Raw genomic sequence first — 72,089 nt, 5'->3', positions numbered from 1 at the left:
CGCTTAACTCGTTGTCTTATTTGCTCCTTCAGCACCATATAACGTTGCTTCTCTTGCATAATTATTCTGAATTCATAATCGCTGATAACCCCATCTTCAATTGCCTTGGATATAAAATCAACGAACGAATTCAATTTTGATTCAGCAAGCAGTCTAATACTTTCATGCTTCTGAGCCTTTGCGCTTAACCTTTTTGAAGCATTTTTCAGGCCAGCTTGCCCGATTCCCATAGTTAATGCGATTCCCCCCATAGCAATGCATAGAGGAGCCCCAAGACCTGTTGCTAATGCACCAATTCCGCATCCTGTAGTGATAACGCTCACGCCTAGTAGGCCATGATCACAATAGCGAACCCAGGTGCCATGCATCTTGAATTTTTTTGCTTGCTAGATTATCCCGCTCTTGAATCTCCTTGCGTAAATATTGTTCAATTTATTCAATTTTTATTAATCGGCAGACCTGAATTTTGTACATAGTGTCGTCCTTGGGCGCACTTGACGGTAAGGTTGGGTATAATTTCATACCATCAGTCATTCTTTATTCTATGAGCAAATGCATCGTAATGCATGATATTCGTCACTCAGCCTGAACTCGAGTCGATCCGCCGACCCTTTTAAGGGCAGGTAGATCGGAGTCTCGAAATTCTATGTAAGCATATCTCCCCAATTATTCAATTCTTTAGTGGGGAGCAAAGAAAGAATTTTTGATTTCTTGCACTCAAGTAGGCAATCATCCTCATCTAACTGAGGGCAAACAAGTCGTAATCTTTGATAAACGTCAGTCTTGTACCATGAATCATAGTCGCCCTTCGTATAGTACTTTTTACTAGGGTCGTAGGGTAAGCCCATGAGCTCTTGCAGTGCTCTGTGAATCACAACTGTATATCCATTATTTACACGGAGCCTGCAGAGTCCATTTATAAGCACAAACAATTTGATCTTTTTCTGTGCTTGATTGTTAACAATAGTCGGTAAATCGTCAAATCTGTACAAGCCGTTCCTAATTTCGATTCGGATGGCTTTCTTGTCGTTGGGGTCTGTACTAGCAACCTCCCTGATGACAAAGTGATTATTACTAAAAATATTCAATCAGGTAGCACGAATACTGATCGATTTTAGAGCGATCCTCGTATCCTGGCCAAGATAATCATCAAAAATCGTAGGTTTCTCGATATAAGTGATATATAATTGTTTCATATTTATTCATAGAAGAAACGATGAATATTTACTCGTACAACCCGAACGCCAAGTATGCACCAAACCATGGGAGATATCTGGAACGTCTTAAGGGGGATGACCTTACGATGCAGAACAATGTAATCGATAATAGCAGCGCGGAACATGGTTCCAAAGGGTCCTGCTTCACTGTAAAATTTCCAGACATTTTTGGTGATTATGAATTTCATTCCGGCACAAGCTTACTAGTAAAGGAATGGAACAGCCACTTTGACCTATGGTCAACTCAACTTAATTTTGCTGCGCACTGTGCCACATCTGCCAGCGATATTTCCATGCAACATCTAAACGCTGAATTGCCCATGGTACGTGCCGTATATCGATTTCATACTTATTTTCAAATCCGTAAAATTTTATGGGAGCTTGACATTTCACTGCCTGGTTCGGCTAGATTTCGACGTTTAAACAACCCTTTCAATCAACAAAACCTACAGCAACTAGCGAATGAATTTGGAGTGTCTAAAAATGAAAGCAATTTTAGTAGTTGGCAACTTCATCGCAAAGATTATGCCGGTTCAGGACCAAGTTACTTCGATGAAGATTCTTGGAGTCGCTGGATCATTGAAAAAACTCAAGGTCTTACTCGTATTGGTATTGAGCGGTTATCCCAAAGCGTGAGATTTTACGCTTATTTAATTCTGGAGAGTCAGGCGAATGCAAGATCTGGGATCATTAGGAACAAAAGCAGTGCGATTGATGCCCAGAGGTTGTACCTGACAACATTTGCGGATCTAGTAACCAAGGATAGCGAGGTAACGGGTAAGGAAATTGGTCTATTCCAAAATGTGTTGAAATACGCGCGGCCCAAGGTGAATTTTAGTGTTGCTCATGGCGTCTATGATTTGAACCTTCACATTGGAAATATGAATTTTGATTAGCAAGGATTATTTTTCAATCGGTATAAATCCGAATATTAACGCAAAGCAGGTTGATAGGACACCAAAGCTGCCAAAGCCAAAACTACAACACATGTGGCTAACCATACGCCAGAGAGAATGAGAGCAACACCTAAACATGATAAGCACAGAGAGGCAGAACAACACGCTGACACCAAGGCTACGTTGATTACAACGGGTTTAGGAGTTTTTACTGTACATTTGGTTGAAGAAATAAAAAAAGTCTGGTTTGTTTTGATCAACACACTGGACTAATATTTACAATATTTTGCCTCTCTTCCCAACATATGCCACAACAAGAGCAACAGCAGCAGCGATCGCCATGTATAGGTGCTTCGCTACATATTCGACAACTTTTGCCGCCACTCTGAAAAAGTGCTTGCTTTTTTATCCTGCAGGTTTTCAATCTCTTTCTTGGCCTCCACAATATCCTTGTCCCAAATTTTTTGTTTTTCCTCAGACATCCCAGCCAGTGCTTTCTTAGATTCAATACTCTCAACATTGGCCTCTAGTCTCTCTATTTCATTATCATAGAAGATCATCTTATTTTTTAATGATTTCAAATTCCCCTTTATAGTTCGAAGATCACGATCGAGCCCTCTTCTCTCGCGTTCGGTAAAAACTTCTTCTTCACCGCCAAAGGAAGTTTCCAGAAGACTTGTCGTTTCATCAACAATATTCAAAATGGCAGCATTTCTATATCATCCGCGTTATCGGCAAGATTCAAACCAGAATTTATATCATTCAGGAGTCTCTGGGCCCTTGTCTTGCTGCCTTTGTCGGGTGTAGTATAGTCAGTAAACCCCATGGGTCGCAAGGGATTTGTGCCCAACTTACTTATTATCACTTCAGAAGATTGCAACTCGCCGTTCTGCTTCGTGATATCTATACCATCATAAAGAAGTTGATTCCCTTCTAACTCAAAATCATCGTAATGGTTCGCATCTGACGTCCCTAGTGTCTCCCTAAGACGAATATATAGACTATCGACCTTTGATTTTTTGATCTCTTCTCTCTGACCTAGTATGCTTCTCCCTGTCGTTCTTCAGATATTGAACTGGTGGTAGGCTGGGCAAGGTCCCCAGGCCTACTAAATCTACCATCAGTATCATCAGCATTATCGCCTTCCTCTGTAAACTCATCGTCTGGTTCATATGGATTTATTGGCATTTATTTCAGTAGCTATTTCAGCAATAATTCGACCACATTCATCGAATAATAAACTAGCTATGAGTAACATAATGGAAAAACACTAGATCCATACGCTGAAACCAAAACAATGATTGCCATAAAAGGCAAACGACAAACTGTGAGGGTGAGTCACATTCCATCGACAAACAATCAAAACGAGGATCTCAATGTGGATATTCCCAATATGTGACAGAATGATGTGATATTCCCCGAAAGTCTTCGACTATTATTTGATCTGGAACTAACTGGCAGCAATACAAAACGTACTATCGTAAACAATATTGGCAAAAGTCTGGTACAGAACCTGAAAATTGTACTCAATGGTCATGAAATTCAAAGCATTAACGACTATAGAGAGTTTGCCGTCTATCGCGATCTCTGGCTATCGAAATTTGAACGTGAAAACACCCTGATCCAGGAAGGGATCAATCCAAATGATGGTACGATCCGCGCCCTACAGGTAAAAGCTACTGATCATGCTGGTGATATTGAAGAAAAAGCGATCGCCGCAGCTTATGGTAATACCTTTTGTATTCCCCTCGGAAAAATGTTTGAACTAATAAGAGACTTACCCTTCTATTAGCCTGGCCTACACGACAGATTGTAATTCGTTCTCCATTTTGCACCGTATGGGAATGTTATTAAAGATGTGGGTACAGCAGCTTCAGGGCTACTGCAGCCAAAGCTGCAGATGCTACCTACAAAATCATTAATATTGCACTGGAATATGATAAAGTAAATCACGAGGGCCTTTCAGGTGCTATGACATCACGGTATAGTCAATTCGTTCTTCCTTTCGAAAGAGAAATGCGCAGCAACTCAAGTCATTTAAGGCCGGGCAAAAAATATTGTTATTTTTTTACCGAACATTTTTTCCGAAAAAATTATCGGCAAATAATTAATCATCGCGCATGCGTATAAAAAGGTAATTTATGTTTTCGTTGAACCTGACGAGAAAGAAGACACGTAAACAAAAATGGTGGATTGTAGGCAGTGGCACTATGTTTGTGGCTGGTAGCTTTTCGCTGTTCATTTATTATTTCTTTATTACATCATCTCCCTCCTCCAAACAATTTAACAACAGTTAAAATACTCTTTCCAACTTGGAATATAGTTATATAAAATACAGATAAAAGCTAATTATATAATCAGGCGCGGATCCAGGGTTTGTCAGATAAGTCGCGTGACTAAGTATAAATTTGACGAAAAATGTTAGCCAAGCGAATAATGTCGACAATCCAGGTGTTACAGACGGAGCGCGTTAAAAAATCACATGTAATTTATTTACGGCGCAAAGCCATGGTTCACAGCCCTCTTCATTTCGCCTATGGCGATGTTGACGTCAAAGTTGTGACGTCGCTACCATATAGACTGAGAGGGTTGCAAATTATAGCTTACAGATTTTGACTGATTCATTTTGACTAATCAGTCACTCAGTTAGTCAAAAATCAAATAGCTATAGCCCGCAACCCTCCCCATCTCACCTAAGGGGCATGTGACGTCAAAATCATGACGTAATTTTCACACTCTATGCGTAGTCCAACAATATGTGGCCCGCAGCCGGCGTAGGAAATTTAGGTTCCGTACTGCGTGGTTACTTATAACCTGTTAGGCTATAGTTTTAACTCCCATCCGTCAGGATTAGTCAAAGACTCACGCCTTTTGGCTTGGATTCTTTCCGTACTATCATAGCTACTGCGGAAATTTTGGCGCGGGTGCTTACTGATTTAAAGTGTGATAATGTTGAATCTGTTCGTAAAATCCAAAAAGAACTTTTTGAAAGTGTTTATTCTCGGACATTTTTGTTGTCTGGTGATATTTATCCCTTGGTTGGTAAAAGTCTTCATCGGAATTCAGGTATATATACATTCCATCTGAGGCGAGGTGTGAAGATAAAGGAATTATTGCTTTAAGGTGAGAAGTATGTTTTTTACTCTCCAACACACCTTGCATGTATTTAAGGGTTTTCAGTATATTCGCTACGAAAAGCTAGTTGTGGGAGAGCTTTTTACAACAGACTATCAAGAACAAATACAAAAAGATTTAGCTAATTAGCTATAGCTAGCCAGCTGGCTAATTGTTTTTGTAATAAGAGCTTTGAACAGAATTTTCAGAATTGTGGAGGAGTTCTTTCTCAATTAATATTTGTGTTGGTATTAGAAGCAAGAACTTGACATCTGGATAAGTAAGGTTGGTGAAGAAAATAAACAACTCTTCGAATGGCTATTAGGAAACAAAGTTTGTTGAGTGAAAGGTCATGGTAAAATGTATTATACAGCTCAGCATCGTTAGTATTGGTAGGTGATAATTCTCTTGTTGATATTTTGAGAACCTTGACATCCATAGAACTTTTCTTGCATCCTTCTTTTTATTCCAAGCATCCTTGTTTTCAATTACTTTTAAAAACCAAAAGGCAAATATTTTTATATCTGAAAAAAGTTTATTCAGATTTTCCCTTTCCCATATTTTTTGTGATATGACTTTTCTCCTGAGGAGGCAGTTAAAGCCGAAGCAATCAACATCTGTACCCCCAGACGTGGTCTCCTTTTCTATCAATACTTGCCTTGTCAACAGTAATAAAGAGAAAAATTAATACGTTTTACCCACAGTTCGGCTTTTTACGGATTCGAACTCTCTTTACACAGTGTATATTTCCATGCCCATCTATTTTACCTGATGGAGATCAGTTAAAAAATTTATTTTGTTATGAAGGTATTGGTGTAGACTTCAAGCCTTGTTGCAGGTTGCAACCTTCTTAAGCGAAAGTCGCATTTTCCTATTTCAGCATGCAAAAAAGCAGAAAATTGCCCTTCTTAATTCTTCTTAAAGTTCAAACGAAACTTGAGTTTAGCCCTATGAATAAACAAATATATCTAAATAAATACATGGGTTGAGGTGTATGTATCATATCATGTGTATGTACATTTCATCTTCATTATCCTGATCTTTCCATATTCTTATTGTTTTTGTTATGATTGTGTTATATTTTGCTGTCCATGGCTGGTGTGATCACCTAGTCATGCTGATGAAGCCTGATATTGGCAGAAACAGCAAGAGTTTATAAATATTGAAATATATTCACAATTGTCTCACTTTATTGTAGTTAATCCCTGTTAATTTTAGTGCTTTTATCTATCTTAAATAAGACGTGTAGGACGGAGAGTTGATTCTTATAAAAAATGTTCTTGGAGATTTTCTTATAGCTTACCGCTTCTTTTCGTCAATTTTATTAATAACTAGATAAATCGGTAGACAATTTTCGGCGATTTTTGTACCCGCAAAGCTTAAATTAGTGAAAGATTCTGACCCCACCTGGGAGGGGGGGCTTACAGCGTCCCCAGGAACCCCAGCTGCTAAATTCAAGACTTTGTCCAAATATTGCTGCGAAGCAGCAATATTTTGACTAAGTCTAAAAAAAGTCTGGATCCGCCCCTGAATGTAATAATATAAGTTCTCAACCACACTCCTCTATAAATTGAAACACCTAAAAATTTGGTTACTTTGATATTCAGCTACAGTTAAAAACATATATATGTCTAATATAAAAAAGAAAAATATACTCTTTTCTAACCTAGCTAAAAAGAAACGAAAAAAACAACACTTATACACCTCTCATACAATATCAACATTTTGTTCCATAAAACGACTTTTTTTCTGAAGTTTTCATGAGGCAAGCAGGGCAGAAATAAGCATAACTTTTGGATAAAACAAGATTGTTGATAAGCCACAAAACTTTGTGTATCGGTAAAACCAATGAACTAGGGGACAGCCTTTACAATTTTCCGATGTGTGTTTTGATCTGTCATTGTCTGACATGTTCATAAAGACAGTGGGTGAAAATGTTTTGAAGAAAAATTGCTTTTCCTTGTTTTTGTATTTCGCTAGTTTCAATAAACTAGCCTTGAGCTTTCCCATTTCATTGTTAAATGTTCGATAATCAACTGTATATTCTGCTTTTCTCTCTAGGAAAAATGCTATGAAGCGATCAAGTTTTTGTTGAACTGATGGCCCCTGGATAAGATCTTCATCGTTGGTTAAATATGGCATATTCAATCGTGTCAGATGTAATATGACTTTGGCGAATCCACAAGAAGTATGATTTGTAAATACGGCCATGCTCGAATGAAAAATATTTACTTAACTTACTATATATAAAGAAATCATGCACACACCGATAACATATTCAACGCGGGAAACTTTTATAGTTGTTTACAATTTTTTTCTACCATTTTCCTAATATATTTAATTCTAAATTATTTGCTATTGTTTTGTCTGCGTTTTTTATTAGTTAATGCTAAATTAATTATTTTCATATGTAATGTTAATGTATAATTTATGCAGAAATATATTATTAATATTAAACCGATTTATTGTTTATATTGGTTGTCGTTCTGCATAATTAACGATTATTGCGCTCGTTCCCGAATTTGTGCAAAATGTTCCGATTTTGTGTTAAAATTACCGAGAATCATTAAAAATAGTTTAGGAATGACTTATTCAAAGCTAATTTTACCGAAACCTAATAAATTATATCAACGACAACTTCTGAAAAACACATGTAATCGATCAAGCGTGATTTCGTAAGGAAACGTATGTTTTTTTAACTTTTTTGGTGCGTCTGATTATGCAAATACATATATAAACTGAAATTTAGTGACTTTGTAAGTGTGAAGTGCTGACGATCGACTAATCATAGATGCTCTAGAATGGTACGGTTTGTTTGAAATCAATTTCACGTGTTTATACCGAGTGGAAAGTGTGCCTAAATCCATTACATGGCACTGTACATGCCTTGGTAAATCATTCCAACAGACAGATATAAGAGAAGATATTTGATAATACTCCACATTAAACCATAGCTGAAAGAAGCATCTTTTCAGCAAAAAAAACCGCAAGTGAATAGCGTCAATACAAGCCGAGATATAAGAAAATGAAAAACACCAATTTTCTGATCAAAATTGAGAAAGCCCGGCCTTAAACGACTTGAGAAGGTCATCACCATGAAAAAAGAGGATACCTATTATAATTTACAAATCGACAGCCCAGATAAAAGTCTGAAGGGTGTTTTACTGCTCTTTGTAGATCCAGCGAAAGTGAAGCCCTATACCGCCGCTAACGAAATATTTTACAACCCCAATATTGAAAAAATATCAATCACTGTCGAGGGTGAACCCAATGAGTTGTATTCACACGCGATGCTTCCAAAAGATCATTTTAAGCAAATTGTGAACCTTTTCGGTAGTCATGACTCTGATATTACCATAGGTCAGTTCATGACTGAGAGATATGCACTGTTCGTTGATTTTCGATCATCTCCTGATCATAGTCTACATGGTTCCGGGAGACCTCTTCAACGCTTGAGTGATGGTATTACTCTGCATATGACTAAGAAAGCGGATGGAACCGGAAATATTAAATGCTATATCTATTTACTAAGTGATGCCCAGTTGAATATCTTAGATGGGCATTTCCACAGCGTGGAATATTGAAATAAATGAACTTAAACGGTGTATATAAACCGAACACATCAATCTTTACGGGTCCAACGAGTTGAGGAAAAACACAGAGCGTTCTGGACCTTCTCGAAAATGAATATAAGAAGCATTTTCACTACATTATTATCCTGTGCCCAACTATACAATGGAACAGCACTTACCTCGAGAGATCCTCGCTTTGGAAAGATGATTACATTTTTCTGAGTAATCCCAAGGATCCACTTTTTGAATGGGTTGAAAAACTATCGTCGCTGCTGGCCGGTGATGATAGTTTGTTCATTATCGATGATATGATAGCTGATGAAAATCTCGATAAGGAACGACAATCTTTGCTTGAATTAGCGATATCAGGTAGGCACAGGAAGCATAGTCTCTGGCTATTAACCCAATCTTATACGAAGGCAAAAAAAACAGCTTTTCCTCTGGCACCCCCATGAACGGTCAGATATGAAATTGATCAACGAAGAAACAAATATGATCAGTAATTGGGAGGAGATCAAAGATCAACTGAAAAAATCAAAACATGCATGCTTATATGTGAGGTTGGAACATCCTAGAAGCTATAAAATTCTCGAGTAACAAGAAATCTCAGGGTACCATCCTACCCCGGTCTGGTATGGTTTTATGGATCGATGTGGTCTACAAAACTACACTCATAGGTATCAATTGACCAAAGTGGTTGCAGTTAGGCGACGCTTTCGCTGATCTCCAAGGGTGGACAGAGCCGAGTTCACTGAAACCTAATATAGTTAAAAAACTGCTGCGACTGTATGAGTAAACTGGAAGCAACAATTCCATAAAGTCCGCCATGGTAGAGATGGACGTCCTTTTTTCTCAGGGCTTTGATGATGTGGAATTTTGACTTAGAGTTACCCGTCGACAAGGTAACCGGAATTGGTGTACCCATGCATTCTAAGCTATAAGATAGCAGTATTTTCGCGACTCTTCCATTTCCGTCTTGAAACGGGTAAATCGAGACAAAATCATAAAATAGCTTTGTCGCTGCGTCTATCTTAGATCTGGTAGAGCATGTCGAGACTTAAGTGTTAAATTCGTTTAAAGTCGCCTCCAAGCCTTGCTTTATGCACTGAGGTGGAGGATAAGCTAGCCAAGTACCTGCAGAATAGCAAGCAGTCGTTCTAAATCCACCATTAGCAATGGGTTTGTTATTAGCGTCAACAGAGTTCTCTATTAATATCGAATGAACGCGCTTTACATTATCCAGTGTCAAAACGGGTTACCCCATTAAACTTTATTTCGCGTTAAAGTGGCGAAAAATTTGATTTCTCTTCTGATTGCTAAATCTACCACCAGCGTCCCACTTTTCGTCCGCAGTAATGAATGTGTCACATTTTTTAAAGTAGTCTGACATGTAGAAAAAAATCCATGCCTTCGCTGAAGGGCTCTGTGCCGCTTCTATACCTTGCATCCTTATGATTATTTACGAGATCCGGCTGAAGATGGTCTAGATGACGAGAATTGGGATGAAGATGATTAATGAGAACTTAAAATTTTTTTATGGCTTATCAAAGCCCACCGATCTACCACTTCATCACATGCTCTGGAGGTACTTCGACATCCTCTGGGATTTGCATCAATTCCTCCGCAACGAAACTTCGATCAGGCCCTTCTTTCAAATAATACAGCACGCGACTATTTGGTTGTGCTACAATGCGATCAAGTCTATATGTTTTCTTACTCCAAAAAGCATTAGTTGCGCGTCTTTTTGCATCACCATGTTCTTCTCCAGGCTGAAGAAGATAGAGGTACAACCCATCCTCAGGGAAAGGGACTTCATCGGGATATCCTTCGCTTTTCACAAGTGGTACATCATCCAACTTCATAGCCTTATACCGATCGTGGCAGTCTTGGTGTAATTTAAATTCTTCACTATGGAGTACAAGTGTTTAACTCATGTACTACTAGTCTCCTCAGTGATTAACTCTTATGCATCCTGGGGCTTGAATAATCTCTCCGCAAGTACTTTGTTGTAAGACTCAAAGAACGCTGTGAATGTATGATGATACTTGGTTGTTGCACTTTCAATCTCCACCCCTTCGCCTTCTAACAGCTCTGCTACATCTGTTTTAAATTCCGACCCGTTATCACATTGAAAAATCGTAGGATACCGTAAAGGTCCTGCTTTATAAATATCCTTAATCATGTCTGCGACCTCGCTGGCCTTTTTCGTATGCAATGGTCTCGCCACTTTTATCTCGAGGCTACATCGATCCCTGCTAGAGCATACTTGTACGTTTTACCATACAGCTTGTCATGAGGCATATAAAGTAGATCAAACTGGTGCATTTCGTTCGGTTTTGTAATGGTGAAATGGAGGTAATCAATCTTTCTTGGACCCCGTTCATGTCTAAGCCATAATAGTTGCCGAGACAGCCAGTGTACGACTTTCTTTTTGGATAGTCCACTCTCTGAGGAGAGTAATTTGATAGCTTTTCATCCAACCCAAAGATGTTCTGGGTTGTAGTAAATACTGCTTAATATTTCTGCTTCCTTCTCTTTAGGGATATGTTTTTTTGACATGTTTATTACATATCAAAATGTGTTTTGTTGTTGTTTGGAAGGTGTGTAAAAATCAGACAATTTTGGAGCTTTATCGATATCCTCCCCTGCTTGTCTTTTCAATTCTTGTTGTCTATTATACCAGTCGATCTTTGCCTGCCGATCCCTTCCCACTGGGCCTGAGCAGCTTGCAGTTGTTCGATTGCTTTATCATGCCTTTTTCTCTCTTCTTCGCCATGGTCTGACAGCTTGCTGAATAAAATGTTAGAGCTGGAAAAGGCTAATGCATTAATTGCGGCACCTGCTATAAGACAACCGATAGTTGCCGTTTATTTTTTTGGGACGATCGATGCTGGGATCCAGCCTTTTTTGACTGCCATCTTACGACTTGCCCTACCCGCAGCAAAGTATGCTGTCATTTTCATCACATCGTAAGTATCCATCTTGGCAGAGGGTCAGTCGATCTTTGCCCGCCGATCCCTTCCCACTGGGCCTGAGTAGCTTGCAGTTGTTCGATTGCTTTATCATGCCTTTTTCTCTCTTCTTCGCCATGGTCTGACAGCTTGCTGAATAAAATGTTAGAGCTGGAAAAGGCTAATGCATTAATTGCGGCACCTGCTATAAGACAACCGATAGTTGCCGTTTATTTTTTTGGGACGATCGATGCTGGGATCCAGCCTTTTTTGACTGCCATCTTACGACTTGCCCTACCCGCAGCAAAGTATGCTGTCATTTTCATCACATCGTAAGTATCCATCTTGGCAGAGGGTCGTGTAATTCCTAAATACTTCTTACCTGCAAGGGCATATCCAAAGGTAAAACCGAGGTCGACTACAGTTTCATAGAGCATGTCGATTATCTCTTTTTCCTTTGGCGTAATGTTTGTCATTTTATTATATAGGGTTTAATGCATTTTAAAAATATCTAATTTTTGTTGAACTTTTTTGCTAGCGTGATGCTCATGTTGAGCCGCAAGGCGATCTGCGATTTCAGCAGGCTGCTCTGATTCATCAGGCTGCTGTATTCCGTGTTGTTTAAAATAATTGACGGCAAACCCTCCCATTATCACAAAAATAACCGCTGCTGTGCCCCCTAAAAATGCGGTAGTACTGGATCCAGTACTTGCCACTGTACTTGGCACTGTACTTGATATTGAACTGTCACCAGAACTGTTGCTCAGTTCTTCTTTTTTCCTTTTCTTCATTAACGCGGCTAGTTTGTGACTAGTTTGTGCGCTACTCTCCCTGGATTCTTTATTGGTTTTGCAATTATATGCTGTTCTTTAACCTGTTATGTACTGTCACTCTTTATTATTAGCATTATTTTATAGGAGGTTGACTCCTACAAAATTGAAATTTGAAATATTTTTCCCCGGTGTCTTCTTGATTTTGTTCATTTTTGTTTTGTTTTGACAAAACTTCAACATGATTAAATGTGTGCGCAACAACAAGAGGAGGCGTTAGGAATTTTCCAAAGGCAGAGTAGACGAGGATTCCTAAATCGGCCATACTATCCTTATAATTGGATCTTCCTCAATATCTTGCTTTAACTTTTCAGCACTATCGAGTTGAACAACGTTCCCTACAACATTGTCGTACATGCTAATTGCATGAGACGATAGTACCTTGGCTGTCTTTTCTCCTTTCTCATGAATTTCACACATACATACCATATACCTTTTCAATCGCATCGTTTGGCGCCTTGTCCACGAAGCCTTCCGTACATTTTTTTGGTAATAGAGGCTCTTTGCCTTTACGTATAGCATCTTTCAAAACTTGGCGTTTGTCGATAGGTTTTTCCTTATTTGTCGTCGCTTCTGGGGGAGTATCTACTTCATCAAATATGTTTGCAAGCTCGGTCATTCTGGTTATTAAACGTTGAAGTTTTAGAAAAAATAGTAGTACTATTATATATGGTAGAATTATCGCAATACATAAACAAACTTTCATTTATTGGAAGTTTGTTTGATCAAACGCCCTAGAAAGCTAAAGGCACTGTGTGTATGCAGTTATCTAGGACGCGACGTTTGTCGTAGAACGCTGAGAGCCCTAGCTTACTTTGCTCATAGGTGATCATCCCCTGGTTGTGAACCCGGAAACCTATGTTTTTCGCAGTGTCTAGGCTTCCGTTTAACGTGCTCATGTACCTAGACCAAGTCATGGCATTCTGCTTCTTTGACATCCCTTTGCACGAAAACTTGGTGCCCTCTTTCCCTTCGACGAAATAGCACTTGGCTGTCAATGCGATCATTCTAAAACCTATAAACTCAGGCTTAAACAGACTTCCTGTCCTATTAGAGTAATCGTCCGTCACCGACCAGTTTTCCACATCTTTGTCGTACTCCTCGAGCAGCTCACGACGTACAACATCACGAAGAGTTTCACCAGAGATAGCAAAATAGGCACTGTCCGTATCGATGTAAATATATTCAAAATTTTGATGATCCACGTACTTATCCAAAAAATCGTAGTAAAATTCAAGCAGACGAAGTTTGGCTAGTTGGTACACCGCGATACCACATTGGTAGGCTCTATCAATGCTACACTTGTGTTTGCCTTCTCTGATCTCGTACACATCACCTATCGGCTCCAAGTCTTCGAAATAGGGACAACTCATCGACCTTCCTTTCGTCTCTGGTAAACGTTGTATTCTCATGCCTTGCTACATCCTTAATCATCTTTCCATAGAATTAATCCCCCTTCAACTTCGCCGTATCTTCAGTACTACGCTTGTCTGGATTTTTATCAGCTTCCCTACGAGCAGCCGCAATTTCTTCGGGGAAATATGCAAAAGGTTTACCGCGCTTATATTCTAAAAATTGGTAGATCGTTGTCACTTGTAAACCATGATCCAGGTACCATTTTAACAGAGATGTATAGAGCAGGATCTTTTCAGCTTTCATCACACCCAACAACTTATGTGTGCTAGGAATACGTTTACGGCCCGTAGATTTTAAATAATCGTGCATGTGCTCCGGAATGGCTTCATTGGGTGTTTCTTTCACCACAAACAGTGGAGACATTTCACTAAATTTTTCACGCATATTTTCAGGCACCTCAATATCAACTTGGACAAACCCAAACAAGGAGCCTGTTTGCACATCTCGTGTTAGTTTTTTAACGTTATCCGGTGATCTAGGTTCACCAATCGTGAGCAATTTTTCCTTACCGCAGGGGAAGTCATATATCAGTGTGCTAGGATACAACATGTTCGTGTCTAGCCCTAGGATTGTTTGGCACTGTTTGGTGTCCTTGGATACATGTAATCTAATACCTTTAATACCACGCTCGTGGTAACTACAAAATACGATCGCTGGGCCTCCTGCCATACCCGTTTGTAACAGCTCGTAGGCGTCAATCTTTGTACATTTTTTACATGTTTTCTGCACCTCTTTACAATTCTTACAAGTCTTGCTGTAGTCTTTACATTTGTGCTTGCATGGTTGGCCTGGTGCATAGAGCTCAATCTTTGGGTTTAATTTTAGGGTCTTATTCAACACATATCTCATCGATACACCAGGAATACTCACTGCATCTTTCAAATTATCGATATCATCTCCGTAATATTGACGTCTTGTCTTCTCCACGGTTTCGATGAACGGTTCCACGTCGGCTAGATTGTACTCGCGCAACCAATCCATTATGGTCATACAGCCCCGATTATAAAATTAGGCGTAGAAGGCTTCATATTCTTCAACAGATAGTTTGTTTTTACCGCTTAATCGGCTAGAAAATTCCTCGTGCGCGACAGGCCAGACATGGCTCAACTTATCATAACTCGTTAACCATTCATACGGGAACACGAGCTTCTCTAGCTTGCATTTGAGGGATTTGCACCATCGGTCGTAGCTCATACCAGGAGCAAGGAAATTCTTGATGTCAAAAAATTTAAACTTGGATGTTGTCACGAACATATAATTGTTGTCCTTCTTTGCGACCTTGATTTTTTCACTTTCATCTTGCGCAATTTCCTCAACAAAATACCGCTTGATCATATTTAAATCATACTTACCACTGTTGAAACCAATCACAGCCACCTTGTTTACCCATTCGGTCCACGCATCCTGCCTCTTTTTGGAAAGCATGTCGAAATCGTCAGGCTTCGGGTACATTCTCTTGACTTTCTCGACGATGAGGGTATGCCTCCTTTCAAGCTCCTCTACGAAGAGTGTCAATAAACTTTTGGGGTTTTCATTTTTTAAGAACGTTGGGTTGTCATTCAAACTATCGTGAATACCAACGCTTACCGGGATATGCCTCGAAAGGTATGTCAAATCAGAGGTTTGCTTGTATTTTAAAGGTGGTAAGAGAGCTTCGAAATCAAACACGATGTAGTGAGGATAAGGTCTAAATTCTTTCTTGAAGTACCTCTTGGTTTTGGGTGGATTTTCACATTCCCAGGCTGTGACGAGGTTGTATCCTTCTTCCCGTATAATATTTTCCTTCTTCATCGTTTGCTCATATCGGTATGTATTAGGTTCCGACTGTCAGGATCATCCGTGCCAGTAACACCTGTAATACTCGTAAACGGTCTATTGCTAGCTCAGTCTGCGACTCTACCCTATGTTTAGTAGGTGTTGCTGTCACAGTCTGCAACTCTGACGTGTGACTCACCACATGTGTAAGACACTTCGTCGGCCCAGGGGTCTTGTCAACCTGCTTTGCGTTATTCTTAGGATTAACACCGATAGAGAAATAATCCTTGCTAACCAAAATTTTGTTTGTAAAATTCACGATATTTCCAATGTGCAGGTTCATATCACTGGGTATCATATACACACCATGGACAACACTAAAATCAACCTTGGACTTTGCATACTTCAAGACATTTTGGAATTGAGCAATTTTCTCACCCGTATCACCATCCTTAATTATTAAATCTTCAAATGTTGTTAGGTACAACCGTTGGGCATCGATCGCACTTCCTTGGTTTCCAATTATACCAGATCTCGCGCTCACCTGGCTTTCGAGAATTAAAAAGGCATAAAACCTCACACTTTGCGATAATCGTTGAATACCAATGGGAGTAAGACCTTCGCTTTTTTCAATAATCCAGCGACTTTACGAGTTTTCATCGAAATAACTTGGGCCTGAACCAGGATAATCCTTACGATAAAGTTGCCAACTACTGAAAATGGTCGTTCCTCCAATTCTGTTCAACATCACGAGCTAATTGCTTGATTTTCTGTTGGTTGAATGGGTTGTTTAAACGTCGAAATCTGGCCGAACCAGGTAGTGAAATTTCTAGTTGGGATAAAACTTTACGTATTTGAAAATCAGCGTGGAAACGCACGAAGCATAAGCAACTTAGCGTTTAGATGTTGCAAGGTTATACTACAAGCAAATGTTGCACAGTAAGTAGCAAAATTGAGCTGAGTAGACCAGAGGCTAAATGGGTGGCTGTTCCACTCCTTCACTAGTGAGCTCGTACCAGAATGGAATTCACAATCAACAAAACCTCCTTGTATTTACACTCTTCCAAGTAGGTGTGTACATAATAGTTGCGGCCCTGTCTATAGATGCTTCCTATTTTGATTATGGCCGTACATTCACAAGATTTCTTGGGTATCTTTTTTTATGAAAATTGGTTCTAATCTTACCTTTCCACTCCTTCAGTTTAGGGTTGATATAACGGTCTTTTTTCACAATTCTGTTGGTAAAGCAATAACCTCCCAAATCCTCTACTTTTTTTAAGATCTCATCATATTTTGCCAACCACTCAGGGTAGTCACCAAAATCAAACGACATAGTGAACGCGGAAGTCTCGTTGTATTGAATTAGATATTTTTAGGGTTTTTTATCAGTAACGGTGATAACTCGTCTTTGTCATGATATCCAAAAACAAACCTTTTGTCTTTGCCTTTTTTTGCAGGAATTGAGTCGCTTAGGACCAGGTTTTTAATTTTTACATCTTCAATATCTAGTGTTGTTGCAATACTGCAAAATTCTCTCGATGTAACAATTTTGTCTCCAAATTTCAACATGCTCTTTTATTTATATTTAAAATTTTTTTAGATATTCTGGGGAGGGTATGTCTGTATCATGCTTTAAGGCATCGCGTATTCTGTTAAAAACTAGATTGTGTAGATAACCAGATCGCATATGGGGCATTGTTGTCTTTGTTTTTTGTGAGGGCATTTGTTACGTTTTGTTGATGCTTTGGCGATATCCGGGCATTTAATCCACATTTTTTCAGCTGTCCATTACGTAGGTTTACCCTGAGATTGTGTAAAGATAAAGAGTGTTTACAGTGCGTGCATTTCTTACTTATTTCTCATGTCTTTTTTTTTATTGTTTTGTGAAGTATAACCTCACAAAAGTTTCAGACGCAGCGATCAATTCATTTTTAATTTTGGTCTTCTCCACTTTCCGCTGCCGATAGACATCGAGCATCGATGTGTCAAGCTTCGATGTGTCGAGCATCGATGTGTGTAGGAAGGTTGGGTTGGAATGAAGGTTGGAACCAACAGATTCAACCCCAACCTTCCTACACACATCCTCAGTAACAAACCAGTCTGGGGTCCACTCCGGAATATAATGGAGTATATGGGGCTCGTGTTCAACTGCTTTATTACACATGTCTTGGGATAATAATCGATCTGGAACACACGCGAGTGCCAGGGGCTTATTCTCGACTGCTCTGGTGCACATTTCCTGGGTCTTTAATCGATCCGGGACATACGCTAGCGGCAGGGGATTATCCATAACGGCTCTGGTGCACACTTCCTGAGTCATGAGATGATCTGGGACATACTCGAGCATCCATGGATTACCTATAACAGCATTATTTCACATTTCCTGAGTCTTGAATTCATCCGGAATAAGCTGGAGCGCATAGGGATATCTCCCAACTGCCATGCCATACATTTCCTTGTCCTGAGATGTTCCGGAACATTTCTAAACCGACTCATTTTATCTCTTTATAATTATATTTTGTAGAAAAACATTTTTTTCAACCTGGACAGAAATTTAGACAACTGGCGCATGATGACGTCAGATTTTGTCGGATATCGTTGAATTTGTCGGATAACGTAGGATTTTTGCGCATGCGCAGATGTGGTGTCGGGGATCTCTAAACAAAATATACACATGATTTTACGTAGTAAAGCGGGGTGTGTGGGGGATCTCTAGAGAAGCGGAGGGTTTACACCTGTAACTCACTCACTCACTCACTTAGGCCAAAATTGGTCCGAAAAAATATAAACTAGTTTATTTTCGACAAAATGTGGCTCAGTTAACAAAAAAAATATGCTGAACATGATGGTAACATCAAAATTTTGATTTTTTGTCACCCAAATGTCATTTTAGACCGAAATTAGTCAAAAAATTAAAACTACTTTATCTTCGACAAAATTTGGCACAGTTAACAAAAAAAGTATGCTGAACATGATAGTGACATCAAAACGGTAATTTTTTATCAACGCCGTTTAGACCATAAACGTTTCAATCGCGCGACTTTCAACTATGTATGATAGGCTGTATTTTTTGTTAGCAGAAATAGTAGAATTGGGTCGCATTGTGGATGTTTTAGAGTTGTGCATTTTTAATAGCGAGGTAAGAAAATAAATTTATTTTATTTGATAAATTCTCTCTTCAGTCTATTAGAAAAAGAATTGTTAAAGACACATACGAATTAAAAAATAACACTAAGGAGCTATCAAATAAAAAAGGTAAAGACGTCGGAAATATGGGAGAATATTTTATGGAATCATTGTTTATAATTTTAATTACATATTCAGTTTTAAGTCCCCTCATGCGATTAAATGAAATTTTAACGGCATTTTATATTGTAAGAAAACTGAAGAGAAAATTAATCAAATAAAATAAATTTGTGTTCTTGCCTCAAACCCAAACAAACCCCGTTTTCACATATGTTATGACATCCGCCACATTGTTTAGGGTCAAGAACAAAGGCCTAGTGTTTGGCCTAGTTTTATAAACACTCTTTCACAAACCTAGAGAGAGTGGTACTGACGAACATTACTATGCGATTAAATGCAAATTAGTTTAGCAGATTGCACATCGACCGTGAAGTCCTATGATGCCTTCTTTGTGTTTAAATCCCATATTTTTTTGTTCCGGTCATAAGTTTGTTCACTAGTAGAAAGATTTTATATCATTTTGCAAGATGTATCGATTATGTTTCCGAAAAGAAAAATACCCGGAAGTCTTCTTCCTTTTTTTTAACATAAATTTCTTGGTCACACAGAAGTCCATTAAGAACTTTCTTAAAATTCTTACTTTCGTTTTCAAAAGTCGTCACTCTGTAAATTTAAAATATAAAGCCTATTGCATCATTCAGATTTTAGTGCCTGGGGGAGGAGTGGTTAGGAATTTAGGTAGAGCGCACGCTCAGGGTTCAGGAAAGTACAAGAATGATGCGTGTCCCCGAGAAAGTAATTTTCGCGTGCGTTTGTAAGTGATGATGGTCAGAAAGAATAACCTTCTTACATTTGTGCGAGTTTCCTATGATATCTTCTATCTCTATCTTATTTGACCAATTCATCGCGAATTGGAACTTGGGTATATATGGCTAACTATCGCAAATTTGCACGAAAAATCGGGAAATTTCACCAATTCGCAAAAATTATTACCCTTCTATGAAACGCAATATGCAATACAATATGAAATATGGTTGTCACTCTTTTTTATCGCCCAGTTGGTTGCCTATAAATTTCTCATATGAACGCAAAAAGAATTTTATTTAGGTAAACTATTACTCCTGGTTTGCTGGAAAATTTTTACCCCGTATGAATATCTTATTTAGAGACGAACTCGTTAAGCTATCAACCGATAAAATAGTGCAGTCTGGCAACAAGCTATGTTTCTGTCATACAATTGATTTTAATTGATTTTAGTCCCCACATATGCAATCAATATAATTTTAATGGTTTGTATTAAGAAAAAAATCTTGATCAAAATAATAAGGCTTTAATTATATCAGCAATGTAACTAAATCTAAATTAAAAATTATTCACAGAACGAACAACTAAAATATTTGCTATATAAATATAAAATATCTGAATTTGTTGCTTATCTGTGCGCAGGATTACGTCATACCATCACTACAAGCCGGTTGTCTCACACACAAAGATACTTCGAGATTGTGAAATAATGTAAACAGGACTTAATTACTTGAGTTATGTTCATGTATTGTAATATACATAATAACTATTAAAGGCTAGATAAAAACACTACATTAAGAGCTTTAAAAAAGAATAAAACAAAATTTAATCTAGTAATATAAGCAGCGACGAAAGACATCTATTATTTTGAATAGTCATCTAACAAATAATATTTGCATCATTTCGAATGACATGTAGAACTGAGCGAAATTAACATTGCTTGCAACATGGTGCTTCAAAATTTCTTCACTTTGCTTGTACTTTTTCAAATATGTGCATCGCTAGACCGCAGACATTTTTATGACTACAGTGGTGCAACGCCTTTGACCACTCAATTTATTCATTTTGAAACTTCAGTACCCTATCCTCATTGGTCAGATCGAACCAATCAGAAGATAGATGTAAGTAGACCTGTAACCAATCTTTTAACATGCACATACATATATGTAATCTTCTCATAACTGTTAGGTTGTCAACAGCGGTGTTATACGATTGTCTGGTCTCGATGGTACAAACACACTCGATATTCTTGTATTCGCTGTGAACATCCCAAAAACGATTGGAAATGATATTTTTTATCAAGAATTATTACCAGACGCAAACATGAAATCGAAACTATCTGCTGATATAGGTGTTCCAAACTTTGTCGCAAGAGATATGTTTATTTTCACTTGGTTAGATGTTAGTTTCACGGTGCGTTTTGTTTGTGTTTATCCAATAAAATTATTCACTAAACTCCCTCAAGGCGTTAATACACCTTTCCCGAATTATTCAGATAGAATATCAAATTATCATGACAAAACTGTAGTTTTAGAGCAGTATAATATTCTGGTTGCATTTTATTTAGATTGAAGAAATTAATTATTTTAAAAACGAGGCTATTCTTAGAAAGCTTAGCTATATGAATGGTTTGACCGTAACTTTCAGTTCACAATTAAGGCACTTAACAAACAGAAATATTTACGAAATTAGGTAATTTTTTCTACCTTTTACTAAGGAACTTAGGGACAAGAATCATTTTTAGTATCGACCTCTTTTATTGAGTTTGACATAATTAGGAAATTCGGGAAAGGACTATTGCCATGTAGCGGTTGTAAAAGTACAATCGTTAAGTATCTTACTAAATTTTAACCGTGATAATTTGAGAGAATATGCTATAAAAGGAATGTAAAACGAGGCAGTGTTGTCATAAAGAGGCAAGTAAATGTCAAGAAAGTACACACTATTATTCCACATTGTCATAATTTCGTCTCAATGTTTTGTCACTTAGCCTCAGCGAAACTAATTCTAATTCCAATTGGAATTTTAAAAAAAATCATTTCCTGTGTGCAAAAATATATTTACGATAATCCACTGTTAAATATGAATGTGTTTGCTTTGTACAAAATTATAAAATTCGTCCATAAAAATTCCTGCCTTTGTGAAAAATGGAATAAAATGTATAAATGCGTACGCATTGGTTGATAATTCTTAGAATGAACTGAGTTAAAAGTTTTTACAGCAAATACAACTTGTATATATGGATGCCGTAAAGATGTTCGATGCCGTAAAGATGTTGGCGAGGAAGGACGTCTTTTTATGCTTATGTCTTGCGATAGCATGCCTTCTAATTATGAGAACTTTTAGTGATGATAACTCACCAGAAAGAAGAGATAATTCATTGAGAAAATGTGGAATATGTTTACTGGGAGAAAGGCAATTTCGACGACATTATCTTAGAATTCCCAAACTACAAAAGAGAACTTTGATGTTTATGTTGCTTCTTCTATGTAGTGGAGATATTGAATCATGTCCAGGGCCATTTCAAAAGAATTTTCAAGAGCTGTCAAACATGAGAGGAATAAAACTGATTCATCAAAATATCAGGGGATTGTTTGGTAAGAGAGATATGATACAAACTTTGTTTACAAGCGAAAAATCAAAATTCATTCTAACTCTATCGGAAACACACACAACCTCTACAACAAACTCAGAACTTTTTAAGATGCCAGGGTTTCAGTTTATTCGTAAAGATCGCCCTGACGGTATTGGGGTGGTGTTGCTATCTATTTATCTGATGATTTTAAATGGAAAAGAAGACTAGATTTAGAAACTCATGGAATTGAATGTATTTGGGTTGAAATTGAGATTTTCAAGGAGGAAAACTTTGTAGTTGGTTGCATATACAGACCCCCCGATTCGTCAAATTACTTGAAAAAAGATTTCAACAATTTTCTCAACGATATGCTGTCAAAAGTTAACAAAATCTCCATGGAAACGTTTCTCTTGGGGGATATTAATGTAAACTTTCTTACAAAATCGAATAACAAAGAAATTAAAAATATTTTTGTCACTCACGGACTTACACAAATCGTTAAATCACCAACTCGTGTAACAAAAGACACACAAATTTTAATTGACGTTATTCTAACAAACAATTTCTCTCATGTTCATTGTACGGAAGTTGTTCCCCTGAGTCTAAGTGATCATGATTGTGTTGCATGTGTACGAAAATTAAACCATCGTAAAGAACAATTCAGAACAATTAAATGCAGAGATTATTCAAAATATAATCACACAAACTTTTCTTTCGATGTTGCAAATTTCAATTGGAAACCATTTTACGAAACACAAATTGTTAATAGAGCTTGGAGTTACATGAAAGAAGGACTTACATCGATTGCTGATAAACACGCACCTTTCATCACAAAACGTGTCAAAGGTAGGCCCTGTCCATGGCTTACTTATGATTTGAAAGCGCTCATGAACACAAGAGACAAGTTGCTTCGCAAAGCGAGAAAATCGAAAAATGAATGTGACTGGTCGACTTACAAAAGACTTAAAAATTCTTGTAACAACAATGTGAAACAAGCAAAACAGAAATACCACAAGGATCTTCTACACGAGAAATGTAAAAACCCGGCTAAGTTTTGGAAATGCATCAAAGAAATATTTCCAACAAAAGAACATCCTCCAGCTTCTGCAACTACGAGCATCGATCACGAAAAGAACCTGAATACTGCGAACGTATTGTGTAAGTTTTTTACAAACATTGCACAATCAATTAAATCCAAAGCTTTCAAGCTAAGAAATTTCGTCCGGGAGATACCACCAAAACTTGTTACGTCAGAAAAAGTGTTTACTTTCGGCTACGTTAGTCGAATATTTGTGGAAAAAGAACTGAGATCACTAAAACGGAGAAAAGCTGCTGGTTGTGACAACCTACCACCAGGAATCCTGAAAGATGCTGCCCAACCCCTATCGGGTCCATTAACTCACCTCATCAACATGTCGATTTCCACTGGACTGGTTCCAACTAAGTGGAAAATTGCGAAAATTACCCCAATTCACAAAGGAGGTGCAACTGACAGCAACAACAATTATCGACCGATTTCCGTACTTTCTTTCTTATCAAAAATCCTCGAGAAAGCTGTCCATAAACAACTATCTGATTACCTTGAGAATAACAACATCTTATCAGAAAATCAGTTCGGATATCGGAAAAGACGTTCAACTGAGCTAGCTACCATCCTGCTGACAGACAATATTCGCAAAGCTGTCGACAAAGGCAACTTGGTAGGTGCACTTTATATTGACTTATCAAAGGCTTTTGACACTTTAAACCATTCAATTCTCCTGGAAAAGTTGAAAAGTGTTGGAATCAGAGGTTCTGCTCGAAATTGGTTCGCTGACTACCTTTTCAATAGGGAGCAATACTGTATTGTTGAGAAGTGTAAATCAGAACGTATGAAGATCACCTGTGGAGTGCCCCAAGGCTCGATCTTGGGAACACTTCTTTTCTTGATTTATTTCAATGACTTTGAGAAATGCTTAAAAAACACGCATTCTTTGAACTTTGCTGATGTCACTGTGGTTTATGTCGAGGGAAAGAACAAGGAATCAATCGAGTACCAGCTAAATGAGGACTTGAAGTTGATTTCAACATATTTTCAAATGAACCAGCTAGTTATCAACTTGAATAAAGGCAAAACCGAAAGTATGCTTTTTGGTACCTCGAAAAAACTATCATCCTGTGGTAAAAATATGTCCTTGTTGTTTGATGACACTGAGATACAGGCTACTGAAACATACAAATACTTGGGAACTACGTTGGATAGTTCACTTTCACTCTCTACTAATTTTGATAAAATCTACAAGCGTTCAGTATCCAAATTACGTATGTTGTCTTCTCTTCAAACTTATCTCGACGATTCATCAAAAAGAAAGATTTATAATGGAATGATTCTTCCTTGCATAATATACAACTGTACGTTAAACTTAAACTTAAGCCAAACGCAAAGAAATAAGCTTAAATCCATTGATAATCTAGCTGAAACGGTCACTGGAACAAGCCAACCACCTGTTAAAAACGTATTGAAGAAACAATCAATTCTACTTGTGCGAAAATGTTTAGAAAGGAAAACGTGTGCAAACTTTATTGATTACTTCAAAGTACAGTCCCATGGTAGGGGGACAAGAAATGATGGTTATAAATTACAAATTCCATTCACAAAACTCAAATATGCAAAATCTGGTTTCTTTTCAATGGGTGTTACACTATACAACGAGCTACCATTAAATATTCGTAAAATTGAAAATTTTAATTTGTTTAGGAAAAATGTTTTAATGTTAAAGATTTTTAACCTTTGATTTGATTTATATCCGATAGTCCCATACTCCATTTGATAATACAGAGTGTTCTGTTTGATTTAACGTGCTTATTTTTCCTGCGGAGACTTTACTTCAGTTGTGATATTTTATTTGTAGCCTGTTAGTTTCATAAACAGACTTTTGCTGTTTATTCTATCATCTCACACACAATCTGGCAGTTTTAGCTAATTTTAGGACTTTTTAACTAGTTTCATTTTTATTGCTTATATATAATATATATTTTTACCTTACTATATTTTTATTTTTAAAGACAAGACGTTTGTTAATAGCAATATTATATATATTGAAAATCTATATCCTGTATAAAAATTGTTTATAATAATAATAATAATAATAATAATAATAAATTCGGGGGGTGGAAAATTGCGAAAATTACCCCAATTCACAAAGGAGGTGCAACTGACAGCAACAACAATTATCGACCGATTTCCGTACTTTCTTTCTTATCAAAAATCCTCGAGAAAGCTGTCCATAAACAACTATCTGATTACCTTGAGAATAACAACATCTTATCAGAAAATCAGTTCGGATATCGGAAAAGACGTTCAACTGAGCTAGCTACCATCCTGCTGACAGACAATATTCGCAAAGCTGTCGACAAAGGCAACTTGGTAGGTGCACTTTATATTGACTTATCAAAGGCTTTTGACACTTTAAACCATTCAATTCTCCTGGAAAAGTTGAAAAGTGTTGGAATCAGAGGTTCTGCTCGAAATTGGTTCGCTGACTACCTTTTCAATAGGGAGCAATACTGTATTGTTGAGAAGTGTAAATCAGAACGTATGAAGATCACCTGTGGAGTGCCCCAAGGCTCGATCTTGGGAACACTTCTTTTCTTGATTTATTTCAATGACTTTGAGAAATGCTTAAAAAACACGCATTCTTTGAACTTTGCTGATGTCACTGTGGTTTATGTCGAGGGAAAGAACAAGGAATCAATCGAGTACCAGCTAAATGAGGACTTGAAGTTGATTTCAACATATTTTCAAATGAACCAGCTAGTTATCAACTTGAATAAAGGCAAAACCGAAAGTATGCTTTTTGGTACCTCGAAAAAACTATCATCCTGTGGTAAAAATATGTCCTTGTTGTTTGATGACACTGAGATACAGGCTACTGAAACATACAAATACTTGGGAACTACGTTGGATAGTTCACTTTCACTCTCTACTAATTTTGATAAAATCTACAAGCGTTCAGTATCCAAATTACGTATGTTGTCTTCTCTTCAAACTTATCTCGACGATTCATCAAAAAGAAAGATTTATAATGGAATGATTCTTCCTTGCATAATATACAACTGTACGGTAAACTTAAACTTAAGCCAAACGCAAAGAAATAAGCTTAAATCCATTGATAATCTAGCTGAAACGGTCACTGGAACAAGCCAACCACCTGTTAAAAACGTATTGAAGAAACAATCAATTCTACTTGTGCGAAAATGTTTAGAAAGGAAAACGTGTGCAAACTTTATTGATTACTTCAAAGTACAGTCCCATGGTAGGGGGACAAGAAATGATGGTTATAAATTACAAATTCCATTCACAAAACTCAAATATGCAAAATCTGGTTTCTTTTCAATGGGTGTTACACTATACAACGAGCTACCATTAAATATTCGTAAAATTGAAAATTTTAATTTGTTTAGGAAAAATGTTTTAATGTTAAAGATTTTTAACCTTTGATTTGATTTATATCCGATAGTCCCATACTCCATTTGATAATACAGAGTGTTCTGTTTGATTTAACGTGCTTATTTTTCCTGCGGAGACTTTACTTCAGTTGTGATATTTTATTTGTAGCCTGTTAGTTTCATAAACAGACTTTTGCTGTTTATTCTATCATCTCACACACAATCTGGCAGTTTTAGCTAATTTTAGGACTTTTTAACTAGTTTCATTTTTATTGCTTATATATAATATATATTTTTACCTTACTATATTTTTATTTTTAAAGACAAGACGTTTGTTAATAGCAATATTATATATATTGAAAATCTATATCCTGTATAAAAATTGTTTATAATAATAATAATAATAATAATAATAATAAATTCGGGGGGTGGAAAATTGCGAAAATTACCCCAATTCACAAAGGAGGTGCAACTGACAGCAACAACAATTATCGACCGATTTCCGTACTTTCTTTCTTATCAAAAATCCTCGAGAAAGCTGTCCATAAACAACTATCTGATTACCTTGAGAATAACAACATCTTATCAGAAAATCAGTTCGGATATCGGAAAAGACGTTCAACTGAGCTAGCTACCATCCTGCTGACAGACAATATTCGCAAAGCTGTCGACAAAGGCAACTTGGTAGGTGCACTTTATATTGACTTATCAAAGGCTTTTGACACTTTAAACCATTCAATTCTCCTGGAAAAGTTGAAAAGTGTTGGAATCAGAGGTTCTGCTCGAAATTGGTTCGCTGACTACCTTTTCAATAGGGAGCAATACTGTATTGTTGAGAAGTGTAAATCAGAACGTATGAAGATCACCTGTGGAGTGCCCCAAGGCTCGATCTTGGGAACACTTCTTTTCTTGATTTATTTCAATGACTTTGAGAAATGCTTAAAAAACACGCATTCTTTGAACTTTGCTGATGTCACTGTGGTTTATGTCGAGGGAAAGAACAAGGAATCAATCGAGTACCAGCTAAATGAGGACTTGAAGTTGATTTCAACATATTTTCAAATGAACCAGCTAGTTATCAACTTGAATAAAGGCAAAACCGAAAGTATGCTTTTTGGTACCTCGAAAAAACTATCATCCTGTGGTAAAAATATGTCCTTGTTGTTTGATGACACTGAGATACAGGCTACTGAAACATACAAATACTTGGGAACTACGTTGGATAGTTCACTTTCACTCTCTACTAATTTTGATAAAATCTACAAGCGTTCAGTATCCAAATTACGTATGTTGTCTTCTCTTCAAACTTATCTCGACGATTCATCAAAAAGAAAGATTTATAATGGAATGATTCTTCCTTGCATAATATACAACTGTACGGTAAACTTAAACTTAAGCCAAACGCAAAGAAATAAGCTTAAATCCATTGATAATCTAGCTGAAACGGTCACTGGAACAAGCCAACCACCTGTTAAAAACGTATTGAAGAAACAATCAATTCTACTTGTGCGAAAATGTTTAGAAAGGAAAACGTGTGCAAACTTTATTGATTACTTCAAAGTACAGTCCCATGGTAGGGGGACAAGAAATGATGGTTATAAATTACAAATTCCATTCACAAAACTCAAATATGCAAAATCTGGTTTCTTTTCAATGGGTGTTACACTATACAACGAGCTACCATTAAATATTCGTAAAATTGAAAATTTTAATTTGTTTAGGAAAAATGTTTTAATGTTAAAGATTTTTAACCTTTGATTTGATTTATATCCGATAGTCCCATACTCCATTTGATAATACAGAGTGTTCTGTTTGATTTAACGTGCTTATTTTTCCTGCGGAGACTTTACTTCAGTTGTGATATTTTATTTGTAGCCTGTTAGTTTCATAAACAGACTTTTGCTGTTTATTCTATCATCTCACACACAATCTGGCAGTTTTAGCTAATTTTAGGACTTTTTAACTAGTTTCATTTTTATTGCTTATATATAATATATATTTTTACCTTACTATATTTTTATTTTTAAAGACAAGACGTTTGTTAATAGCAATATTATATATATTGAAAATCTATATCCTGTATAAAAATTGTTTATAATAATAATAATAATAATAATAATAATAATAATAATAATAATAATAATAATAATAATAATAATAATAATAATAATAATAATAATAATAATAATAATAATAATAATAATAATAATAATAATAATAATAATAATAATAATAATAATGATAATAATGATAATAATGATAATAATGATAATAATGATAGTAATGATAGTAATGATAGTAATGATAGTAATGATAGTAATGATAGTAATGATAGTAATGATAGTAATGATAGTAATGATAATAATGATAGTAATGATAGTAATGATAATAATGATAATAATGATAATAATGATAATAATGATAATAATGATAATAATGATAATAATGATAATAATGATAATAATGATAATAATGATAATAATGATAATAATGATAATAATAATAGTAGTAGCAGCTATTTATTGTTGTTTTTAGCCAGGAAAGTTATGCACATTTCAAATAATCTTAACATCAGATGGCAATAACACATATGCTATTCTTCATCTGGAAAGACTTGATCATGAAAAACAAACGCAATTTTATCCAGAGGTTTGCCGTTAAAATATTCTCCATTGCTTGTTTCCTTATTTTTTGAAAGTTTCCACAACCAGGCACCAGTGCCCAACACTGCTTACTATCGCTAGTGGTAAAAGTTACCACACTTCGTTACGTGAAATGTTATCTCTATAATAATAGCCGTATTCTGTGTGTTCCAATGGGTTACCGCGTCCCGTAACGGAAACACGACATGTAATATATAAAGGACGGGCGACCCCGTGGATTTTTTCACGGGGTAACAACTTTTATATTATAATACCCGTGTAACACAAAATGGTAACCACAGTACGAGACATACGAAATGCGGTAAATAAGGGGCGTGCGAACTCATGAATTTATCCACGGTCTACCGGCTAGTTTCATTAAACAACGCCAGCAATACAAACAGATATTTTTAAAAATGTTTTTAATGCACTCACTTTCGGTGGTGGAAAGTTCAGTCAAAATTTCTTAAAAATGTCGATGTCCAGTACCTACTGGTTGCTTATATTTTCGGCACTATACTATCCTTGTGAGAAAACAGGGTAGTTTATTTGGAAGTTAAAGAACATACGTGATAACAAGATAAATTTGTCAAAATATCAATTTAAATTATGTGATTTTTACAACACCCTTAAATTCTTCTTTTATTCTCTTTCGATAGTTGCTGTCATATGTCATGAATTCCAACACATGTGATTAGCATGAAAAAATACTGAAAAACTGCCTCTGTTTCCTGATAAGTTTACAGAACACATCTAATTTTTAGATTGACTTGAGATATTCCTACGAAGACGGTACTAAATTTACAAGGTCTAGATTTCTTCAAGAAAAAAGTGGTGTCTTTACAGCCACTGTTGATGCTTCGGTGGCGGCTGTAGAGTTTTCTAACAGTGGCAAGGCTGGTAGATGGGTGCTTAATTTAATGGCAGATCCAAGAGGAGGTTAGGATTAATTTTTTCTTCTTCAACGAGGTTAGTGCTATTGGTTGATATGCTGAAAAAAAAGTTAAACTTGTTTATCGCTGCTTCTTTTCTATCATCATTTTGCAAGAAGCAAGGATACCTGGGGATAAGGTTTCGCCATTTGTGATTGTAAGAAGCGATTAAAAGACCTGGGAGCAAGTATGGGATTAGCTGTAACAAATTAACCTGACTCTTCTATATATTTTCTACACCTAGTCTCCCCTTCACCATTTTGTTTTGTTGCCCCACATACAAACAAGTAAACAACATAACTCCATAATAATTCTTCAAGACCTTGTAATTTTAAAACATTAACAGATGTTTCTATTTGGAACACTCAGAGATACATTTTATTCCCTTTTATTTCATTTTCACATAATGATGTTTTATTCCCTGTTGCTTTTTCATTTTAGTGAAAGTTACATCTAAAAGTAAGTATATCTTGTGGGCTATACCTTAATTTACAAAAGGTCAGCTTGATTCGTAATTAGCCTGAGTGAGGTTCAGTAACTTTTCTTTAGCGGAAGCTATTACTGCATCATTGGATGTTAAACAGTTTAATAACTTTAGTAAGATGCTTGTTTGTTTGTTTGTTTGTTTGTTTATTTGTCATTTTCTTTTCTATTCGTAAGTAATAAGAAAACATATTCTGCTCGTCTGCTTTTCTCTTCTACTGTGTTCAATTTTAAATTTTGGCTGGGTAATAGTAGTTTAAAGTTTCGCGCAAGTTAAACTTCGTGCCACAATAGATATGTGCCAAAAATAAGTAGATCAAGGTATACCTTGTAGATAAATACTTTCTCCAATTGTTATTTTGTAGCTGGCGTAAGTGTACGTGGAAAATTCGTGTTCGTCTCACTGGCTTTGGATAACAATCAACTCACAAGTGCAAACGACAACAATGAAATTAGTATTGTGTTAACAAAACAGAATGCAGACGAGAGGTATCAAAGACTGGACACTAACATTGTATCGTGGGTAGGTCGAACATCCATGCTTTCATAATAAACTTTAGACACAATTTTTATTGAAGACTACCTGTTCTACCCTAGTCTTTTGTTGATCTCTCGAGATCCTGTTATCACAGATACAACGGATTATATTTTTTCTGGGTGAGAGCTTTCCTCCAAGGTGAGAGAGTACTTTAAGGGAAAAAACTTTCGCAGTATCAAAATCATTTCAAAAGTTGAGAAATTTTTGCAGGAATAAAATTTCGCGGGTTTGAGAGTTTATACCTCGTGGGAGTAAATATTCACGGTTTGCGATTTTAACAAAAAAAACGACATTTGATAGTAAATTATTAGACTATACGGTCAAGTCCGACTCTCACTTGACCGCTCAAGAAGTTCGAGATAGCGCCGCCCAAAAAGTTCGCCTAAAAATTTGAGATGCGGGGTTTTCTTTTTATGCGAGATGCGGTATAACTCCCAAGAAAGGGATGTCAAACGAATACATCCCTACTTTTGAAAGATTGAAATAGAGGTCGAACACACAAGCAAAAATTTTCGTGATGGGTTGGTTTCAATGAGCGACAATTTCTGAAAATTTCCAGATAGGGACCAAAATTAGTTAAAAAGAGCGAATAATTTGAGATAGCACATATTTGAGATAACGAGAGCCAACTGGATTTCGACTAAAAATTAAAGAGTTTTTTTTTCACGCGAGAATAATATTTTTGCGATTTAAACTTTAAGATTTTGTGCAAATAAACTTTTGCTGTTGAACAACTTAGGCGGTAAGCATATGACCCCTTCCCAGGCCAAGAATTTTTTTAATTTTAGACTATTATTTATGTATATTCACACTCTAATTGCTAAAGTGTTGTTTTTTAAGTTTTAAACATCTCAGCTTAACAATGTCAATGCAAAATAAAAGTTTTCTCTAATAATTCTTGTAGTTGACGGAAGTGCATAAAAATGCTGTCGATGTTACGAAAGCAAAAGTTGACATCATAACTTACAAGTATATTTTTTTGTGTTTTTTGATTTTATTAAGTTTGTTTTATATGGGTAGTCATTTTGTGGTACCCCTTAGATTTCTTGGCAATTGGAATACTTTCTGATCCCATAAAAATGTTAAATTTCAACAGTAGTATCGAGATACGTCTTTTTCAACAGGAGCTGACTGAAGTTAAAAAAAATCCCATTGTACTGCAGGACTTTCTGCGACAAATTCAAAATAAAGTGGGCAGGGTAGAAGTAGCTACGGGTAAAAACCTAGTTTGAGTAAAGTTCATTTCGCAAAAACTAGCTACTTATCGGCACAAAGTGACGAAGTTTTCCGCTAAAAATATTTTTTATCGTTGAGATTTTCACTGAAGGATATTTTTCCCCACTACTGTTTTTCTTGACAAGTGTCATCCTCGCCCCCAGGGTTTGATGCCTATGTCAAAGCATCTAGCGCTTACTTGACGGCTAAACAAGACCCTGGTACAGGCTGCTTTTTATAACCAGTATATTGGTTCCATGGATAATTAATGATTGTCTTGCTGTTGTAGTTTTTTCGGCTAGTAAGAGCAACCTGATCGAGTCCTCGTTTTTCAAATGGCGAGGACGATGTATTTAAACTGTTGATGTTTTTGAACGCTTGGCTTTCGAAAGTTAAGTTTTTTATCAAACAAAGTTATTATTTGTTTACTTGAAACTATATCTATAGTGATGAAATATTTAAAGAAGCATTATTTATCAAGAAAGTGTGGTAACGCTCATTTTGTTGGGATATACTGATACATAAGATAACCTAGCTCAATTTAGCTGGCTACCTAGCTGGCTAAGTCTAGTTCCTCTTTGGGAAAAAATATAAGTCTTTGATTGTGGCATCTAGCAAGTTATATATTCAATAAGGAAACAAAACGAAAGGTAGCCCAGATAGCTGACTAGCTAATTATATTAATTTTGAAAGGGTTGCGGAACGGGGGAACAGGATCCCATAGGTTTGCAAGCGAAAATTTGTAGGTGCCACTTTTGGTAGAGTAGTATAAGAACTAAGTCCAATAACATGGTCCATTTTATCCCACGAAACAACGGTCTTATCTTCGCGTAAGCGAAACAGGTTTAATTTCATGAAATTTGTCCTAGGTCTTCGGCATTACCACTGCTAGAGTCTGCTTCGAATGCAATATTTCATTGGCTAATGATGTATTTTACTTAGAACATAATACATATATAAAAAAAGCTAAAACATGTTGATTTTCAGTGTTTAGTTCAGTTCAAGTTACAGAAACGAAAATTATATGTGTATATCAGGAAATTATTTGTATATCGGGAAATCTATTTCCCAATTTAGAAATTTATGAGATTTCCAGATCATGATATTTTTTTGTTTTTCTGGAAGTCGTTCTGATTGAACCCAAAAAATAAAAGTGATATACTGCATGTTTGAAGATTTTCTGTTTGTGTTGACGATTGCACGAGAACCGCTTCTCATACTTTATAAAGCATCGTTAATAGAAAATATTTCTGTACCATGACTCGCAGTGGTGTAAAAATGCGAAAAAGGCTTGATTTGAAGAAACATGGCATCCAGCACCTTTATGCCCACACCGTTGGTAAATTTTTACTCCCCTGGTATAGGTGATGTATCTTAATTTCTTGGCAAAATGTATTTAGCTAGCTAGCTACAATCACTCACGGAAATTGTGACCCCTTCTTTTAAACTAGCAAGCTAGCTTAAAAATCTGTCTCAAAGAATTCTTTTATGATGCTAGCGTAAGAGAATTCTTAAGACCTAAATAGGTAATTTTATGTTAAGCTGCTACTGTTGTGCTAGCTAGCTGTGAGTGAGGCCAAGAATTAGTTTATTACATGTAAAAAAATTGTGATACACTAGCCAAAGCTACATACCCTTACTTCGTTTTCTTGAAAATGCCCTTTCGTCCATCGCGGCTAGCTAGCATCAACGAAAGTTGCGTTTGAGGAGATATGTATCTGAAAAAATACCACGTGATGTTAGTAGAAGCTGCTGACTAATCACGTGCCTAAATACTGTGGGCTGACTTAATCTCAACTGGAAACGGCACCTATTGTCTCATCGTCTCGATTAACCAGATTTTCAGGGAACATTTTGAAGAAAGACCATAAAAAAGGTGGGTAGGTAAGTCAAAATTATGTGTCAAAAATGCGGATATTTCAAAATTTCATGTACTAGGAGAAAACGCGGAAATTCGCTACGCTCTTATATATTTATGGGAACGATGATTAATATACAAAGGGTTGCGGAGTGGGAACAGGTCCCTATGTTCGCAAGCGAAATATTTACATCATACTCCATGACATATATGGAAATAAATTTTATATATCGTCTCTATCCAATAGACAATTTAAATAAGATCTTAAATAAGTTCCCAGAGTAACATGCAATCTTGTCCCACAGCTTCTTTTTTATTTTTTGATATATCCCTAGCCACTATTAGATTACGAAAAATAAGCCCTGTGAAACAATATTTACAATATGCATTCGTTTTCAAAGCGTTAAAACAGCAAATATTTTGCAGCATGCATAGGTTATCTCTGTTTGTTTAACAAAAAAATCCGAATACCCGCTTAGTAAAAAACCTTGAAAACATTTTTACACAAAGCAGAAATAAAGGTTAACTGAGCAATGTTACGTGTACTCTCATAGAGCATTCTGGCTATTAGGCTGTATTGCAGTGTCTTCAATCTGATGAATCGAACAAAACTGCGATGAATCGAGCATAAGCATAACGTAACGGCATTGTTTTTTAGGAGCTTTTTTTCTTGATGTTTTAATTTACGTCAAAAGAACCGTGCCTGCGTCTAATTCACATTCAGATAACAGTTATTTTTTACAGTGAATATTTTATTCTCCGAGTTAAATTACGTAGAAACGGAACAAATATACAAAAAGGATGTGTTTAACTTTTACAATAACAAATTTAAAGTTTTTCTTCTAAGTCTGAAAATTTTACGAGGACTATTCTTTCCTAAAGCTGCGGCCAACGTTTTGTTCGGGTTGTGCAATCTGTAAAAGATGCAAAGAAAAAAAAGTAGATTCAGACGCTTTATGGAAAAAGATGATTTTTTTTATCTTCACTGTTTATTCGTATCACAAAAGTCAAGAAAATCGTTAAAAATTTCAATTCATTTATCTAGCTAATCCATACCAAGGAGGTTTAAAGAGAGAGAATGAGATACATCTCAGTAGTTTCTATTGAAACCATCCGTAAATTACAAAAGTAACCGTTGCTCATTTACGATGGCACTGAAGGGTCAACTTCCATACAAAAAATTGAAACTTTCATACAAAAAATTGAAACTTTTATAAGTCTCTCAGCGTTTTAGAAATGTTTTTGGAACTTCTACAAAATGTTTATGAAACTTCTATGACACATTTTATTTTTTTCATAAATATTGGAAACTATCAACAGTTCTTGAAACTTGGAAATTCTTGACCAAGCCAAATAGAGATGATCTGAGTAAGAGCTGAAAAGGAAGGATGGATGTCATCCAAGACTATTTTGTAAAAGGCTTTTCATATTCTAAAAGAATTGGGTTATTGAAACACTGTAATGATGAGTGAAATTCACACATTATTTCTAAGAGTAGGAAATCTGGCTCTCGTAGAAGACCGGATGTAATGTATTACTGGTCACATTTGTATTATTCCATTGATTGCCTAATAAAAGTAGATGCTGAGATGCTGTTGAAATCGAACAATCTTATTCATGCGTTACCCACAACACAGTTGAAGATGTTTCTCCCGAGTTCGCACAAACTTTGATGCAGCAAAATGGATGGGACTTTCCTAATGTTGTTTCAGATACGTTAAGTCTGTACATGTACTTGCTATTAAAGATCGAACAGTATTCATAGAACATAGATAACTGTATAAACTTTTTTTTTTCAATCCAAATTTAGTATTACGTGTTTAATATCAAAGTATGAAACAGACCCCTTCATTAATTTTAGACATTCTTCAATTTCCCCAGATATTCATACAATTGATAAAAAAAACAATAAAAATAAATCGAAATATAGTTTTTTATTGCACCTAAAAACCCTCTCAAAAATTGTATAAAAAAGTGTTAACAAAACAGAATACTGAAACTCTATTGTCTGTCAGTTCAAACATAACAACAAAACAAAAAAGGATCCAAAATCAGTTTAAATGATGTCCATATCCCATTCAGATGACTGCAATATATTGCTGAATTCTTCACGGAGTTGGCAATAATTATTATAAGTTGAAGGAAGTTCTAAGCTTGGTGTGCATTGTTACGACATACATAATATCTACGATGGAGATCTACGATGGAGATCATTGCCTATTCTTTATTTGTACAGAATATTTGATGTTAGAATATATAGAGACGATAACGATAAACACGTGTCTTATGAATATCACATGCATGTGTGAGCTACTGGTCTACGACTGAAATTCGATTCCGGTCGCGTGAAAATTAATTCTACTGTATCAACAACCATGTTATCTGAGCCTGTTATGAACTTCATAACTTTTTTCAACATAATATTTTCCAAACCTCTCACATACCACTTTAAAAAATTGAATGAGTCTTGTTCAGCACTGCTACTCGTATGGACATTTTTGAACAAGGCTACAACCTTTTGTGTGGTTGGTTCCTATCTTTCATAAAAATTCACAATATTCTCCATGGATGAAATTCTGGCTTCTTTTTAAGCTCTGAAAAGGCAACTTCCCAACATGAGGCTATAATGTGACTTTTCTGTACAAGTTCCTGGCGAGCTATTAGGGAACTTACGAAAACAGGACGGCATGGCGGAGAACTCCATATTTTATCTACTGCGCATGCCCAGTATAGAGGATTCCCCTCGATGGTGCGTTCTCTTCGAAGCTCAGGACGTTAGAAGTGGTGGTTTGGCGTCCAGTAGACAACGTGAGTATATACACATCATTTTCTTATCTTTTAAACACATTTTTTACCAGAAAACATTGTTTTAGTATTATCAGTTCTGTTTTTACTTAGTTCAGTGTATAGAATTGACTTTTACAGAAAAAAGAAGCAACATTTAACGTTTGTTTGTTTATTTTTAGAAATCAAAACAAGCATGGCTGCTACTGGTTACAAAAGTTAAAAAGTTTGCAGTTTTTTTGCACATGCGCAAGCATTTCTGTAGGCAGAAAATATAAACAACAGACCACAGTAATCAAAGAAATCCATCCAAAAAAGAAATATTTGCTCAAAATTATTGAAACTTTTTAAAAAGAATTAGAAGAATATAGTTAAAATTTAATTCCAGTTCCTCTTGGATATTATGCTACCCAAAATAATCTTTAATCTTTATTAATAATCATTTTACTCTGTGCGAGTTGTGCTTTTTTACCTACACAAAAGTGCGCGCATGCCCATTGTTTTCAAAAATCAAATCAAAATAACTACGTTACGCGGAAAGTGGTCTATAGTACAAGCTCAAAAACGAAAACCAAAAGGTTTGTTGGTGTTCTTTTAGTGTTTTTAAATAGCATTCTTTTAGCAAAACTCTGCTGTGCAAAATAAGTGTTTTTTATTGGTGTTAAATCGAGAATCACATAGTAGCTAGTTACCCAGCTATAAGCACATAAACATATTAGTAGCTAGCCAGAGAAATATCAAAGCTTTCATATTTTTGCTTTGTAGTTTTGTCAATATTTATAAGTCACTTTGAAAATTAAAGTTTTAAGGTAGCTATTGCTTTCAATTTGGATTTTTATTGTTAGCATGTTTTGGACCAACGAACATGATATCATGTTACGTAAGAACGTTCTACTTGTGGAACCATATTTCTACAAAGTAGGAACAAGGCAACGTGGAAATGCCTGGAATTTAATTGAGTCGGAATTAAATAAAACCATTGAACCCAAGTTTAATGTGACCAAATGTAGTGTTCGAGATCACTATAATTTATTACTGGAAAATTTTAAAAGAGAATACAGAGAACATGAAAAAGCCAGTGGTATAAACGTGGAAGAAAGTGAGCTTTATGGTTTATTATTTGACATGACAGAGAGATCACATGAAGCTAAAGCATTGTTTGACAATGAGAACGATGTGAGAAAAAAGTCTCTGGAAAATGAAAAAACTTCTGCAGTCGAGCAAAGAAATAGAGCTATGGAAACATTAGGAGAAACTAAGAAACGAAATAATGAAGAAAAATCAGAAAACCCTAAAAGACAAAGGCGAACAAGTTCAGACACCTTGGCATATTTAAAAGAAATATCTGAACAAGAGTTTCAGTTACGTGAAAGAGAATTGAAAGTAAAAGAAGAAGAAACCAATATGTTTAAAACCATGTTCAAGATATTCATGGACAAAATGAAAAAGTGACACAGTTAGGATAGTTGGTTGCTTGTTTTTTGTTACTTCTGTTACTTGTTATTTGTTCACATTTAATGTTACTACTTACCTATTGAGAAATACACACAACTTTAACAACAGCATAAAATTGATTTCAAAATTGTCACTACTGTATATACATTTTCAAGCATCATAATACTAAAGGTACATTTTTAGCGTATTTATATATATTTTATAAAGTTATTTAAAGTACTTTTACTGTAGATATATAGTTACTGGATATATTTTTATAGATCACGTTTTTAAAAATAAAGTTTTGTTACTGAAAATACTATCTCAATTCTAATGGGTCAAGTCTAAAAAATTCAGTTGTCATACTACCATATAAACAGGTACGGGCATTCTTGAGTAACGCACAAACTATATACACACAGCTTAATCCAACTTTCAGGGTTCTTTTTGAAGTCCATGAATGCATACCAGTTAACAATGTCACCAAATAGCCACTCTACAGAGATTCGTATTTACTCATGGATTTAATAAAATCCTTTTGTTGTTGGTTAAGAGCTGCATTACGAAATGGAGCTTGTAGCTCAGGCCTTAGTGGGTATGCAGGGTCACCATAAATACAAAGAGCTCTTCCATTCATATCAAGTGAAAATTGTTGTAATTGTGCACAGAATTGTGACATGTCTCTTTCCCTCAACAGGTCCATAGAGATTTGCTATGAGCCCATTAGGTGCTGCCACTGATTGGAATTTTATGGAATAAACTTTCTTGTGTCCATTATACAGTACCCTTTGCATTTGACCTGGCCTGTAAATTGGTCGAACTGTCCCATCAACAAACCCCCAGCAGTTATCTAGTGCAGTTCCTTTTCTCTGTATGACATCACAAAATGTTTCTAAACACTGAGGACGCAGCCACAGTTGATTCATAGTATCCAGAAGGTGATGGAAATTCTCATAAATAAGCTTCAAAATATGATTCGAGATCATGTTATATTAAGGCACAGGTCTAGCATATCTTGGTATCATGTCTAAGTAACGACATGGATAGGCAATACGATCTAAAAAGATGCACAGAGCTTCGATACCGTTTATTTTGCATTTATTATAAGTTGTTATTTCATCAGGAATACCAAGTATTTCTTTCAATTCATATATGTCATTTTTGTGGAATCTGAAGTCACTCCAACACTCTTCGTCAGTGTATCCAGGTCAAAGGGCTGATAATTCCAATAAGGATAATCTAGATTTTTTGATGTATTAAGATCACTAAGAAAATAAACTCTTTATCGTTAATGACTATGATTAAATTGGCCAAGAATAAAGCTTCCCTAGTTTCTCAAACTGATTGGAAAGTAACCAGCGTCCTTTTAAAATGATCATGCCAATTGCACGCCACTCTTGTTTGTACAAATCATGCCAAACTTGTGGCACTATTTCTTGCTCGGCATGCAAGTATGCATTGTATACTTCATTCCAGAATGAAGAATAAATATCCCGAGAAACACCTGCACCATTTTCTTCTCAGCCACGAGGATCAATCCATATATATCGGATGTCATCTGTCACATTGATCTAAGATGAAAACTAAAATACATTGTATCATTGTGTTATATTCTAGATAACTGTTATTATAGAAGAGCGACATAAAATAAACTGAATACTTTGGACTTTATGACTTAGGATACCTGAACTTTAAAGAAGATAACTAATTCAATAAGACATGTGTTTTTAATATTGTTTTATTGTATTCAAAGAGGGTCTAAATCTAAATTATTGAAAAATAGAAAATGGTCTCACCTGTTTAGTAATAAATAAATCCATCAAATCTTTCTTTATCGTCATGCGGTGTATTTTGGCAATGTACTGTACTACCTCTGTAACATCAGAACTTGCGCTTGCATTATCCAAATTCGAAAGCTTGTTACCACCAGTTGCTATAGCTATTGAAGCTCCAGCTAAAGTTTCAATCCTTCTTTCTCTCAATTCATTTAAAGATGGCCTTTCTTCTTCGTTTTCATTTGAAAGTTATCATCAACACAAGAAGGTTCAAACAAATTGCCAAACAATTTCAAGTTGCTATCTGCAATACAAGAAGCACTATACTCATATTTTTGGATGCAAATAATATATTGGTTTCCGATATAGCTGCAATGACAAACAGAACATATGCGTCACCTGCTAATCTCCTTTGGTTTTGTTATTGCATGGCAAATGTTCTCAGTGAAAGTTTCAACGTAACCACTTTGTTTATTCAAAGTTGTTTCCTGACCAGCTTCTTCATACTCGTTATCATGGTCATATGGTACAGATTTAGTCGATAAAACAAACCAACACTTCGATAAAATAAACCTTTCCTTTCGATGTATGCCCAAAGGTCTTTATCTTCATCTAATGTTTAATTTGGACCACATAACGACTTCATGCACTCTGATTCTGCCTCCATGTAACTATTACAGTCATTTCGGTCCAAATACAACTTCAAAGCTTTGTATTTAAGCTCTTTAAAATTCAATGGTGTTCCAACTTCCACCTTGATGAATCGATATCCACCCCCATCTTTCTGTTTTACTCTTTCGAACCTTTTTTTCGATGGATTATATCGCTCCCATTTCACTTGTACTTTTTGATCTTTCGAGGTGTGTAACTTTTCGAAGAGGATGATGAGGCCTTTTGACGAACTCTCGACAATAAATTTCCAAAACGAGTTTCTGTTTTCCGTTTTTTGTTGGCACTACTGGTGCTCGAAGAACTTGAAGAACCGTCATCGGGGTTGTTGGCATTACAATAACTATTTGCTGTTGACTTTGAAGTATTCATCATGTACGATTCTATACCTGGCTGCGTAAAATTTGCTCCAGCACGGCGTCCATGTTTGTTTATAATTTGGTAATTTTTACGGTAGCCGATGAACCTTTCAAAAAAGTTATAGAAGTTCCAAAGTTTTTTATAAAAGTTCGCAATTTTTTTTTTTACAGAAAAGTTTTTTGAATTTTTCAATAGAAGTTTTTAGTATTATGAATAGAAGTTTGCATCTTTAAACCTGCTTGTCCAAGCTGTAGACTAAATTAAAGCTATCTTTTCTGTTTTGTGTCTTATGTAGAAAATTTTAGCTAACGTTGCCTCCGGCGAAGACTTATTTTATTATTAAAACTACTAACCTTATTTGACATTCATCTTTAGACGATGCTATATAATTTCAATCATTTGTTGTTCTTTGTAACGTATGGCATGAGCCGTTGTTGTTACCTAACACAAACTTAACTTACGCAACTCATATGAACAATAAACAACTTTTTTAGCTTGTTTTGTTTCTTCACAGTTTTATTTGAATGATATTTTCGAATGGGACAGTGTTCTTAAAAATAACAACCTCGTTCCTAGAGCGAAGAGTAAGCAGGAAAAAAATTGGGATAACCAAGGCTGAGGGAATTTGACTTATCGAGTGAAAAAAGTAACACTATCGTCAAAATTTTTTTTAAAAATTTTATTTTTCCCCGCTGTGTAGTAGAAAATAGAAAATCAATATATAAAGGGTTGCGGGGCGGCAACAGGTTCCTTATGTTCGCAAGGGAAATATTGTACTCGACAGTACTATCAAGAAATATTTTAGCAATTTGAAAGTCCCCAAGCAACCTCGTCCCCAGGGCTCTTTTCTGACTTTTTAATAATAGTTTTTCTTCAGGTTTTCTTTTTGCAATGAGCGTCGAGGTGTAGAACACTTCTGTTCCGGGGGAATTATTAAGAATCGTGAATCCGTATAAACGCATTCCGTTTTTCAGCAAGTGCAAACGGCATACTGCATGCGAAAACTTTCTATGGAAAAACTACAAAAAAAATCCTAAGGTTTTCCCTACATAACTGTTTTTTTCTATTTTCCATGTGTTTTGTTTTTGAACTATTTGCTCTGTGCTCTCATATTGACTGAACGATTATTTGGCTAATAAGCGCTTATTAAACAGTTTGCAGAATAAGTATTCTAGTACTCTGAGCTATTTGTGATAAGCATCGAAAAACATTTTTTTTATCATATCAACCATCCAGAACAGTGCACAGTATACACTGACCCGCAATGCAGCGTCTTTGATATTGCTAAATTAAACATCGTTTCGGGTTGGATTTCTTCGTTACTGTTTTATCAGATAAAGCCAACAACATTAAAAATCAACCTCGTTCCCACAGCATTTTGCCTTGTTCATTCCGTAATAACGGCTCAGGGGCCACAAGACCCTGGGGACGATGTTGAATAAAAATGACATTCTATTATTTTTTTGTTAAACTAAGTTAAACAGAAGAAAGAAAGGGTATAAGAAAAGACAGTTTTAACATATCTTTACCGGCGAGCATATTTAAAGTTCTTTACAATTTTTGTTAAAAAGTATTTATTTACTAAAACTATCTATTCCTATCGCCAACGTTTGTAGGTACTGTTGGGTAATCTAAAATAAAAAAGGACACAATTTTATTGTAATGTAGAAATAAAAAAAAAGAAATAAAAAGCATGTTCGGAAGTTTGTTGAAAAAATTTGTTAGCTAGCTATATTAAAGAATCATTATAAGAGAATTAGTAAAAGTAATATCGTTACAAACCTGAGTTGACTGTTTTCCTATAAACGCAATTTGAGGAGTCATCATAAAACACGCAAAAATGATAAACTTTATTAATATTATTTTATTTTCCCCTGCTCACATGACAAAACTTTATAACTTTCCTCAGCAGTTTTTATTGTTTACGTTTTTTTTCGTTTTTTCTTCTTTGAAAGAAGAAATTTTAAATGTCGTAATCGATTTCCAATTTTGATTTGCACATTTCGCGCCGAAAAGTCACTTCAGACGTACGCTAAAAATATCTTCTTTGAGATACGCCAGTAGGTAAAATACATTTAAATCTGAAAGTCATAAGCAGAGCCGGACTAAAGGTCATAAGTGGACACCTGACTAACCTTTTAAAATAGTTCCTTGGAAAGAAATATTTTCGCTTGCTTAAATGGTAAAAGAGCTCGCTTGCGGAGCTACGCCAGGTAGCTCCGCAAATTACGCGCTTGAATGCCAAATAGGCTGCGCTCGCTTCGCCGCGCCGACTCGCTGGCGCTCACATTAGCTTTGCTTCTTAAAAATATGTTTTCAATGTCTTATAAATGTGAGCTGAATAATTTTTTATAAGTAACCCAGTTGATAATAGCTACTAAGTTTAAAATTGGGTCAAAAATAGATCAAAATTACCATATTGCTTAGCAACCTTCAGTCCGTATATCTAAACTACGCTACCGCCCTTCTCTCAGCTAAAGACTTTCCTAGTTAAACTATGGCGATAGTTTTTGCAGAGGCAATATATACTGCGTTTAAACAGTTATATAAGGTGCTTTAGCATGATAAATTCACTACTGATGAACATGATCCGAAAAGGTCAAGGTCTGGTTCACATTTTTCGAACTGTGTAGGTAAGAACTAGGTTCTAGAAACAACTAAGAAGCTTGTGATGAAGAAAGGCCTTAGCAATTTGATGTCTAACCCAAGAGAGAGAGCCTAATATAATTTTTTACCACTTAAATGTGATAAATATCCCTAACCCCTTGTAAGGCATCGTAACAAATCTAGTACTAACCACCACCCTTGTTACATAATATTTTGTTAGCTTATATTTAAACACAAGATGACATTTTTGGTACTTTTGTGTAAGTCCGGAGGTAGATCATACAGTAAAGTAACTAAAAATATCCTTCATACATAAAAATTATCTGCTGCATAACAAAATAGCTCTGCTCCTCCACCCTCTTAAATTTTCGCAACAGTGCGTAACGAAAATGATCGTACCTCCACCCCTTAGGCGTTACGTAGGTATTGAATTGCCCCTAGCTACATAATTTTTTTTGGTCCTTACGTTTTCAGCCGTAAATCCTTTTTATGGTGTTTTCAGACTAAAATTTTGTTACGAAACGCGACATTTTTCTAACTAGCGTACATTGACTGGTGTGGCTAAATTTTGAACAAGTGCGATGTGTCTAGCTAGCTTTACATGACAGACCAACAAAACTTTAAACTTGTTGTTAAGTAGTGACATCAGTTGTTGAAAATTGAAAGATACAATTGGCTGGTCTGACCATGGTCTGACTAAAACTGCACCTTTTGAAGAGCACTTGTTTTTTTTATGAAGAAAAATAATAAATAGTAAGATTTATTTTTATTTAGTAATGCGTATGTAAATGTTTGTAAGATAGCTAGCTACATGTCTTTTCTAATCCAGCTAAATTGCTAAAATTCATGTTTTTCACTAAGCTTTAAAAAGAACCTTTATTTTCATTTAAATTGTGAATAATGGAAATCTGCCAAAATAACTTATTTCATAGAAATATTTACTGTTTGGCTCACCGTTTTTTTAACCAATCTTTTTTAACATTTCTCATAGTCAAGATCCTCTAATCTTTTAATCTTTTTGTAACAAAACCCGACATCTTTATAGCAAATTGTTGCATAAATTATGACGCGCGAATAAATTATCTATGTCGTATCGTACACCAATCGCATAACAGAACTGGCCAGCCTCTACCAGGGTTTTTTTCTTATCAGTTCGATTTAGCCAACATTTATAAGACGTTGAAAGCATATTTTTTACTTTACTAGTTATCTAAGCTAGCTTCGGTTTTGTTTCCTTATTAAATAAATAACTAGCCAGATGCCACAGTCTAAGACTTACACTTTTTCCTAAAGAGGTACTACACTAGTAAAATATAAAAGCTAGCCATCTAAATTGAGCTAGGCTGTCTTATGTGTCAGTATATTCCAACAAAATCAACTTTATTAGTAGTTATAGACATGGACACATAGTTATAGACATGGGCACAGTTTTAGTAAACTAAAACGTTGCTCACACCCCCATGTCTATGACTACTTGTACACCCTTCAGCTTCGCTCTATGGCGTCACATGTAAAACTGTGCTCGTACCCTCATATTGTGTTTTGGAGATATTACAATACACGTAAGTGCTGTTTTTTGTTGTTTGGGAGGGTCTGAAAGTGTATGTTTATGGTGTTGCCAAGGGTCGGCAAGAGTATATTTTTTCAGCCTGTGTAATAATATGTATACCATTAGATGTCTATAATATAGTTTACCATCGGATGTCTCTCCAAAATAAGGAATAGAAAAAGTTCAACCGTCTGATGTCTCTAATATACGGTATAGAAAAAGTTCAAATAATATAGTGGTAGTTATGACGTCATAGTTTGATGGAATATGTATAAAGAAATAACCTGTATGTATAGCATAAATGAATAAACTTACAGATATAGAAATGTCTAAATTAGATGATGATGATTTACTTAATTATAGAGAGTATCATATGGATGATATTTTTGGTGATACTGATGATATAAGTGATAAGATTAAGATTACAACAGCATCGACACTAGTTTGTCCAAAATGTGGTGTAGTTGTGATATTCCAGTTTATATACCTTCATACAGTGTTTTTGAACGTTGTACATTTCGGAAAAAGTGCATATACAAGAGAGATGGGAATTTCACTATTATCCTAAAACAGTTCCTATGTATGCAAGATCAAGTGGTATCTGATAATATGATAAAAACTTTATGGGGTCAGATTAATAATACAGACAATTTAGTATACAAATATGTTATACCACTCAGTATCCCCATAGTAGAATCCCTATTAAAGAAAAACAAGTTGTTTTCCTATAATTCCACAATTAAAAACACAATCTAAGCAAAAAGAAATAGAAATAATATGGGTTTAATATCCAAATCCATATCCATATTCCAAATGGGCTGAAGCTCTTCAGGAACAAATGATCTCTTAGGACCACCATCCAAATAATATAATGTTGGTTGATTACTTTTAATGTATCTATCTTTTATTTTATATACCTCCACCGACCATATTAGATCAGTAGACCGTTTTCGTCTTTCACCTTTATAATTTTGTCCTTCCAATTCACCGGGCTCATATAGATATATAACGGTGGTACCAATATCTAGCAATGTTTTATTATCACTTTTGATGGGCTGTGAAAATCCCTGTTTTATTAAAGTACTAGAGATAGGGAAATGCCGATGTTAGTGCAATCACGTTGAATCATCCAGCACGTCCGTTAAATTAACGATATTTCTTGAAGCATTTCGCTAAATCGCTAAATAGCAAAAAAATCCCCGCCAAATTCTAACCTCAAAATCCCACCCTAATACCCTATATCCCCCAACGTTCCCCTATATCCCCGAGCCCTGTGTCGCCCATACCGTGCTATGCTATTCCTCTATGTGTCTATAGTGGCCCCTAGAGTACGCGGTAATACCATCTTCTACAATTATGCGTTCATCATGGTTGATGATGCGTCAAAGGATGATGATAATGACTATTTGGACGTGTGTAAACTGATCGTGAAGAATGGAGATTTATGTCCAGTATATACTGTATATTTGCCATTCAAACGTCTAAGGGAAGAATATTTGGAGTCCTAATAAATCGACCCGTACTTCATACTGTCAAAGTAACACAAAATCCATTCCTGCTTCAGGATAATTATCAAATAGCTATCTAAACACATACCATATGCTAAAAGCCGTTGTCATAGCCATCACAAGAGCGATCTTCTCATCTTCATGTGTAGTAGTATCTTTGTAGGAAGGCTCAGGAATATGCTTATCGGGAATATGCTTATCGGGAATCTTTTTATCAGGAATCTTTTTATGTGATTCAGCTGTTTTTTCAGTCACATTGACTTTTCGATTAATCCCAATCGTCAGATCTTCACCTGATATTAAAATCTTGTTGTTGTAACCCACCACCCCTGTTTTAATTTTGAGATTCATTTCACTAGGTAAAATGTAAATGCCTTGTCTGTCCAACTGAATAATCAACTTTGCTTGAAGCGTAATTTAACGTTTCGATTTAAAGAGTGTAAAAACCGGTGATGATTGTAGACCGGACATTCGAGAACGAGAAGAAAAGAAATTACAATCGTAGAATTTTGAGTGTTGATAATGGCAGTTTCACGCCGCTTATATTTTCAATTCACGGAAGCATGGGTCGCGAATGCATCACTTTTTACAGTCGGCTTTCGGAAATGATAGCGGATAAGAAGAACATACCCATTTCAACTGCAGTCACACATATACGCACAAAACTTTGTTTTGCTCTGTTGAGATCTGGTTTAATATGTTTAAGAGGTTCGAGAAGTTTATATAAAAAGTTCGATGTAGGAGATGATATTGTGGTTGATCATGAAATTTCAAAGTTGAACTGTTAAATCGTTAGCTAGGAATATGTTGTGTTATGTAGTAAATTAGTTCCTTGTAATCATATAATGTTCTAGTTATTGTTGTAAAATTGAAAAAAAGAAAAAAGTGACCCGTAAAAAAAATTTAAGGTATCCTGATAACGTTTAATGTCATCTTGAATATCAACTCTACGGTTAACAATGTCTTCAAAGTTGTTCATAAAAACTCTTTGAGCTGTCAAGGCGCTTGAATTATTACCTAAGATAGAAGAACGAGCTGAGGCTTGCGAACTAAGAACAAGATAAGCATATGCTCTAACACTGTCTGAAATTTTTACAAGACCTATTTTTGTAAAGCCATTAGATTTTTCAATGATCCATCGTGTAACGGAGTCGTCTGTGAAATAACTCAGACCTGGTGGTGGATAGTTTTTACGTCTTTTTTGATACGAGCTGAAAAAATATTGACCCCTGTATTTCATAGGATCAGAATCGACACCATATTCACTACAGATTTTTAAAAACTCTTCATTTGAATAAGGATTGTCATATTGATTAAAACTATCTTCAAAAGGAAGAGGAGTCTGCAAGCGCTTAATGATTCGTCTAATGTGATAATAGACGTGAAAACGATATACTGATCTAATCATAGAGCGACCTTTTTTCAGGTGTTCGGACCTTCGTTCCGACCTTCTTTCAGGTGACTCCACAAGCACTTGAAGCACACCAGGCGACAAAATTGAGTTGGGTTTGCCATAATTTAAATGGTTGTTCCTGCCAAATTTTCATGCGTTGTTCGTTTTGAACCATTACGTAATTAGTGAAAATATTAGGAAAGCTTGCAGGAAAGGAACCATTTTCAGAGACAATAATGGTTTGTTTGTATAAATCTTTCCCATCCAATATCTGAAGGTCTTGTCCTCCATTTGGCTTATAAGCCGCATTGGGGTTATTTTTAAAAATGTTCTCCATTCTTTTTACCTTAAATAATGCTACTCTCTAATATAAGAATGTATATCACAGTAAATGGTGTAAATGGTGAAAAGACAATCTATTTGTCTTACCCCATACAAAACTTGGATGGCTCAAAAGAAATTGCATTAGTTGAGATGTTTGCAGACAATGTTACGTATGAAATCACAGCTCCCTTGAAACTGACTCTGTCTGTCGGAGATGGAAAAGCTGAAAAGTTGCTACCACAAAGAAAATACACTGGCAGAAAATTGAAGGCATTTTTAGCAGGCAATGTAGAACTTACCTTATTAGACAAAGACCCTCGAATAATCAAGACCAATACATTAGCTGAAATAACCAAAATTAATTTGCATCTCTCCGAACTCGACAACACTCAAAATCTTGAGAATGAAAAGCTAAGTGATATTTTTCCCATCGCTAAATATGATGAAGACGTCACACATGTTGAGCCCAAAAATCCTTACTACAAAAAACTTAAAAAGGGTGTATTTACCTCTCTCACGTTGAAAATCACAGATCAGCATGGCAATATGATAAAAAATGATGATGAAAAACAAGCAATGGGTATTGTCTTTCACATACGCTAACCGAGATAAAAATAAAATAAAAGTAATAACAAACTAAACATTAAAACATGGAATACGGAAAAAGGTTAAATCCTGAACGTTCACTTAGAACTGCTCGTGGTGTAAAAGGCTCACGTCAAAAAGTAATTGTCACACACAATCCAAGCGAGATTGACCAAAACCAGTTATTGTTGGTTAGGTTTCCTAATTTGGGTAGTGATGACGTTATTATCCCAGGGACGGCGAAACTAAGTTTTGACATTGAACTCGAGTCAAAATCCGACACAAAAAGAACATTGGTCAGTAACATTGGAAGAGCGATTGTTAAAAAGTTGGCTGTCAAGTTTGAGGGTAGCGAGATTTTGAGCATTGATGACTTTGACCGTTTTGGGTGCTACCGAGATTTATGGCTAACCAAGAATAAAAAGAGAAATGCAATCAGACAAGGTATCATCTTCAATGATGGGTGTACGGATAATTGTATGAAATTGAAGATCAACGCTTCAGATAAATACACCTGCGATGTCTCAGACAAAGCCATTCTTGATGCATACAAAAACAAGTTTATCATTCCTCTCGATTTTGAAATGTTAGATAGCACGATCCCATATTATCAAGCTGGATTAGGTAATAGGCTATGCTACGAAATCACATTTAACGACTATAACCGAGTTATTTATTCTAACCCTCCAACATCTGCCGCAGGCCAAAAAGTAGCGCTGGACGCTAAATATAAAATCTCCAACATCTCTCTCGAATATGAGATTGTGACACAACCTACTTTGGCCAGATTCATTTCATATGAATACCAAAACATGGCTTTACTATACGATAGAATTTTGAGACACAGACAAATTAGAGTAAACAAGTCAGACACAACGTGGAATTGGTCATTCAATACCCCTTGTAAATCTTTGAAGGGTATATTGGTTTTCTTTGAAGACGAACAAGCCTACAAACGAGATACCGGTAAATTCTACAATCCGAAAATTAAAAAGGTATCTGTCATCGTTGAGGGTAAGCCTAACCAACTTTTTGCTCAAGGGATGCAGCCGTTTGAACATTACAATGAAATTTGCAAGTGGTTTGCTGAAGGAAAACCAAAGGATGACAATGCCAACGAAATCCAAAAACATTTGCAATTACACGATGTAAAAGTCTCTGATTACCTGACAGACAAATATGCTCTGTGGTTAGATTTCAGAACAATTGACGAGAATGCCTTGCATGGGACCGGTCGACGGATTGAAAATGCAAGTGAAGGCATCACTTTACAAATTAAAAAGACCGCTGAGGCTGCAGGAAAGTTAAACGCTTATATATATCATGGACGCCCAGTTAAACATTCAAAACGGTGAATTTATGTCTGTCTTGTATTAGTAAAATGGCGAAACAAAGTAACACACTTTACAGCATTATTCATTGGTCCCACAGGCTGTGGAAAATCTAAATGTGTTGTAAAATTATTAGAAAATGAATACTTTGATCACTTTGATTTCATCGTGATTGTATGTCCAACATTAAGATGGAATAAAACATACAGAGAACAAAAATGGTTTTGGACTGACAGCTATGTGATTTTAATTGAACCGGAAGGATCTTTGTATGAATGGATTAAGAAAATGGACCTTTTCTGTACCGGATATAAAACCTTATTTCTGATTGATGACATCATCACTGATGAAAAATTGGACAAAGAGACAGCATTTGCTCGAGTTGGCAATTAGCGGTAGACATCGAAATCATTCGGTATGGTTACTTACACAGTCATACACAGCTATACCTAAAAATTTACGACGGCAGGCTAAAATGTTATATGTGTGGTATCCAAAAGACAGACAAGATCTCGCAACTATTCATGAGGAGAATGATGTCATTGAATCACGATCAGAAATCCAGACGGTTAAGGAAAGGCTAAAAGATGGTAAACACACACATTTAGTCATGAGAATGGAACACCCAAGAACGTATGTGATTTGCTGAGTGGGTTGACGTTTTTTGTTACAAGACTCTTGTAACAAAGCTATAAGAATACTACAGGCTCTTACAAGACTTCTGTAAGACTGCTACATAGCAAATTTCAACAAGCTCATAAGAAGATAGCAAACTCTTGTATAGCAAATTTCAACAAGCTCATAAGAAGATAGCAAACTCTTGTGCAGAAAATTTTAACCTTGGAGGAAAGAATACGGAAGGAGAAACAACTCTTTTAATTCTATTGAAACACTGCGTAAGGTTCTAGCAGGTGTCTGTATAGAAACTTAATTTGAAATTTTGGCGGTTGTGTGACTAAATTATTCGTGAATAACAATTCGCAACTATGATTGGTTATAAAAACAATTAGATAATTTGATGATGAATTTGAGAATATTATCAAAACAAAAAGCCATATTGAAATCGGTAAAATTTCTTTTGTTCTTATGTTAACATAATTAGTGAAGAAGCACATGCTCGACACTTTTGTAAACAAAAAGAAAAAGTTTATGTCTCGTTTTAAAACGAAGTTCTGTTATAAGAAGTTATTTCTTTAGTTAGAATAAACATTAATCCAGCACACATTTTGTCGGCACTCGTCCGGCGCATATCTATCTATATTGTTTTTCATTATCAAAGTGGTATACTCAAGCCTGCAAAAGTAGGTTAATATCATGGTTAAACGCTTATTTCCAAACGTATTGTTGAAGTTTTTAACAGCAATGTTTACCGACTTATATTAGGCACACTTCCCATACAAATATCACGTGCCTGCAGCGTGTTACAGTCAGATTTCAATAGAAAAAAGTTAGCCCCTATTAAAGGAGAATATGGAATTTGATCATTTTTTTGCGAAAAAGACTCGGTCGAGCACCTCACGCACTGATTCTTTTGAAATTAAAAACAATAGAAAATTCAATACATTTAAAGCGTACAGAAATGAAGTTGTTTCTCCTTCCGTATTCTTTCCTCCAAGTTTTAACAAAGCTATAAGAAGATAGCAAACTCTTGCGCAGCAAATTTCAGCAAAGCTATAAGAAGATAGCAAACTCTTGTATAGCAAATTTCAACAAGCTCATAAGAAGGTAGCAAGCTCTTGTCCAGCAAATTACAGCAAATTACAGCACAGATACAAGAAGATATAAGAAAATTACAACAGATATAACAAAATGATAGAATATGTCAACTTCATGCTATTAAGCATCCTGCTGAGCTTTTGCTATTTTTGTATTAAAAAATACCTCTCCCTAATAAAAATGGCGGAAACAGCAATCGATAATTTAATTGGACATGATATTCCGGGTGAATTTCCACCACCACCTGAGGATGATAAAAAGCAAAAATTGCTCGAGTGTGTGTTAACCGGAAATAGCAAGCTATACCTAGGGAAAATGTACACGGAAGAGCAAATTCAAAAGCTCAAAGATGAAGAGGTAAAAAAACTTTTTAGTATCTATGAAGCTAAACTATCAGGTCAGATGGTGAAGTCCTTAGGGCAATCAATCATTCACATGTATTCTATGGGGGCCTGTGCGGTCTTGGGAATAAACAATCAAGATGCATTGAGCAATGACCTGGAAAATGACCCCTTCTTAAACTCTGCCCTTCAAAGATTCACATGCGATTTGTATTATAAATTTGGCTCATTGTTAGCACCACTCAGTGTTGGTCTTATTACCGGGAGGCATTATATCAATGGAAGAAATTTAAACACAAATAATATAAATATAGCAGATAATAAAAATGTCAGAGGAACAGACCCCCATTCAAGTGACAACGAAGAACCCTAAAAAGGTTGAAGCGGGTAGGAGGTTGGCGGAATACAACCGTAAAAAGCGAGAAGAATTAAAACAAGTGTCCATAACACAGACACAGAGACAGTCATCTCAAAAAGAAAGTGGAGATTCTACCACCAAACCAAATGAAAAGCCTATGAACTACGTTTTGGGTGGAGGAATGATAACTCTCAGTTTAGTTGGTGGCTTTGCTTATTTTGTGTATAAAAAGAAAGACCAAAATACCAAGTCAAATAGTGCCCCTCCCCTTCCACAAAAATCTAAAATACCTGTGAAAATAAATAAACTTGAAATGGAATAAAAGGATAATCCTGCAATATATAATCTCACAATACATAATAACATGGACAAGAAAAGTATCGTCAACGATTTATATCATGCATCGGTCGCCTGCGTTTTTGCTATCGGCTATTCGATGCTTGGAAAAAAGGTGTTAAAAATGTCGCCTCCCTCAATTCAGAAGTTTGACTTGGAAAATACCGGAAAACTAGTTGCCATTGTTGCCGCTAGTGAAATAACAAGAGAATACTTAATTAAGCAAAAGATTTTACCTGAAAATATCAATATCTAAATATGGCTTCAATTGCAATGATGTTGGGAGGTGCTTTAGCTAACGCTTTAGCTTTCACAGGATCAAGCTATCTCTTTTTAAGTTTATCCAAAGACAGAATCGATAAGGAAAGAAAGCGACATGGTTTAGCAGTTGAACAATTACAAAAAGCCCAGGTTTTATGGCAACAAAAAAGACAAGAGAGAATAGACTTTATCAATAAGCAGCTCAGGCTCGAAAAGAAGGCTGATTCAAAATTCATAGAATTAAACGATGCAATGCGCGAATATAGCAGAGTGTTTGGAGATAAACTTGAACCTTTACCACGGGAGCCTGTATTGAGCGACTTTTATACACCGAGTCAGGATCAACATGAAAGGGAATTGGCATTTATTACTTTAAGTATGATTGGAATTGGTGGAATTGTGTGGTATTTTGAAAGATAAACATAGGGAGCAAAAACTATGTTACATGTATCATGTAACATATAAGCCGTAAGAGCATTAACGCTTTGTCATGAGATAGGTGTATATCAGACCTCCGATTCCAACTACCAAAGCCCACAGGTTTTGACTAAACCAACCTACCACTTCTTTCGCTCGATTGAGTATCCATAACACGATGGATCCTAATATGCCCGGTAGAGCTGCAGCGGCCTTACCCGCCAGCCTTCCCAAGAGAGACCCCAACGCCTCCAACTTGTTTTTTATCCATTCTTTTGCACCGTCCTTTTTATCATCACCTCTGTCAGGATTTTGTGAGTGACTTGTCGACCCCCCACCTCCAGGTAACAAAGCTTCCACAAGGACACCAATAGCCATGCCAAGCGCTGTTAATATGCAGACAACGGTGATACCTTGTTCACGGAATAGTGTTCGTATCTTTTCACCAAATGTGGTATCTTTGTCAAGGAGTTTAGTAATCGTCTCTTTGATGCTTTGACTGTTAAGAATATCGATAATCTCTTGTCGACCTTTCAACTCATTTTGCAAACCTTTTAACCTTTCTTTCACTTCGTTTTGTTGTCCCTCGGTCATATTTGGTGTGTTTTCCATCTCTTCCAACTTGTTTTTTTTCTCTGTCAATATGCTGTTCGAGCTGAACCTTTTTTGCAACTTCATCCTGAAGACTTCCTCGTATGTTTCTCAATGATCTATCCAATCCTAACAATTCACGCATAGGATATTCAAATAGATCACCAGTCTGAGTTGATTCATGGTCTACAGATTATTGTCTGACCAATGAAATTAAATCTTCCGTACTGTTTACCACATCCCCAGACATAGCTTCTAATTCTACATCACTTGCTGTTGTTGTTTTAGATGATGAGGGTAGTTCTTCTTGTATTTTGTTTATCCTAGCCGCCTGTCGTGCAGACAACTTATTCTTAGGTATATCAAACACTAAATTACGCAGCCTTATCTTGCCTAATATTTCTGCTATAGTATCAGTAGCCCTTAGTCTTCCATTGTTTGTCAATGGTTTGTTATTGTCTTTGTAGTATAGTTCACCATCTCTAATTTCAAACAGGTCGGTATATAACACCTCAGGTTTTGGCTGGAATCTTTCAGATAATCTATCATACAGCCCGTCAACTATTACCTGCAAAACTCTAGTATTCTGACTGAGACCTCCGAATGATGTTTCCTTTTCACCTGATGTATGTATTTGTACACCTGTACGGTCTATGGGTGGGTATGAGGGGAAGCGTCTCATCCGTTGTCTCATCAGGTTTTCCGTGTTCACCAAAAGAATCAATGTCAATGTCTGCCATTATTTTTATTTAGAGGGTAGTTTTTTATAAGATAATTTCCCTCTAAAATAAAAATGAGTTTTAAGATTTATCCAAAGTTACCCACTGCTCCTGAGTATTCGAGTGAGCAAGACAAGTTTAACACAAGTATAGTGAATTCTCAACTTGGGGAGTTGATAAAATTAAAAAACAAATTCAACACCAAGTATGAGAAATACAACAAGGCACTACACCGATTAATGCTTTTAAATGTCAGCTCAGGCGCTTTAACCATTAGCTCTGGTATTGGTTCAATAGCAACAGGCGCTACTCTTATTGGAATTCCCATTTCTGTCGGATTGGGTGGCGTGGCCCTAGCCGGCTCTATTTCCGCTAGCATTATTACAGCGTTGATTAAAAAATACCAAAAGAAACTCGACAAAGCCATGAAATTATATGATGTTGTAACATCTGCGATTGCTGTGTTTGAAACTGCTATCTCACAAGCATTGAATGACGGAAAGATTACCCACAAAGAATTTCAGGTTTTGGGTGGTGTATACTACGAAGCTCTAGAAAAGATGACCACAACAGATAGAAAGATGGAGAGTGAAACACGCAGTCAGTTTGAGAAAAGTTTGATGGCGGAAATTCAAAATCTAAAAAAGACGTTAAATCCAGACCAAAGTTCGTAATGTGTGCCTGTGTACCATTCATATATTTCATGTGCTATTTGAAAAATTAATAATTGAAAGTGGTATAAGGAGATATAATCGTAAATATATAAACAAAACAAACAATGGAATTTCCAACAGCTGAAACATTTGAACAAAACATGGAACGATTTGTTCCAATCATAAAGTGGAGAGAGCTACCTGAAAACGTGATTTACCTTGTTAAATCTGTGGGTGTGATAGACACACCTGCGTCTAGGGCTGGTTATGGAACAGCTATGTATGCAGAGTTCCAAGACATAAGAGGAAATATATATAAGACGTGGCTGCCCTCAAAACTTTGCGTTGAATTAAAGGATTATAGTTGGGACTCTAGGGAAGCCTTTGTCAGATCAAAAGGTCTCACGCATTCTCAAAAGAATCATGAAAGGCAGTTTTTTAATTATGACATTATGTGGCGCTAAACCCTGCAAGACAAAGTCACAATCATGTTTACTAGAAACAGGTAAAGATACTTTTTATGCATCGCCCCTTTTTCACCAACCTTGCACATAATCAGGAGGTAATTCTGTATCTTCAGGTATTAACATCAATTCTTCTTTTACAAAAGCTCGTCCAGGTCCATCTTGAACATAGTACATAACACGGTTACCAGGTTGCGCTATTACCTCACGCAATCCGTATGTGTTTTTTGACCATATTCTATCGGTTGCTCGTCTCCGCTCATCATCATGTTCTTCACCAGGTTGCAATAGATATCTATACAAGCCATCTTGAGGTAATTCTACTTCGGGTGGATAATTCTCTCGTTTAGCAAGAGACACCTCTTTCATTTTAATAGCATCTTTTGGTTTTATACCAATCATCTGCGTCTTTTTATCGTTTAACCTATCAATCAGTTTATATAAATGCTTAACCCATGTAGTTGATACCTTTTCCGAATCATTCAGTTCTTGAGCATCTTGTATTTTGAATAAATTTTCGGCAAGTATCTTGTTCAACGCCTCAACAAAAGCTGTGTGGGTATGCTTATATTTTGTAGTCGCTCTTTTAATTTCAACCTTATGCTTCTCCCAATTTTGATACATCTGCCTTGAATTCTGAACCGTTATCACATTGGAAAGTTTTCGGATAAGTTAATGGTCCAGCCTTGTAGATGTCTTCAATCATAGCGGCAACCTCTTTGGCTTTCTTAGTCCTCAGGGGTCGGGCTACTTTGTATCTGGAAGCAACATCGATTCCAGACAAAATGTACTTATATTTATTACCATACAGTATGTCACCAGGCATGTAGAGTAGATCAAACTGGTGTAAATCATTAGGAGTAGTAACTTCATAATGTGGTCTTTCAACATGTTTTGGAGCGGGTAAATGTACCTGCCAAAATGCTTGTTTTGATAGCCACTTCTTAATCTCCTTTCGCTTGAAGCCGAATCCTCTTAAATTCTGAACAGCCTTTTGTCCTTTCCATAAATTTTGAGGCTGATAGTAAATCTCTTGGAGGTTAGAGTTTGACATGTTTTATTTATGCATATTGTTTATTTATCTCCTTTTTGTTATGATGTAGCACGACAAAAGTGACTTAAACGTATTTTATTGATTATATATAAGGAATAAAGATGGCTAACAAAGCAGAATTACATTATGATACTCCCGTATCAAATTAGAAATCAATGAAACTCAAAGCGTTGAAAGAATTGGCTACATCTCGTAAAATAAAATATGTTTGTAGAATGAAGGAGGCACCATTTGTAATATATGCAGATTTTAAAGCCGCCACTAAGAAGGTACATGGATGTGCACCTAAAGACAGTAAATCATACATGGAAGCATACCAGAAACATGTGGATTGTGGATATGGTTATAAGGTAGTATGTAGATATGATGACAAATATATCAAACCACTATCCAGATGCCGTATACAAATTTATGAAAGGAAGCCAAATATTGTAAATACATTAAAAAGAAACATTTTAAACAGGATATGATAATGTCAAAAACCGATATAAAAAATTTCAAAACAGCAGATAGTTGCCACATATGTAATCAAAAGTATATTGAGACAAATATCAAAGTTAGAGATCATTGCCATGTAACAGGTAGATATAGAGGATCAGCACATAATGATTGTAATTTAAGTTATAGATTAACAGACAAAGTGCCAGTAATTTTCCATAATTTGAGAGGATATGATAGCCATTTTATTATGCAACAGATTGGTAAAATCGTTAAAAAACACGGCTATAAAAATAAATGAGGAGAACTCAAAGAAATGGACATCAATGTAATTCCAAACAATATGGAAAAATTTATGGCATTCATGTTGGGCAATTAGTTGAAATTTATTGATATTTTCCAATATATGAGTTCCAGTCTGGAGAAATTAGCAGATAACCATCCAAAAACATCATTTAAATATACGAAGGAGGAATTTGGTGATAAAAAGAAATTTGAACTAGTGAATAAAAAAAGGTGTATATCCCTACAATTATATGGATTCACTTGATAAATTTAATGACACAATTACCATATCAAAAAGATTTTTACAGTTTACTAATTGATAATTATATCACCGATGAGTAATATAAGCATGCTAAAAGGAAGAAGTTTGAATTAAAAACAATAGGGGAATACCATGACCCATATCTAAAATCTGATGTATTACTATTGGCAGATATATTTGAAAACTTTAGAAGTACATGTTTAGAATATTATAAATTGGATCCATGCCATTATTATACATCTCCAGGATTATCTTGGGATTCAATGCTGAAAATGACAAAAGTAGAACTTGAATTGATGACAGACAGATATTGACATGTTTTTATTTATTGAAAAGGGATTAAGAGGTGGTGTATCATATATTGACAACAGATATGGGAAAGCCAATAATAAGTACATTAACAATTATAATAAGGATATGCCATCAAAGTATCTAATGTATCTAGATGCTAACAATCTAGACGGTTATAGAATGTCACAATATCTACCAACTGGTGGATTTAGATGGTTAAAAGAAAAGGATATAAACAAATGCAATCTAGCTGATTATAAACCAGAAAGTAGTAAAGGAATAATATTAGAAGTTGATTTAGAATATCCAAAAGAACTACATAATCTACATAATGATTATCCACTAGCTCCAGAAAAATTAAATGTTACCACAATTATGTTTTCAGATTATTGTAAAAAAATTCAGGAACAGTATAAGATATCAGTCAGTGATGTAAATAAATTAATACCAACATTAGGCAAAAAAAAGAAAAATACGTATTGCACTATCTACAATTATATATGTCATTGGGATTAAAAATCAAAAAAGCACAGCGTGTATTAGAATTTAATCAGAGCCCATGGTGCATTTGAAAAAGATTTCTTCAAATAAATAACAGTGTATTTGGAAAACTATGGAAAACATAAGAAAACGTGTAAATGTAGAACTTATAACCAATAAGGACAAGCTAATGAAATTAACATCCAAGCCAACCTTCGAATCATCAAAAATATTCAACGAGGACCTTGTGGCTGTACATAGAATTAAGAAGACATTAACCCTAAACGAACCTGCATATGTAGCTAGGAATGTGTATTCTCGATTTATCCAAAACATTAATGTACGATTTCCACTACAACTATATCAAAAAGAAATACAAACATAATGCAAAACTACTATTCACAGATACCGATTCCCTAACATATGAAATTACAACAGATGATGTATATATGGATTTCTGGAATAATAAAGATAAATTTGACAACAGTTATTACCCTGAAACATCACAATTCTATAATGCATCAAATAAGAAAATTATTGGTACAATAAAAGATGAGGCGGCAGGTGTTCCAACAGTTGAATTGGTGGGATTGAAATCCACAATGTATAGCTATAATAAGGATGATGATAAATGTGGTAAAACTGCCAAAGGTGTTAGAAAGAATATGGATATTACAACATTTGAACTTTTTCTATACCATATATTAGATACATCAGACGGTTGAACTTTTTCTATTCCATATATTGGAGAGACATCCGATGATATACTATATTAGACATCCAATGGTATACGTATTATTACACAGGCTGAAAAAATATACTCCTGCCGACCCTTGGCAACACCATAAGCATACACTTGCAGACCCTCCCAAACAACAAAAAATAGCACATTACACATAAATGACCATACGTGTATTGTAATATTTCCAAAACACCATATGAGGGTGCGGGCACAGTTTTACATGTGATGTCATAGAGCGAAGCTGAAGGGTGTACAAGTAGTCATAGACATGGGGGGGGGGGTGAGCAAAGTTTTAGTTTACTAAAACTGTGCTCGTACCCCCATGTCTATAACTACTTTATTTAATCACACGTTACTGCATTTTGTTGATAAATAATACTTCTTAAAAGATTTCATCACTATAAAATCATCACTATCGTCTCCGCCATGTGAAGATTTAAGATTCGATCAAGTTGTTATTACTAACTGCAGAAATTGTAACAGCGAGAAAAATCATTAATTATATATAGTAACCAATATACTGGTTATGGGGGTTCACATTAGAATTTTAAATTCATGCTATAAATATAAAGCATGATTTAAAGCGTGGTTAATAATGTGAACGCATTTTTGCTTCATTAAAATGCCTTTCAAATTATGTTTACTTGCTTTAAACATGCTTTAAATAAAGCAAAAATAAAGAGTGTTCGAGGCACTCTTTAATTTTGCTTTAGCTTCTATAAGTACATGAAACAATAGAATAAAAATTATGCACAAATATTTGAGTATTAATACATTTAATTAAAAGTGAGTATTTTGAGCGGTCATTATGAAAGTGAAAGTTCATTCGTATGTGAGAATAACAACATCAACCTTTCGTTGTAAATTTCGTTTACAACTCTCCCTTTGATGTTACCGGCAACTTGCTTTAGCCAAAGCATGCTTTTTTTTATACTAAGCATGCTTTATTCTAGTGTGACCCCCCCCCCCCCCCTCCTATGAAAAGTAGCCTATACCAGCGTCTTGTTTAGCCGTTTAGCGGCTCTGACATAGGCAACAAACCCTGGAGGATATTCGCCGCCGGCCTCGATGTTAAAAAGGCAAAAGCCCCTGGGGACGAGGTTAGACAAATTTATCACCTTAAAGAAAAGTAGCTAATAACAACAAACAATTTTTAATTTTGCGTTTCAATTATTCATATATATTATTAATAAAATTACCATTTTTGTTCATAATTACAATTGTTATAGTATGTCCGTCAATTTATTTCTTTTTAAATTTGTAACCTTTCTCACAGAGCTGGTAGCTTAGTGGTTGACTACAGTGTAACAATTGACAACGCCAGTGTATGCGGAAGCACTGACAGTACAAAATGTCTTCAAGATATTCAATCAAAAGTACGAGCGGAAACCGATAACGGAAGTATTACTAGTGGAGATGTATCGGGAACATTCAATCCGAATGCTATTGAAATAGCAGGTATCAAACCATGAACTTGTCCTTTAAATGAGAGTGGTTTTTGTTGGATATGCAGTTCTGTGAATTGTTCCAATTTTCATATTGTATTTTATAACGTGTTTTCCTTTAATTGCCTAACAAGAGTAATGGGAGTATGGTAATGCTTCTCTTTCACAATGACTTTAGAAAAGGACCTTCTTCATCAGTCTTTCGTAGTTTTGGAGGGATATTAATTGTTAGGGGGTAGAACGTATTGCAAATATCTGAATGGGGAGTCATAATTACATAATTACAAGACAGGAAAGGAATTACTTAGGAAAGACTACTGTCATAATTTTAAACCTATAAGAAAATATTTATGCTATACCAATATATTAGCGTTACAAAAACTACAAAATGGGGATTTATCGGTAGCTCAGACGCCTTAAACTGTTAATGTATTTTTAGCCTATGACGTGTGCACATCAACACCAGGAACGTTCTGCGATGTCGACGCATATTGCGTCGCTTATCGTGATAAATTGTCTTTTGGATGTTCATGTAAAGATGGTTATACCGGGACAGGTTACGTTGGAAAATGTGAAAAAGATGGCGGAATAGGTACGCAAATTTTATTTAAAAAACAAAGGAAAGTTTTTTAAAGTAGAACATTACGAAAAAAATGCGGGGACGTTTTTCATAGGCAGAGTTTTAATAAAATGTCTCCTATATTAAAAAGCGAAAACGGCCCTGGGTTAAACAAGGTAAGAGAAAAAGTAAAGAAAAAGACGATTAGTAGCCAATCTCATGGTACTTGCTTAAATAATTTATATTGGAACTACAATAACTAAACTCCATAAAATTGGCTAAATGTAATTTTTCTTTTGCTATTCTTTAGAAACTTCCAATATGCTGATTATAATTCTCTCAGTTGTATTATTTGTGTTCACTATTTGTTGCTTTGTTGGCGGTTGGTACTGGTTCAAGCGAAAAGAAAACCACCAACGATTGCGGAAGGAGTTGCGCGTGGATGAGTTTCAAAATGCAACTAATAAACGCAAAATTAGTTTTTCTGAACGCCTCCGTAAAAGGTGAGATTTGTGAAATTATTACATACAGATCAAGAGACGTGTTTTTAAAAATAAACGGATTTTTTCTTAAGAAACGCAGCTTGAATGTTTCTTAACTTTCAAGATTTTCCAAAAATTTGTAATCCGATAATTGTTTTATACCATCAGAATTCTTTTAGCAAGAAATCTATCTATCAATTCACTTCTTCAATATTCGCAATATTCTGCAAGTTAGCACTTGAAAACACCTATAGTCTGAGACTTTTATAAGAAACATTGTCAAGACGTGAACCCTATTTGTAGTAATTTTCATATACGCGCAAAAATTTAGTCAATACGCGAATTATTATATGACAACATGCGAAAAACGAACGTAATTAAAGAGCTGTTCATTAAAAGCTAACTGACTCGGTTTCTTTTGTTGGCCTAGCTAAGTGGGGTGGAATTTATCTTGTGAACCGAACTGAAAACGCGTTGACTTCACGTGAAATTCGTACGCGAAAATTCTTACACAAAAAATTTTTACCCTGTCTAACCGCTATCTCTACAAAGCAGTGTGTTCTTGTCATTTAAACGAATATATTTCTATTTGATTTTATTACCTATAGCAAAATCTCGGCTTAGCGAGCCAGAGTCCAGGAAGGGGGGGGGGGTAGCTCTCTTCATAAAAAACACTAAATAGTACTTGTATTTGTTTGGTAAAATTTCATAGCTTATTGTATAAACACAGAAACATAATAAAGATGACGAATAAAGCAAAGGTAAACTTTTAAAATTTCTTTCAGGTCAACGAGGAAGATCCCTCTACCACCTACAATTAACCATGATGCCACATTTGATTTATACCATCGGCAATAATTGATACCTACCGTCACTCTTCGGTCCATGAATATAAACAATTTTTATAAAATAATATTATAGGTCAAATTTTTGATATTTGGGGTAACAGAATACGCTATGATCTACTCCAACACTTTAAAACACTTTAAGTTGCATAATCTAAGTTTAATTTCTTTAAAAAACTTTTGAAGAAGAGGCGAACAAAAAATTACTTTGTGGCAGCCAGAAAATAAATTTTAGACGAGAGAAATTTTTTTTAGATTTCTGAATCCTAAAATCTACTAAGATAACAATAACAAATAAATAACTGTATTATACGACTAAGATCTATATATCTTCCCTACCAACAATTTTACAGAATTTTCGTGACTACATGGGCTGAAAATAAGTAGGTTTTTGGATGTACTTACCAGTAAACATCAAAAATAAGATCTTTGACTTAAGATAGCCAAGAATAATTTCCGTACTATAGTAGAAACAGCATTTTATAGCCTTCGTTTAAAATTATTTAAACTTATATCTGTCATGACCAACAACCATATTTTTTCATGTTTTGAGTTTAAGGTGAATTTCTATAGAGGCGGGTTTCCACCCAAAAGAATGTGGTCGAATCGATCGACGTCGTTCGAATTGATTGATGGCGATTCATTCAAATTATTTCAAAACAATAACACAAATTTGATACGAAATAATAATATTGAGCATGTACTCTGAATTTCATAACATAAATACAATAAACAATTCTCAGCCATTTGGCTGCAAACTCTATGCTTCATGAGACTTTCTTTGAAACTTCTTGACTTTAAGAAGTGACCTAAGACACCGATACTTTTTCTACAAATGCTATTTCAAACTTTTCAACATTCATCTGTGAATAATCACTTGTCGGTGTTGCATTTTAAGCAGTTTCATCTTTTAGCAGTTGCTTATGTAAAATAGTGTATTGCTGTTGCTGAATCAAATATGCAATTAAATTTTCGCTTGTTAAGATGTTTAAAATGTGATTTTTCACATTTCCTCGCTTCTAAGTGATTGTTCATTTCTTCTTCGATTTGTTTACATCACACGTGAGTATAAATCAATGATCTTTTTGGATAAATTTCAATCGAAAATGTAGAAAGCAATCCTACTTTCAAATTCGATCGAATTCGACTGCCAGATTTAGGCGCCGCTGCGATTAAATCACCCAGGCGATTTGCGCATGCGCAATAGACAAAGAATGTCGCTGGTTCAGAGATTTTTGTGATCAAGCGATAGAATAAAGGTCCCTCCTTCATTCAACTTTCACGGTCGTTCAAAACCGCCATTTTAAGTGAAAAAGTGTGCGCATGCGCCAAAAATTTGAGCTGTGTGAGACAACTTTTGAGAGATACCAATCAGATCGCTTGAAAATAAAATGATTGCATCACCCTTTACATCGTTTGCGGAATTTAAAACAAAATGGCTTATGAACTTAATGGAAATCATACAAGCGATAAAATCTCGCGTCACATGCTCTATGAAAATTCACCTTTATGATGAGATGGCGCCAAAACTATATAATAATACGCCAGTCCCATGTGTCTGTAACGGGCAGGGTGGATACGTACGTACTAGATCCTTTGACAACATACCGTGGCAAGGATTGCGTGGAGAAAATGAAACCATTTAACGATCCTGAGAACAATGGCAAGGTTCGGGATCACTGTCATTATACAGGTTTCTACGGAGGTGCAGCTCACAATAATTGTAATTTAAAATATAAAATTCCAAAACACATCCCTATCATCTTCCATAATCTGAGCGATTACGATGTGCATCATCTGTTCATCAGAGAATTAGGTGAAAAATTCAACACTGAGGATATTGGTTGTATTGCGGAAAATAAGGAGAAATATATAAGTTTTAACGTCAAGATCATGATGCCATTAGCAGGTGTTACTAATTCTAGCGGGGAGCAAGTATTGCGAGTTTCGATTTATCGATAGTTTTCGAAATATGGCATCAAGCTTAGATAAATTATCAAGTAATCTAATTGGAACAAACACTAGTGATGTGAAATGTCAACATTGTGCGGGTAAGTGCTTAGAATTTAAGGGTATAAATGATGATTATTTTGCAAGACTTTTTGTAAAAATTGTAAGTTGGAGACTGTAAAGCAATTAAATCAAGAAAAATTAAAGTTAAACCTACCTTTCATGGCAAATTTTTTTGCTAAGGTTGATATATTTCGATTGATGCTTCGAAAAGGAGTGTATTCCTACGAATACATGAATAGTTGGGATGAATTTGAAGAATCGGAGTTACCCCCAAAGGAAGAATTTTACAGTAAGCTGAATATGGACTGCATCACCCCAGAGGATGATCAGGTAGTGACACTGGGTGATTATCATGATTTATACCTTACCACCGACATACTCCTTCTAGCAGATATATTTAAAAATTTTAGAAGTCGGATCCTGCACATTTTTACGGTGCTCCTGGCATGAAAGGCTTCACTAATATTCACTGGAATTGTATTAGAGTTACTTACGGATCCTGACATGCATTTAATGTTTGAAAAAGGTATTCGAGGTGGTATCGTGCAAGCCATTCATCGCTATGCCAAGCCCAACAATAAATATATGGCCGATCAATATAATCCTGATAAAGAATCGTCGTACTTGCAATACCTCGATGCCAACAATCTTTACGGTTGGGCTATGCGGGAGGATCTACCAACCCATGGCTTTACATGGATAATTTATGTCGATATGTGTACACCTCAAAGCATCGCAAAACTAGTGAAAGATTGGTACCAAATCTGCGAAACAAGAAGAAATATATAGTGCATATCAGATCACTCAATGAAGCACTGAAGCATGGCCTAATTCTAAAAAAAGTACACCGAACGATGGAAAATACCCGCAACCATCGTGATATGAAACTGGTCACTTGCGAGAAAGCGTATCAAAAATATGTAATGAAGCCCAATTTTAAGGATGCTCATGCATTTAGCAAAAATTTAATGGGTGTTGAAATGGTTAAAACAAAGATTACAATGAGTAAACCAGTATATCTTCGGCAAGCTATATTGGATATGAGTAAACTTATTATGTATGAATTTCATTATGATTACATGCAACCAAAATATCGAAATAAAATCCAACTCTGTTATATGGATACGGATAGTTTCGTCTACTACATTAAAACTGAAGATTTTTATAGGGATGTGATGTTGAAGCCAGATTTGACACGAGTGGATATACAGGGGAGGATGCTAGACCACTTCCAATAGGTAAGAATAAAGAGGTTGTGGGATTGATGAAGGATGAGTTGGGTGGAAAAATTATGACGGAGTTTATTGCGCTGAGGGCAAAACTGTATGGATACAAAACATTAGAAAACGAAGACAAACGATGAAAGCGTGTGAAAAAATGTGTGACCTTCGACGATTATAAAAAAAAGTCTAGATGAGGGTATAAATCTTTATAAAAATCAGGTGCTTATTTAGAATAAAAATTATCAGCTGTACACTGTAACAAGCGCTAAAATTGCCCTTAATCGAGAAGATGATAAAAGGATTGTGCAAAATGATTAAATTTCAACACTGGCTCGTGGGTACGACTACTCTGATGAGTAAATCGGTAAATAACACATGGATGGGATATTGATGTTGATGCTATGTATTACAATAATTCTACCGTAAATAATTGAATTGATATTTTTTTTTACATTTTCGACATTTAATAAATAAAATGACTAAACTTGTTAATATTTTTGATGTTGTTAATACTCCCGCGGAATCCTTACAACAAGAAAAACCTATCGACAAACGTCAAGCTTTGAAGAAGGCTATACGTAAACGCAAAGGACAACTTTTATCAAAAAAAAAGGTATCGAGGGATTCGTGGACAAGGCACCAGACGATGCGATTGAAAAGGTTTATCCTGAATATATTCAACGTAAAATCCATGAGAAGGGAGAAAAAACGGCCAAGGCACTGTCTTCACGTGCGATTATCATGTACACCAATGTTGTAGGTAATGTTGTACAATTTGACAGTGCTGAAAATTTTAAAAAAGATATCGAGCACAATCCAATTATCAAAGATTCGATGGCTGACTTAGGGATCCTCGTGTACGCTGCCTTCGGTAAATTTCTCGCGCCACTATTGGTTGTTGCACACACCGTGAATCATGTTGAAGTTTTGTTTAAAACAAAAACAAATGAAACCGTCGAAGATCGAGAAGAAAATGGGGAATAATCTGTCAAAAATAGCTCTCGGATTACGCGAAAAATATGATTTAGGCATCGCGCAATTCAAATCTCGGACGCGAAGTGGGATGATGCCAAGTTTTAACAGGTGGTACAATTCAAATCTAAGACCCGATTTGGGATTATACCTAGGATTCGAAATGGGTTTATGAGGAAGAGGGGGCTTGAGAATAGTGTGATTGAAATTTTGTAGAGGTACATCCTCTATAAAATAAATGACTGAGGACAAGCAAGAAGTAAAACAAGTTATTACGAAGAAAAATGAAGGTCGTGTTGCTGCTGGGAAAAAACTTGCAGAATGGAATAGAAAAAACAAGGAAAATTTACACAAGAACAAGGGTGAAAGTGGTAAAGTACCTGAGGGAAGTAGTTTATCAAGTACCTCACCAAGAAGTTCTACGGCAGATTTAGGGGCCACGGCAGTAACGGTTGGTATTGTGATAATAGGAGGCGTTGGTGTCATCTATCATAAATGTTTTAAACAACACGGACTACAGCAGCAGCCTGATAACAAAACATCAGAGCAGCCACCGCTTCCTGTTAAAAAAAGTTCAAAATAAAAAATTTTTTAAAATGCTCTAAGCCCTATATAATAAAATGAGCTCAAACATTACGCTCCAGGAAAAAGAAATAATTGATATGTTATACAAGACCGTAGTAGACATCGGTTTTACGCTAGGATATGCATTTGCAGGCAAGAAATTTTTAGGGATAGGTCAACCGTCGGCCAAGATGGATAATAACGATGTATTGAAAATCAGTAGGTACTTCGCAGAAGGTCGTGCAAGCTGGGAAATGGCAGTGAAGAAGGGCTGGATCCCAGCATTGATCGTCCCGAAAAAATAAATAATAATATTATGTCCAAAATTTAATGTTTGCCTACATCGCAAACATTAAAACAACATGGAAGAGGCCAAAAATGCTCAACTTGCAAACATTTTTTATCCCTAGACAATTTCAAGTTCAAGGGGAATGGACAATTGACAAAGACATGCATTAGATGTCTCGATGCTAGCAAGGAATCAAATGAACTTTGTCATATAGGCAAACACAACACAAAAGACATGGAAGAGGCAAGCCAATGCATGCAATGTAATAACTATTTACCCCTAGACAATTTCAAGTTCAATGGACAACAGAATAAAATGTGCATCAGGTGCTATGGCAAAAGGCAACCGTTATGTATAAATAAAAAAAATGGCAACCATAGCAGTTATAGCCGGAGGAGCCTTGATAGATGCCCTGGCTTTTTCCGGATCAAATTATTTATTCAGCAAACTCTCAGGCCAAGGTCAAGAAGAAGGAAAGAGGCATGATAAAGCGATCGAACAATTCCAGGCCGCTCAGGCCCAGTGCGTCCGTGACAAACAATCAAAAATTGATTGGCATACCAAACAACGGTAATTGCAGAGACAGGCCAGGGAGGATATCAAAGAGCTTGATGGAAGTATGCGTGGGTATTACATTGCTACCATTAATAAACCTCAAAAATTGTCTGATTTCTACACACCCTCTAAACAACAACAGGACGGTGAATTAACCTTCATTGTAGGGTCCCTAGCACTTCTGTGGTTTGCGGCATATAAATATTTGTAAAAAAAATACACTTTTTGACATGTAATAAAAGAACATGTCAAAAAAACAACATATCGTTACAGAGGGGGATGCCAAAAAATTGAGTAGTATTTATTATCAGCCAGAACATATGTGGGCTGGAAGGAAAGCCATCAAATTACTGACTGAGGAGAGTAAATTACCTCGCAAGAAAGACGTACATTGGTTGCCTCGGCAGCTCTTATGGCTAAGACATATTCGAGGGCGAGAAAGGATTGATTACCCCCATTTTAACATTACAAAACCGGACCAAATGCACCAGTTTGATCTATTGAATATGCCCCACAATAAATTGTATGGAAATACGTACAAGTATATCCTAATAGGCATCCATGTCGCCTCAAGATATAAGGTGGCACAACCTTTAAAAACAAAAAAAGCCAGCCAGGTTGCAGACATGATTAAGGATATTTATAAAGCGGATCCTTTACGGTGCCCTATAATTTTTCAATGCGATAATGTTTTGGAATTCAAATCAGATGTAGCAAAATTGTTGGAAGATAAAGGGGTGGAGATTAAACGAGCTACCACCAAATATCATCATACCTTTACAGCCTTTGTAGAATCGTAAAACAAAGTGCTTGCGGAAAGAATATTTAAGCCTCAGGATGCGCAAGAGTTGGTCACTGAGAAGACTAGTAGTACATGGGTGAAACACCTGTACACTATAATGAAAGGCCTCAACAACACCAAGGCTGCCATTATTGGGATCAAACCATCAAAAGCTATCAAGCTGGATGATGTACCACTTGCGAAAAGCGAAGAGTAACCCGATGAAAAACCACTTCCAGAGGTGAAACCTCTATCTGTTACAACCTGGAGAAGAACATGGTGATCAAAAAAGACGTGCAACGGATGCTTTTTGGATCAAGAAAACATATAGACTGGATCGCATTGTAGTAGAACCAAATAGCCGTGTTTTTTATTATTTGAAAGACGGGCCTGAGCGTAGTTTTGTCGCAGAGGAATTAATGCTAATTCCTGAAGATGTCGAAGTACCTCCTAAATTTGTTAAAGAATGGTAGATTTTTAATTATTCTTGTTAATTATTTTTCATCTGGATTGTCTTCAGCCGGATCCTACAAATAATCATAAGGATGTAAGGTATAGAACGGATATCCATAGATCCTATTCGGTCCGGGGTTTTTCGAACATACTATGACCGGGGGAGGGGGTGGGAGGCGGATTCTGCCCCCCTTAATAACTTTTCATAGGATTGCTCAAATTGAATCAAACTTGGCACACTTATAGTACGTCATAAAAGGAACAAAATGGCGGCAATAAATTTTTGCTTGCGTCAGCACATTTTCTGTGACGTCATCAGAAGCTTGAACATTGTTAAAAATGCCACTATCTGCTTAAAATATAATTACTTTTGTTCTAGAGCGAATTTTTACATTCTGTTTGAAGTTTCTGAAAGCTAAATAAATTTTGTTTAACATATCTTTCGGTTTTTACATGGATCGGATAAAAAATTGCCAAAAATTGCCCGAAAATCCGTTTTTTTTCGATTTATGGGTAAAATCCGACAAAATCGGGAAATCGGACTAGTCACGTGTCAAAATTATTTAAAATGATTCTTCTTGATGAAACACAGTTGTGTTGCAAGTTTCAAGTTCTAAGGATAATCCTAACAGGAGTTATTATATTTTCCCCATTATAAGGATTTCATAGAGATTTAGGGGTAGTTTCGAGTAATGGCCAATATCAAAGCTTCTGAAAAGAATGGGACCTACAAATTTAGCGTGCAGGTGTCTAATAGATAAATGTTGAAACTCGGTAAGTATCATAGCCATATAAGAAAGCAATCAGGAGTTATTGAAAAAAAACCGTCGCTCGCTATCACTGTCATCGTCAACCAACCGTCTATCTGCTATAAGAAAGTCTAGGATATCGCCTATTTTTTCCAAGTCCGCCAGATCTGATAGCCATGCTTCTTTATCTTTGATTACCTCGTAACATGTAACACCATATTTGTTCACATCCGCATCAATAATATGCGGTCCTAGACGTTGTATATCATATTCTAACACCATGTCGATCTCATGCCTTGGTGTCAGATCTCTCTGGTGGAGAGCCTCCCTCACTTTGGATATATTTTGAGTGTAGTGAGCTAGGTAATAGTTGAAACCTTATGTTTGAGAAAGAAAAATTAATATTCAGTCTGATCGTAATTCTTTTCCCGGGATCCAACAAATGGTGCCGCGACCCGGGAAATTTTTAGAAAATCTAGTTCATAATTATATAGGAAATCTTAGTGATTAAAATTGAACAGAAGATTATTCTTGTTGATTGGAGATTTTACCAAAGTTTATTGTTGTTGATTTATATTTTACAAACACGTGTTTAGTTATTCGTGGTTTTACTTTTCTTACTTGGACATTTTTTACCGGAGAAATTTTTTTTGATAACCTTCACAAAGATGGAAGAATAAATTAAAACATGGAAAAGATCACGTGTTATGCACAGAGTAGTCGCTAAAAAATGTATTTCTGAAACACATGCTATTTTGCAGCAAAACGTAACGACAGAAACATTTCATAACTTAGAACAAGAACTTTTGACAAATGAGAAAATTCTTAACGAAAAGACGAACATTCTTAAGGATCTGGATAAGAAAATTTTATCGAATATTGATGAAGAACATGAAATGGAAAACGCTAGTTTGGACTGTTACGAATTTCAAAGAAGTGTAACGAAAGGTATAATTAATATTCAATCTTGGTTGAAGCGAACTCATTTGGATAGTGTGTCTACTATTTCGGCTGACGAAA

At 35.7% G+C, this 72,089-nt stretch overlaps 2 protein-coding genes across 5 annotated transcripts; both read left to right on the top strand.

The window, feature by feature from the left end:
* Positions 1-19,507: 19,507 nt before the first annotated feature.
* LOC130621581 (uncharacterized) lies at positions 19,508-64,343 on the top strand. Of its 3 annotated transcripts, XM_057436885.1 has the most exons (12): positions 19,514-20,862; positions 20,930-21,154; positions 29,280-29,393; positions 30,151-30,325; positions 30,760-30,777; positions 30,868-30,915; positions 31,167-31,324; positions 32,244-32,308; positions 61,416-61,597; positions 62,024-62,176; positions 62,454-62,646; positions 63,411-64,330. In XM_057436885.1, the coding sequence occupies exons 1-12, from the start codon at positions 20,689-20,691 to the stop codon at positions 63,481-63,483; spliced, it is 1,578 nt and encodes a 525-aa protein (XP_057292868.1). In that variant the 5' UTR covers positions 19,514-20,688; the 3' UTR covers positions 63,484-64,330. The 3 variants fall into 3 exon arrangements, with proteins under 3 accessions (XP_057292870.1, XP_057292869.1, XP_057292868.1); XM_057436887.1 differs by lacking the exon at positions 20,930-21,154 and having other exon boundaries at positions 19,508-20,862; positions 63,411-64,343; XM_057436886.1 differs by lacking the exon at positions 29,280-29,393 and having other exon boundaries at positions 19,509-20,862; positions 63,411-64,337.
* LOC130621582 (uncharacterized) lies at positions 36,952-43,448 on the top strand. 2 transcript variants are annotated; one of them, XM_057436889.1, is made up of 2 exons: positions 36,952-37,220; positions 37,379-43,448. In XM_057436889.1, the coding sequence occupies exon 2, from the start codon at positions 38,043-38,045 to the stop codon at positions 38,646-38,648; it is 606 nt and encodes a 201-aa protein (XP_057292872.1). In that variant the 5' UTR covers positions 36,952-37,220; positions 37,379-38,042; the 3' UTR covers positions 38,649-43,448. The 2 variants fall into 2 exon arrangements, with proteins under 2 accessions (XP_057292872.1, XP_057292871.1); XM_057436888.1 differs by having other exon boundaries at positions 36,952-37,774; positions 38,042-43,448.
* Positions 64,344-72,089: the final 7,746 nt, after the last annotated feature.

The sequence above is a fragment of the Hydractinia symbiolongicarpus genome, chromosome 12 (genome assembly GCF_029227915.1).
Source record: "Hydractinia symbiolongicarpus strain clone_291-10 chromosome 12, HSymV2.1, whole genome shotgun sequence".
Classification (NCBI taxonomy): Eukaryota; Metazoa; Cnidaria; class Hydrozoa; order Anthoathecata; family Hydractiniidae; genus Hydractinia; species Hydractinia symbiolongicarpus.
The sequence above is the reverse complement of the archived record's forward strand: the minus strand, read 5'-3'. Positions and strand labels throughout refer to the sequence as shown.

What these genes read in the sequence shown, in the direction of transcription:
- LOC130621581 (XM_057436885.1), top strand. Translation starts at nt 20,689, where the DNA reads ATGGTGCTTCAAAATTTCTTCACTTTGCTTGTACTTTTTCAAATATGT. An exon ending in GGTTAGATGTTAGTTTCACG is followed by an intron (nt 21,155 to 29,279) that starts GTGCGTTTTGTT and finishes TGTTGTTTTTAG; the next exon opens with CCAGGAAAGTTATGCACATT. An exon ending in TGAAAAAGATGGCGGAATAG is followed by an intron (nt 62,177 to 62,453) that starts GTACGCAAATTT and finishes GCTATTCTTTAG; the next exon opens with AAACTTCCAATATGCTGATT.
- LOC130621582 (XM_057436889.1), top strand. Translation starts at nt 38,043, where the DNA reads ATGTTTTGGACCAACGAACATGATATCATGTTACGTAAGAACGTTCTA.